Below are 72,089 nucleotides of genomic sequence, written 5' to 3'. Positions count from 1 at the left end.
GTGCATTCTTGATATATCTAAGGATCTGCTTCACAATGCCTGAATGGCTATCACAAGGGACATTAATGTGCCACTTTGACTGCAAAAGCAATATGTCACTAGGTGATGGTGAAGTGATTGAGTCTAATGATATCTTCGTAGGTCTTCTAGTGGTTTCCCTTGACTTTGTATTAATGTTGGGGTCTATAGGAGTAGATTTGTCAAAATGTGCCGAAATCCATGGAGCAGCTCGCTTCACTTATAGCCACCTAGGTTGAGTCTGTGGTGGGTTGAGTTGAGTCACCTACTAACTTAGAAAAAAGATAAAAGATCAGCATAATTACAAAAGTAATGTTAAATTAAAACTAATTCTTTAATTGATTGTGTATTTTGTGAAAACTTGGAGTTATGGACATAAATAATGTTAAAACTTGGAAAACTTGAAGTTGAAGAGTATTGAAAATTAAGTTGGTGTGGAATATTTAATTCCTTAGTTCAATAAGCATTATATATTATGTGAAATCTCTAATTCTTAGTTATGGAGTCTTAGTTTTCATGTATTATGATTTACTAAATCTTAAGAAAATGAAATCTATAAAAAATGGCTTGTAAGGTGAGGTTTGTATCCGTATATATACTTTTAGTTGACCATATCTCTAGGCCACTTAGGATTTCTAACTCCAAATATAAATAAAAGTTCTAATAAGTGATTTTTTGTGTTTTTATTTTAATATAATTGTTTTAATTTTAGGTGGACTTGCTTTTTTAACCTATTAATCCATGCTGGGCTAGACTAAGTTGATATTTTTAAGATTAAATTTTAAGTGGGTATGGCCAAGACCATTCTGTTTTGACAACTATATATAGGAGTGTAATTGGGATGACAATCTAAAACTACCAGTCTTAGTAAGATTATCTAGAGTATACGTGTGTTGGAAAAGACAATGCTAAAGGTGGATTGAGCAACTCAATGTCCAAAAAATATTTTAGTGTACTCAAGTCTTATTTAAAACTAACTACAAAGGTCCTCCAGCCTTGGATGTTTTGAAAATCATTACTAGTGATGATGGAGTCATAGATCACCCAATATATGTCTAGACTATATGGGGAGTGAATGGGAGAAACAAAGTGATCAACCTCACAAGAACTAGTATCAAAGCTAAAATGACCGCACTATGCACATGGAGATTGCTTCAAGCCATATATGGAACATCAAAGTTCACATTCAAGGTGGTTGAGTCTCAACATACAATAAATTGGAAGCGCAACTCATTATGGAAGAAGACATTCTTAATATCTGTTGGAAGTCCCACATCGACTAGAGATAAGGCTAAATTATAATATATAAGTGAGGTGCAAACCTCACCTTACAAACCGGTTTTGTGGGGTTGAGTTTGGCTTAAACCCACCTTCTAACATGGTACCAGAGCCATGGTTAGAGCCTATCCTAGCGAGTTCTAAGTGGGCATTCTATTCTTCTATTCCACCCGTTATCGGACCACCCAATTTCTACTATCACGCACGAGATGTCTATACGATTTTAATAGATTTTAATCTCGTTATAATAGATTTTAATACCATATTAGAAAGTGAATTTTAAATCTAACTTAATCTTACAAAACTAACTTATAAAGTGAGGTTTGCACCTATTTATATATTGTAATTTGACTTTATCTCTTGTGACTTCTAACATTGATGTAACATGTATTATTTCATAATTTATTTTCATAACAATAGTATTTTATGGTGCCTTTAAACCATAAAAAAGGTAATAATTTGTGGTGGTATTTCTAACTCTATATAACCAATTACAAAAATTGCATCAATGACCTAAGTTATGTTAGGTATCACAATAGAACAAAAAGATAAAAAATAAAATCTAATATTACGATAAAGACAACATAAGAAATGCATAAAACAGTAAAGAAAACCCACCCTACCAATATTTTGTAATTCCCCCTCCCATTTTGTTACCCACTTAGATATATGTTTACAAGACTATATTCAGTTTGTTTCTGCCTAAACAACTTTAAGAGCTTATAAACAGGATTTGTTTAGTAGCTTTTCAAGTAGCGTCTTTTAGGACACTACATTCTAACTTATTATTTTTATTCCTTTCCATGTCTTATGATACTTGTTAACTTAGTATTTTACTTTCTCTCAAATATGGTAGGTTTTATTGTAATTGAAGACATACATAAATCAACACAATGAAAGTATGATGGTACTTTATGATATCAATTTTATTTTAAACATAATCAGAAAAATGTTAAGACATTGTATAGTATTAATAATTAATAATAGAATAATACCATATAAAAATATAATAATTGAAACTAAGTAATATAACCAAAATAATTGACGTCAAATATAAAAGTTTAAAATTAATTACAAAATAAAGTTATAAATACCACAAAATGCGTTTTTATTAATTAAATATAGAGTTAAATTTAAATGTGTCTATTAGTTTTGCCCAACATAACCTTAATCACGAGGATCAATGGTTGCAATAATAACACTAGAAATTTTAGACTAGTATTAACCAAAAACCTCAAGACAATTTGTCTTTCTCAGCTATATGTGTGTTATTCAACTTGTCTATTTTTACGCAATATGAACTTCAACTCAGAATTAAACTCTAACATATGCATATTTTACATGCATAGTTGACCCGAAATATGAACTGAGCTGGGACTACTCCACAATTCTTTAATATATGTTGTTTTGTTGAATCCCTTACCATTCGATCATTTGTCTTGTGATTTTATTTTTGTATTTCTAATCTAAATTTATATTTGTAAAATTCAGGAAGAAGTTGTAATCACAGTTGAAAACAAGTCAACAGGAAGTGTCCAGGAAGCATGGACCCAAGCATTATAGTGTCTACAGCCACTGAAAGTGTATTTAAATTTGGGGAAAATCTGGTTACCCGTCATTTGGGTTACTTTTGTAATTACAATGGCAAATTTGAAGAGGTGAAACATCGTATTGAGATGCTTGATGATACTAGAAAGAGGGTGCAAAATGATGTTATGGTTGCAGAAATGAATGCAGAAGAAATCGAAGAAGATGTTAAACATTGGTTGAAACATGTGGATGAGAAGATCAAAGAATATGAAAATTTCCTGTGCGATAAACGCCATGAGAAGACAAGGGGCTCCATTGGTTTCTTTCCTAATAACTTGCAGTTGAGGTATAGGCTAGGAAGAAAAGCTACGAAGATTGTAGAGGAAATCATAGCAGACGAACTTTTGAATAAAAAGTTTAATAAAGTCTCGTATCATATGGGCCCATCCATGGATGCTGCTTTGTCAAACACTGGTTATGAAAGTTTCACGTCAAGAAAGAAAATTATGGGAATGATTATGCAAGCACTTGAGGACTCTACAATTAGTATGATTGGAGTTTACGGTGTTGGAGGTGTGGGAAAGACCACTTTAGTCAAAGAAGTTGCTAAGCAAGCTAAAGAAAGGAAATTGTTCAATAAGGTGGTTATGGCAAATATAACAAGAAATCCTGACATAAAGAAAGTTCAAGGACAAATTGCTGAGATGTTAGGAATGAGATTGGAAGAGGAAAGTGAGATTGTAAGAGCAGATCGTATTCGAAAAAGATTAAAGAAAGAAAAGGAGAATACCCTTATAATCCTAGATGATCTCTGGAATGGATTGGACTTGAACAGACTGGGGATTCAACGTAATGAAGATGATGGTGTCAGCCAAAAGGTTGCCAAGGATGTTGCTGACTTTGGTTATAAAAAGGTGGAGACAGAAAAGTTACCTGCTGATTCCAATAAGATGAAGAAAGAAAAATTATCTAGTGACTACAATAAGATTAAAAAAGAAAAGTTATCTGTTGATCACAAAGGATTCAAAATTTTCTTAACATCTAGAAATAAAGAAGTATTATGTAATCAAATGGATGTCCAAGAAAGATCAACTTTCCCATTAGGAGTCCTTGACCAAAAGGAGGGAGAGGCTTTACTTAAGAAAATGGCTGAAATAAGTGTTACCAATTCTGCATTTGATGACAAAGTTATTGAAATATCCAAAATGTGCGCTGGCTTGCCCATAGCATTGATTTCCATTGGAAAAACATTAAAGAATAAGAACCATTATGTGTGGGAGGATGTTTGTCGACAAATTGAAAGACAAAATTTTACTGGAGGTCAGGAACCTATTGAATTCTCTGCAAGGTTAAGTTATGATCATCTAAAAACTGAGGAGCTTAAGCTTATTTTCTTACAATGTTCTAGAATGGGAAGTGATTTTTCGATTATGGACTTAGTCAAGTTCTGTATTGGTTTGGATATGCTTCAAGGGGTTTTCACAATAAGAGAAACGAAGTATAGAGTAAATGTATTGATGGAAGAGCTAACCGAGTCAAGTTTGCTGATGAAAAGTTATTCTAATGACTGTTTCAACATGCATGACATTGTGCGCGACGTTGCTCTTTCAATTTCATCTAAAGAGAAAAATGTATTTTTCATGAAAAATGGCAAACTAAATGAGTGGCCTCACAAGGATAAATTGGAAAGGTACACAGCTATTGATTTACATTATTGTGAAATTGTTGGGCTTCCTGAGAGTAAATATTGTTCTAGACTTGAAGTCTTCCACATTGACAGTAAAGATGATCTTTTGAAAATACCAGATGACCTTTTTAAATATATGATTGAACTCAAAGTACTGATATTGACTGGTGTTAATTTGTCATGGTTACCTTCTTCAATTACATGCCTAACAAACCTAAAGATGCTTTGTTTGGAGAGATGCACTCTAAGAAATAACTTATCAATCATGGGAGAGTTAAAGAAATTAAGAATTCTTTCTCTTTCAGGATCTAATATTGAAAATTTGCCTGTTGAATTGAGGCAATTGGATAAGTTGCAACTTTTGGACTTAAGCAATTGCTCGCAATTAAGAGCAATACCTTCCAATATGATATTAGGGATGAACAGTTTGGAAGAGTTTTATATGAGAGATGACTTGATTTTGAGGGAAACTAATGAGGAAATTCAAAGTAAGAATTCTAGTCTTTCTGAATTGAGGCACTTGAAGCAATTAAGAAGTTTAGACATACACATTCCAAGTGTTGCCCATTTTCCACAAAACTTATTCTTTGACAAGTTGGATAGCTACAAGATTATCATTGGAGAAATTAACATGCTTTCAGTGGGAGAATTCAAAATCCCTGACAAGTATGAAGTAGTGAAATTTTTGGCATTGAACCTAAAAGATGGTATTAACATTCATTCTGAAAAATGGATTAAAATGTTGTTCAAAAGAGTTGAATATTTGCTTCTAGGAGAACTCAATGATGTTCATGATGTTTTCTATGAATTAAATGTTGAAGGGTTTCCAAATTTGAAACATTTGTTTATTGTAAACAATGTTGGCCTTTTGTACATTATCAACTCCGTGAAGCGATTTCACCCTTTACTTGCTTTCCCCAAATTGGAGTCCATGTGTCTTTACAAATTGGAGAATTTGGAGAAAATATGTGACAATCAACTCACAGAGGCCTCCTTCTGCAGATTAAAGATCATCAAGATTAAAACATGTGGTCAATTGGAAAGTATATTCTCATTTTTCATGCTCAGTCGTCTCACCATGCTTGAAACAATTGAAGTGTGTGATTGTGATTCATTAAAGGAGATTGTTTATGTTGAAAGAGAATCTGATATTGTTAGTGATGTGCAAACTGACAAGATTGAGTTTCCTCAATTACGATTTTTAACATTGCAATCTTTACCAGCATTTTTTTGTTTGTATACCAATGATAAAATGCCTTCCATCTCTGAATCATCAGAAGACCAAGTGAAAAACAGGGAGCTCAAAGAAATTACCGCAGTAGCTGGTCAAGATACAAATGCTTGCTTTTCACTCTTCAATGGAAAGGTATTTAAAATAAATATTATGATAGATTTTTATCCTTTACTTCACATTTGCAAACTTTCATGTTTAATTTGATATGTTATTTCTCTAAAAGATGTAAGAATTCATGGTTTTGATCTCTTTCTCTTTCGATTGGGTCAGTCAACTTTTGTACATCAAAGTTACTTATCCTTAAGACAATAATATTATGTGCTTTTATAGGTTGCAATGCCCAAATTAGAGTTCTTGGAGTTGTCTTCAATCAACATCCCGCAGATATGGAATGAGAAATCTTTGCATTGCTTTCAAAGTTTGATTACACTGAATGTATCAGATTGTGGCAATTTAAAATGTTTATTGTCACTTTCCATGTCTGAAAGTTTAGTGAATCTGCAGAGTCTTTTTGTAAGTGGATGTGAATTGATGGAGGACATATTTTGTGCAGAAGATGCAATGGTAGGTATATTCATTCAATTTAATTAAATTATGGTTAATTTGTTGCTTAACTGCAGTGTCCGTAATTGCTAAGGTCTTTTATTTGATCACTCAATCTACTTCCTCTTGCAGCAGAATATTGACATTTTTCCTAAGTTGAAGAAAATGGAGGTTAACTGCATGGAAAAATTAAGTACCCTATGGCAGCCCTATATTAGTTTTCATTCCTTCCACAGTTTGGATTCTTTGATAATAAGAGAATGCAACAAACTTGAGACAATATTTCCTAGTCACACGGGGGAAGAATTTCAGAGCCTTCAAAGTGTGGTGATTACTAATTGTATGTCAGTGGAAACCATATTTGATTTTGGAAATATTTCACAAACTTATGGTACAAATGGGACAAACCTGCATAGTGTCTTTTTAAAAGGGCTGCCAAAGTTGGTGCATATATGGAAGGTGGACACTGATGAAATTCTTAATTTTAGTAATCTCCAAAGCATTGTTGTTTATGAGAGTAAAATGTTAAAATATCTCTTTCCTCTCTCAGTTGCCAAAGGCCTAGAAAAACTGGAAACACTTGATGTATGTAATTGCTGGGAAATGGAGGAAGTTGTTGCTTGTAACTATCAATCAAATGTAAACCTTATCACCTTTAGGTTCCCTCAACTAAACACTCTATCGTTACAACATTTATTTGAACTCAGGAGTTTCTATCAAGGACCACATGATATAGAATGGCCATTTTTGAAAAAATTATTTATACTCTTTTGTAGCAAGTTGGAGGAAACCACAAATTTGCAAGTGAAGTCGATCTTTTTAGCTACAGAAAAGGTATAAGTTAAAAAAAACATGATTTAAAGAAAGCCATGAAACTTATGAAACTCTTGTTGAAGGAGGTTGGAAGTTATATTTTTATTTCTTAACAAAATATTTAGTCATCTTATATTATATATATATATATATATATATATATATATATATATATATATATATTAGCATGCATGATTTTGGCTCTAAATTTGCTTTGATAACTACTATTTTTAGGTCATACACAACTTGGAATATATGTCTATTAGCTTGAAGGAAGCACAGTGGTTACGAGACTATGTTTTTAGTGTTCATAGAATGCACAAACTACAATCACTTGTTTTGTCTGGATTGGAGAATACTGAGATTCTCTTTTGGTTGCTTCATAGACTTCCAAATTTGGAAAGCATTACATTGAAAAATTGTCTCTTCGAAGGGGTTTGGGCTTCTACAAGCCTTGTTGTACATGAAAAAGTTGGGGTTGTGGTACAACTTAAGGAGTTGATAATTGACAATTTGAGGTATTTACAGAATATAGGCTTTGAACATGACCTGCTTCTTCAAAGGATAGAGCGCTTAGTCATTTCTGAATGCCTAAATTTGAAAAGTTTATTGCCTTCCTCGGTGTCTTTCAGTTACTTGACATACTTGGAAGTAACTAATTGTTCAGGACTGAGGAATTTAATAACATCCTCAACTGCCATGACCTTGGTTCAACTAACAATCATGAAGGTAAGCCTCTGTCAAGGGATTGAGAAAATTGTTGCGGAAGAGGAAAAAACACAAGTGATTGAGTTTAGACATCTGAAAGCTATAGAATTGGTGTCTCTACCAAGCCTCACTTGTTTCTGCAGTTCTGAGAAGTGTGACTTAAAGTTCCCCTCGCTTGAAAATTTAGTAGTAAGTGATTGTCTTCTAATGGAAACATTCTCTGAAGTCCAAAGTGCACCGAATCTAAGAAAAATACATGTTCTAGTGGGTGAAAAAGACAGATGGTATTGGGAAGGTGATTTAAATAGTACTCTTCAAAAACTTTCCACTGATAAGGTATGCATATATTAGAAATCATTATCATTATCACACATTTTTCTTTCGAATGTAAATTTTCAGTTGATGTTCTGCTACTGGATAATTATGTCATATAAGACAATAATTATCTTTTAGAAATAAATTAAATCAAATACATGCAGTCATGTCTCCAACAATACAAGACAGTGTGTATTTGTAAGATTTGTGTTAGTTCATTTGTTTGGTCCTGGTTGTGCCATGTTAAATGTTGAGGCAACATAGAGGTTTATAGTTTCAGGAGGGTTTTTGTGAGATCCAAGGAAGAAGAAGCTCTGGTTCCATTCATAGTATTACCTCTGGAAATAAGCTGGTTAGGCACAAATGATGTTTTCTTTTGAAACTTTCTAGGTGGTACGGTGGCTGGTGGTGTTGTTGGTATTTTTTTATTTAGAGTGTTTTAACTAAAAATGTCAGAAATTTATATTTTAAATAATTTATTTGATGATTTAGATCTATTGAAGATAAATATTGTCATGTGACGTCTTCTGTTAATCAATAATTAAACCTTTGACAGAAGGTTTTATTGAAATAATAGTTATATTTTATGGATTAATTTAGAAAAGTTTAAAATTAAAAAAAGAAAAAGTTTCCTTCAAATTCTTATTTTATACACTACAGTTTTTCCTCCTATTTATGGTAAAAAAGAAGGAAGGAAAGGTTTCATTATCTTCCTTGAGGAGGTGTAGAGATAGCCTAAAAAATTGAGGGATCCGAAAATGTCATTACTCTTTTATACTGGAAGTTCAAAATCGGAGGTGGTTAAGGTAATATATATTTATTCATTTTTGTAGGTTTCTTTCAAACATTCAAAGCATTTAACAATTACAGAGGATTCTGATTTGGAGGAAATTTGGCGCAGCAAGGCTGCTTTTCAAGATAACTACTTTCACAGTTTAAAAACATTGTTGGTGATGGACATTACAAAAGATCATGTGATTCCATCTCATCTACTTCCTTGCTTAAAGAACTTAGAAGAATTGGAGGTAGGAAGCTGCGGGGCAGTGGAGGTAATATTTGATGTAAATGACATTGACACGAAGAGAAAAGGAACAGTGGCTCGATTGAAAAAGCTCACTTTAACTACATTGCCAAATTTGAGCCGTGTATGGAAAAAAAATCCTCAAGGAATTGTTAGCTTTCCCAATTTGCAAGAAGTGTCTGTTTTTGATTGTGGACAGTTGGCATCACTGTTTCCTTCATCCCTTGCCATAAATCTCCTTAAGCTTCAGACACTTGAAATACAGTGGTGTGATAATCTTGTAGAAATTGTTGAAAAAGAAGATGCACTGGAACTTGGAACAGCTGAAATGTTTAAGTTCCCTTGTTTGTTTTCGTTGCTTCTTTATAATCTACCACTGCTTACTTGCTTTTATCCTGGAAAACACCGGTTGGAGTGCCACATGTTAGATGTCTTAGACGTGTCTTGTTGTCCTATGTTGAAGCTATTCACATCAAAATTTCATGATAGTTACAAAGAAGCAGTTACAGAGAGTCAAGTTAGTGTTCCAATTACAACTACCTGGAGTCAGCAACCTCTGTTTTCGGTTGAAGAGGTGACAAAGCATTTGAATTTCAATCTTTTTTCTTTTTTCCTTTTCAGTATTTTTCTCCTAGCTTCTAACTGTCACCATTTTCTTTGGAATTTGTTTGGCTTGCTAGGTTGTTCCCAAACTGAAAGAATTGACAGTCAATGAGGAAAGCATTATCTTGTTGAGCCATGTATATTTGCCACAAGACCTCTTTTGCAAATTAAATCTTCTTCAGCTGTGCTTTGAGGATGAGAACAATAAGAAATATACTTTTCCTTTTCATTTCCTTCACAAGGTGCCCAGTTTAGAACATCTTCAAGTGTATGAGTGCTTTGGTCTAATGGAGATATTTCCATCTCAAACACTCCAATATCATGAAAAAATACTTGTCAGATTGAGAAAATTAACCCTAAATAACCTTCCAGAGCTGGACACAATAGGGTTAGAGCACTCATGGATAAAGCCATACACTAAAAAGCTTGATTTTTTAAAGCTAGAGGAGTGCCCCCGGTTAGAAAAATTAGTGTCCGATGTGGTATCTTTCAGCAATCTGAAACAGTTGGCTGTTGAGTCGTGTGAAGAGATGAAGAATTTATTCACTTTTTCAACTGCCAAAAGTTTGGTGCAACTTGAGATCCTAACAGTACTAAAGTGTGAATCAATGAAAGAAATAGTAAAAAATGAAGATGAAGATGCCTATGAGGAGATCATACTTGGACGGCTCAAAAAATTAAAGTTGAATTTCTTATCAAAGCTAGTAAGCTTTTATTCAGGGAATGCCATGTTGCAATTGCCATGTTTGAGTACAGTGACGATAGTTAAATGTCCCAAAATGAATACATTCTCTAAAGGAGGTTTAAATGCCCCAATGTTTTCGGGGATTAAAACTTCTTTGAAGGATTCTGATTTCCACTTCCACAATGATCTCAACTCGACAGTCCGGTGGCTTCACCAACACGTAAGTAATTCATTACCCAAATTAGATCAATATTCTCAGTGAATTTAATTAATTCAAATGGGTCTCCTTGATTCCCCCATTATATTTTTTGAGCAAAAATTAATTTTTAATTTATATAAGAAGGATTTTATTACCATGTTTGAAAGAAACTTTTGGAATAACTTCGTTTCCCTCTGAAAAATTCCCTACAGCAAAGGAGGTGCTTGGTGATGTATTGATTCATAATTTATAGGAATGATTAAAATTTGTTTGAATAGACATGAGTATTTTTGTGAATACTTAGTTTCAGATTAGAAAGTTTTCACAACTTTTATATGATAAATTTTCCAAAATCTTTATGTATTTATCACATTAAATGGCCTAATAAGTATAGGGATGATAAGAGGTTGAGTTTGGATCGGGTACCACCCGTTTTTATTTTTTAAAAAAAACTAGAATTTGCTTCCATTTTTGTGTGGGTATCAGCTTTAATCCTATCCTCATGCCTATTGGATACTCATATATCCAGCATCTTCTACTTTCACTTATGTATAAAGTCTATAAATCTAAAATCTAAAATAGTATAGATTAAAAAGTTACTACATGATTGAGTACGAAGCAGAATCTAGTTGATTTTTTTTTTATGTTGTGAGGTAATATTGGTAACATAGAAGGGTAATTGTTAATAGATACAAACTAATGGTTTGTCCAAAATTCTCAATGGAAGATGCATGCCAAAGTGTATTTATATTATTTTTAATATGCTTAATTTTATGTTTTAGCAATGTAAAGCACATTTGTTTGACTACAAACAAGGTTTTATGTTTCTATTTGGGTACGATTTTTACATGTGTTCGTTTGCTTATTATTATATCACTTAGAAAATGCTAATTTATGTACTATTAGTTTCATTGTCCGTAATTCACCACATCTTCTATTTGATCTTTATAAAAATAGAAATTTCACTCTTAAATCATCTAAGCATATCATCAAGAGAATCCAAATAAAACATTAAAATGAATTAGATATAACCTTGAGTGATTAAAAAGAAGTCATAACTAAACAACCTTGTAGACACAATCCTCTTACATAATCGTTCTTAAATTTAATGTTCTAATCTAATAGTTTTGCAAAAATCACAAAAAACGTGGATATCATGTCTTGATATTAAAAATGTATGTATATTTTAATTATATATACACACACATGTATATATATTACACACACACATAACAAATGATATAATTGACTTGCTGTTATCTTTTTCAGGATTTTATATTTGTCTTGCCAAAATCTACTTTTCACACTTCTTCATTTTCACAGGTTTCGGATGAACATTCAAAGCATTTAACTCTTGCGGATGATTCTAAGCTGGAGAAAATTTTGCACAGCAAAGCTGCGTTTCATGATAATAATTTTAGCAGTTTAAAATCATTGGTGGTGAACAACGTGACAAAGGATCATCTGATTCCATCTCAAGTACTTCTTTGCTTAAAGAGCTTGGAAGAATTGGAGGTAAAAAGCTGCAAGGAAATGGGGAAAATATTTGATGTAAATGATCTTGACACGGAGAAAAAGGGAATAGTGTCTCGATTGAAAAGGCTTACTTTAGATACCCTGCCAAATTTGAAGTGTGTATGGAACAAAAATCCTCTAGGAATTGTCAGCTTTCCCAATTTGGAAGAAGTGTTTGTCTCTGATTGCGGGGAGTTGGAAGCACTGTTCCCTTCATCCCTTGCCAGAAATCTTGTAAAGCTTGATGAACTTGATATAGAGAATTGTGAGAAGTTGGTAGATATTGTTGGAAAGGATGATGAAATAGAGCTTGAAACAACTAAAATGTTCAAATTCCCTTGTTTGTTGTTTTTGACTCTTTTTAGGCTGCCACGACTTAGTTGCTTTTATCCTGGAAAACACCATCTGGTATGCCCCTTGTTAGAAACCTTAGACGTTTCCTCTTGTCCTAAGTTAAAGTTATTCAGTTCGGAATTTCATGATAGTCAGAAAGAATCAGTTATAGAAATTCAAGTTAGTTCTACAATTACAATTAGCCGTCTTCAACAGCCTCTTTTCTTGATTGAAAAGGTGACAGCTTAATCCCTTTTGAATCCCAACTTTTTTCATTTCCTCTTCTTATCAACACCTCCTTCTAACTGCCACCATTTTCTTTGGAATTTGTTTGACTTTGCTAGGTTGTTCCCAAACTGAAGGAATTGACCCTCAATGAGGAAAGCATTATCTTGTTGAGCCATGCGAATTTGCCGCAAGACCTCTTTCGAAAATTAAATCTTCTTCTGCTATGCCAAGAGGGGGACGGGGACGGGGACGGGGACGGGGACGAGGACGAGGAGAAGGAGGAGGACGAGGACGAGGACGAGGAGGAGAAGGAGGAGGAGGAGGAGGACGAGGATGAAGACAAGAGGAAAGATACTCTGCCTTTTAATTTCCTTCGCAAGGTACCCAGTTTAGAACATCTTAAGCTGTCGGATTACTTTGGTCTGACGAAGATATTTCCCTCCAAAAAGCTCAAAGTTCAAGATAAAATACTTTCCAGATTGAAACATTTAACCCTAGATAACCTTAAAGAGTTGAAGTCTATAGGGTTAGAGCACCCATGGGTAAAACCATACTCTGAAAGACTTGAATCATTAGAGCTCATTGAGTGTCCGCAAGTAGTAAAATTAGTGTCTGGTGCAGTATCTTTCATGAATATGAAATTGTTGCATGTGACAGACTGTAAAAGGATGGAGTATCTATTCACATTTTCCGTTGCCAAAAGCTTGGTGCAACTAGTGGACCTATCTATAGAAAATTGTAGATCAATAAAAGAAATAGTCAAAAATCAAAATGAAGATGCTTCTCATGAGATCATATTTGGATGGCTCAAAAAATTAAATCTGGATTCCTTACCATTGCTTGGAAGCTTTTATTCAGGGAAAGCCAAGTTGCAATTTTCACGTTTAAAAAAAGTAACTTTATCTAAATGCCCCAATATGAAGACTTTCTCCCAAGGAGACATAAATGCACCATTTTTTTCTGGGGTTGGAAGTTCGATTGGAGATTTTGATTTAACCTTCCACGATGATCTCAACACTACAATCAAGAACTTGTGTCACAAACAGGTGCGGAATTCATTTTGGAAAATTGAATTCTTGTATGTTTATAAGCTTACTGTCACACTTATAGTGCTGTCCATATTGCAATCATGCTGTATTTTATGCTTAAAACATATTTATGCTTAAAACAAGTTTGTCGTGAAAAAAGGATACATCTGAGAAACCAAAAACATATTACAATGTCAATTTTCATTTTTTAAACGTACATTCACACCCTCTGCAACATATTTCCAAATGTAGCTATGCATCATCCTGCTATACTGTAATTTTTATGATTTCCCTATGGTTGCATTAATATTGTTCGTGTTTGATATTTTTGCTCCATACTTTTCCCATTCCCTGTATATGAAACACTGCTTCAAATTGATATTGAAAGTACTTGAACTAACTGGAGCAAAATAAAAAGGGCAAGCTAATTCCAATAATGCAAAATGTTCAAAAATCACATTTAACCCATTTTGAAAATATGTTGAAAGGATACTTGTATTAATTATTCTTTTAATTTGGTTTTAGGTTGAGGGTGATTCCGTCACGGAATCAACTGATAGAGGAAGCAGTGATGGTGATAATTACACATCCGAATAAAGGTTAATGATAAATCTTATTTTTAAGTGGTTTTACGTCTAACATTCACCTACATTGTTATGAATTATCTATTGTTTGGTTTGAATTTTAAGTTAGTTGCATATTCTCTATAGGCCAAATAATTCATTAAAAAATCTTAGTTCAGTTTTCTTTTTCACGGTGCAATGAAGATAAAAAAGATGTTTCTTTGCATTAAAAGTGCATTCATTTAGGCCTTGTTTACTTGAGTGGATTTGAGGGAGAGTAATTAACGGGATTTGAGAGGATTTGAAAATAAATTTTTTTGTTAAATATTTGAGTGAATTTGGAGGTAAATGAGATTGGATTTGGAAGTAATTTTTTTTAATATGTCACGTCAATCAAATCCTACACTAATTCTCACAAACTTTACTTCCAAATTCATTCTTACTTACCTCCAAATTGACTCAAATAAACAACAAAAAAATTTATTTTCAAATCCTCTCAAATCCCCTCAATTACTCTCTCTCAAATCCACTCAAGTGAACAATGTCTTAAAGATATACTGCAGATATTAAATCTGGACACAAAATTGAAGAGATATTAAAAACAAATTTACGACATTTTAGTGGGAGAAGCAACATATTTCATTCCAATATATTTTACCTACCAATATGTATATTGATAATTTACATTCCTTGAATAATAATAATAATAATCATGTCATGTAATGATTTTTTTTTTTATATTCATTTTAGTGAAATAAACAAAGGTGACTATTACTGGATGTCAGCCATAATCTCTGCAAAGATTAGGAATTCATGGACACCGGTAATGTAGGTTTTGTTTTTCTTTAACAATTTAGATTAATTATAGTTTTCATTATTTATTGTGGTAATGTTAAATTCTTACCTTCTGCAGTTATTTAAGACTGAAGAACCTATTGAAAAGATTCAGCCGAGATAATTTTCAGAAGAGAGAAAATTATTGGGGGTTAGGGTAGTTTACTTCAGTTTTATTTGTTGGTCAAATTTATATTTCTTTAGAATGAATTTAGAAACTTTGCAACTCTACATTAGTTTAGCATACAGTTGTACATTTATGCATTAATTATTCAATTACATAAAGAAAGGTATGATTGAATAAGTATTCTTGGTTAAAAAGAAGTTAATATTAAATCATCTAAAACAAAAAAAAAATTGTTTTTTTTTATTGTGAGATGATTAATTAATGATTTTTTTAATATAATTAGGAATTTGTCTTTTTCGTATAGTTCAAAGAGTAAAATGATTTTTGTGAAAGAAATTATGAGTTTTTTTATAATAGGTTTCTTTTTTGTGTGTGTGAGATGTAATTTTATTATGAATTTAGTATGGTTTTCTATATTTTTATTTATTTTTTATTTTTTAATAAAATCTTTGTGATGGGTGATGAACTTAACTTTTATTTGGAATAAGTATTCTTTGTTGGTTTTCTGATTTACCGAGTGAGATGTATACATAACACAGAGGTTATTAAAAAAAGCGACATATTATTTATTGATTATTGCATTAATCAATATCGAAAATAATTTTCTACATTAGTTATTTAATTGGTGAAGAAAGGCTTTAACTACTGCCACCACTGCTTTTTCTCTAAAGTGGATGCACCTAATAACATCGTACACGAGTATAATGATTTCTATACCGAAAGTCTTTCTGACAAAGGGTATTCAGGCAAGCGAGTTTCATTAAGATACAGCGGTTGGAAATGACTACTCGTGGTTGTGGTTAATTGTAAATGCTTCCGCTGAAGGGGGAATGTACCTATGTGAAAGAGACTTACCATTGAGGGGGAGATGTTGGGTATCCAAGTGTGAGTCCAAGTCCCACATTGAATAGAAATGAAAAAGTAAAACAGTATATAAAGATAAAAGACCCACTAATATATTGTCTTAAGATTTTGGATAAAAAGTGGTGTTGATCCTTTATATATAGTTGGCTCGAATGTCATTGGTGTTTGTGCAACCCACATTTGGATATGAAAGAAAATAAATATCTACACAAAAATGTCATAATTTATATACATATTTTATTAGTTAACATTATTGATCAATACTACATTCCAAACAAAAAAGAGTGATAATTTACCAATAATTGTATTATACAAAACTATGATATTGAAATCGTGATTATTAACTCGTCCTTTATTATGGTGTTAGACCTATATACATGCAATAGAAATTCGAACACACAATGAAAAGATTGAGAATGTTTCTTATCCGTTCATCTTGTACCTTTAATCATTTTATCTTATACATCTAATTTTCGAAATCCTATGAAAATTTTGTTTTTATTTGATTTCAAAATTTAAGAAATAATTTTTTCTTTATCATTTTGAAATTTAGATTTAGTCTTCGTTAAATTTCGAAATAAAACATTTTTTAAACATTTCAACAAATTTTGAAATTTAATAAAAAGAAATAAATTGTAGAGTTTTTTTTTTATTTGTAGAGAACCATTTTAGAATTTTAAAAAAATTTGAAAATACAAAATGAAATTATTAGAGGTGCAGAGTAAAACAACCTTTTTATCTTTAATTATCTTTTTTTCTCATGCCAAGCATAGAACATAGCCTCTCTTTGTCTCATGATAATATACTCTCCCACTCTCTATATAAGGGTTTTGGCTCAGTGTTTGCTGATGCAAAGCAACGAAAAACAAACATTTCAACTCAATTCTGAATCTCATCAAACTTTTTTCTTTCATTTACATCCTATTTTTATCCTTTAAACCTTTGGGTTTCTAAAATAAAAAAAAATAAAGAAGCTTAAGAAACATATATTTTCTGTATATTTTAAGTTTGCTTTTAATTACCCTGCGTTTCTTTCTGCTATAGCCTTTTTAAAAAACCCTAAAAAATATTGATTTTTTCTTTTCGATTCAAACTTGTTCCTTATTACATTTCTAAATTTCCTGTTTTCCAAATAATTAAAAAATAACAAAAAAATTGTTTCTTTTTATATTATTTCCTTCCAATTTGTTCTTCTTCTCCTTTGTGTTTTTAAACTTGTTATATGCCAGCATAAATTTAAAAAAAAAATCAAATTAAGTAAAAGAAAAAAGTACCTCATTTGAGTGCACGATCCTCACCTTTTGTAATCACCATTATCAAATTAAACCGAATAGGTACAAAATTACAACAAGGAAACAATTTTGGTAAGTAGTCTAAAAAAGCTGTTTTATAATAATATTGTATTTTTGTTGTTGTTTCTTAATGTATTCTTTTGTTAATTAAACATCTTTGTTATTTTGGTTATTCTTTATAGCAATATGTATTTATTTCAGCATTGAAATATTAAGAAACTTCAAATTTCTATTTCTTTAATACAATATTCCTTTGGTATGCTTTTCAACATTTTATAGCTACGAGGAATTGAAGAGTGAAGTTATAGTCCTACATTAAATAAAGATTAACAAAATGAATATATAAAGGGTTAAGTATGTTTTTGTCCCTTAACCATTATGCGATTTTGGTTTTAATTTATTTTTTTTTAAAATATTCATTCATTTTCATCTCTCTTTTTATAGAAACTCAAGATTTAATTTTCCAACACCAATATCGTTAAATTTTTTATGATGTGGCTAACGGTATGCCACGTGGTAAATACTGTTTTATTTTCAGCAATGGGGTTTTGTATATGTTTGTAAAGGTGTTCTTGGTTGTCAGATTTTGGAGGAGAGGTGTAACTTTTGGTTTTGTTTTAAAGAAGGATAATCAGATTATATGTTCCAGTTAACAAATGAGATACCAGATTACATAATGCAGTGCGTTTGTATGGACGGCATGGTCTAGAAGTGTTACTATAACAAGTGTTACCACATCAGAATCCTCTACATATACTAAAATGAATATATTTATCACGCTTGAGCAACATCATTAATTGTTGTAATTCAGTTTTGCACCCTTTCAAATATCGTTTGCAAGTATATCTTGCATTATACAATTGCTTTATTGTTGTCACATTATTTTCTTTCAGGGTAAGCATAATGTTTGCAAGCTAACTAGACTCTTAGTCATGTTAACAAGTATTGAATGTTCATGTGGTTTTGATATTCGAACATAAGGTGACCAACTAAAGTCTTTAACAAATCATGGTTCTGAGACTCGTATATTACCTTCAATACCCACTCCTCTCTATTACCAACTGGTTTACCTCGCAATTTAAAAGGATAATCGCATTTTCTTGTGCTAGTTATACTAGGCTGCACATTGGATTTATATTTCCTATACTTTCCATTCCTTTCATTCTTAACAATGCATATGTCTTCCTTCCAGGTGGGTTATTAGTTTTATCAAATCTCATAATAACAACAATAAAACCAAGCTAAAAAGCAATACCTTGCACCCACTCAAATAACTTATCATGTGTAGAAAATATCTCATCAGTTCTAAACGGTCTATTATAATCTATATGTGCCATTTCACTTCCAGTCACAAAAATGGTGTCTTCCATGTTGAAGCTTTGAGTTACTTCAGTTGATAAGCCAGTTCTAGATGGTAAAAAATGTGGGAGGGAGCCTTGGAGAGAAAAAAGATACTTTTGTTGACATTTTAGATGGCTTGGACACAAGGAAGAAAGCATGGGTTGCCTATGTTACCTTGGTAACATTTCGTATTTGCTAAGAGATCCTTAACCATGCCTATTTAAGGGAGCCTCTAAACCACATGTAAATGATCGATTAATATTGAATTTGAGAGACACCTTTTGTATGAATTTGTGAATTTTGCTCTTGTGAGAGTGTTTACCATTGGTCTTAACTTGAACCTTGGTTCAAGTGGCAACAATCACCACTTATCTTGAGTTGGAGAGACTTTGCTATCCCTTAAGTGTTGTGCCTCATTCCATTCCCTATCCCTTCTTATTCTTTTCATCTTTTGGTATTTTTTTCCATGTTCTTTTATGTTCTTGCTCTTTATGCTTATGCATCTTTTATGTTCATTATTGTTCTCTCGTTTCTTTGTTAGAATTTAATCTCAAAAAATGTTTTTTGACAACTTTTTTTGACAACTTTTTTACAACAATGTATGTGATAGCTTGTGATTGGTCTATTTTAAATATACGAACCAATAAAATAGTGACACATAGTCCATTGTCAAAAAGTTGTCAAAAAAATTTGTTAACATATCATAGTTCTTCAACCTCCTCTCCGTCGTTTGAACTCTTTTAAAATATACCTTCACGATAAATTTTTGATTATTTTAGTGTCCAATAGGAATTTTCTTGGAGTTTTCTTAAGAAGTTTAACACAAACACATCACACTCATTCTAGATGTAAGATCTATATCATCATTTGATTCCTTAAACCCTAAAGAATAAACTTCCATGTCCAGTATCAAAATTATAACCAACTATACAAACAACACAAATTAATATCACTAAAAAATTCTTAACATAATTGCATATCAACTTGACTGCATAAATCATTTCTTAAATAACCAATCCGTCCTTAAGGAATCAAATTATATAATTCGAATAAGATTCATGTATACCAAAATGACAATTTCGGTTTGAAGCCCTAGATTTGGATGTAACAATTATGTTACCTAATATGAGAGAGTGTATATCGAAACCTAAAATCCGGTAAATGTTTTTCAGAAATGTAATTACATAATTGAATAATCCAACATATATCTCTGAATCCAAGAAAAACTCTATCAGATTGATAAATCTAATAAGCCTTTTCCATTCGGAGTTATACACGGGATTGTTGAGTCTAGTAAATACACCTTGTAAAACATTAACCAAATTGCAGTTTTTGATTCAAATAACTCTCATTAAGTAATTCTGTTATCACTTCTAGATTTAGGGCTTGAAATCCGGTGTATAATTGCTTTACCCAGAGTGGTCTTTCTAGAGAATAAAAAAGGTTTAATGTCTTGGTAGGTTCCTATTTTAGTCCAAAATCTCAAATAAGTTCCTCTTTTTTTCGGCGTTTGAATTGAGTTCTTTTTTTTTTGTAAAGTTGAAGCAATTAGAGGCCTGCCGTCAAATTGGACAAACAACTATTTAAGTTTGGGTTACGTGGCATTAAAAGTGTATTTCTTAATCTCATGTGGCATTAAAAACGAGTTTTGTTTTAAAAATTTGGATTGCACATATGTTGAATCAGATTTAGGGAATAACTAAGCGGGAAAAATGTAAAATTTAAGTGCAGCCCCCAAGGGTCGCGTAAGGGAAAACTCTTTCCGCATCTCTTCTTTGTTCCAGTTAAACGAAAAACTCCAAAAGCTTGAAGCTTCTTCCCTTTCTCTTTTCACGCGAACAAACTCAACGTTGGGGGCGAGAATATTATGCATTTTCGACCAGAGGAAGATACCTTGTGGAGGTGCAACAGAGGCGCGATGATAAAAAATCGATGGGGCAGCGAGGTTGCGGCGACTGCACAAGGACGTTGGTCGGTTCGATTTGTGGTGCAAGGAGGGAGGCTCCCTTTCTCTTTTCCTTTTCTACTTCGCCTTAAAGGGAGAGAAGAACTGATCTGTGTCCCGTTTCAAGCTTTGGTTTTGAATTTTGCAGGGCAATGGAGGAGGTTTTATTCTTCCGTTTGGGTTTGGGTTGTGTTTCGCAGAAGAGCAGGCTCATTTTCCTTTCCTCGGTTGCTGGTCATTCTCGCATAGAGGGTTCATGATGCGGCTATCGCGGCCCATCAAATTTGATGTGCATTAAAAATGCAGTATAGTGTTAGGAAGTGACTCCTAGGTCGTCTCTCAAGGACCAAATGTGGTTCTAGACTTAGGTCAAACACGTAGTGGGGGGCTTTGAAAGTGTTTTCTTGATTAGAAATGAACTAAATTAAAACTGGAAATTAAATACAACCAAACATAATTGAAAACATTGAAATAAATTAACAAAGCATGAAGATCGAACGGTTCTACAGATGACCGAACGATTCTACATTGAGACCGAACGGTCTCTAAAGCTAGTGAAGAAATTGGAAATGCAAAAAGATAAAAAAGCTAAACAGAATAGACAACAACATAATAAACATAAATAATAAATCGAACATAATAGACATCATAGTAAACGAAGTAAACTGAACGGTCATATTTTATCAAATCCATAAGTTGTTGCTTGCGTTAGCCTTGGAAGCACAAGCAACGAAACTAAAATTTAACAAAAATGCATATCTTATTTTTGAATGTGATGCGTCACCAATTTAAAGCACAATGTCGCAGAATAAAATTCAATGCAAGTTGCGTGAATCATTAGAATGTCATTGCTAGTTCAGACAAAGTATCATTGCAGCAGGAATAAAAAATTGTAACATTCAAGCTAATAATTGAAAAGCACATTGTAACTTAGAAACCCGTGCAGCTGGAATGTAACTTCAAGAAAGTGTGTGAACCAATTTAAGATGCAAGCTAAGCATTTAAATGCAAACAGAGAAATTGGGCAACACTTGAAAAGCTGAATGCACCGCTCTCTTCTATCATGAGTCAGCATTTTCCTAAGAAAAAAATATGAATGTACGCGAGTGACAGTAACTCCCTTCTCTGCTGGACATGACCGAAAATGAAGAGTGAAATCCTATGTTGGACGTGGCAATAACAGCTCTGTGTGTGCATCTCTAGCTAGCCGTGACAGCACTGCTTCCACAAAATGAAATGAAAGTGCTTCCCTTTTCAATCACCCATGTGCCTCATTTTTCTCCTTCCGCGCTACATCCTTGCTCTTGGTGGCTTCTCTCAAAATGAAGGATGATTCCCTCCATGTGCAGTGTTCGTGACACTCCATGTGCAGTGTCCGTGACACTCCAGTGTATTGTTGGAAACACTGAGAATTTCTTCCACCCACTTTCCATGCACACGCGTGCTTCACTCCATGAAGCATATCAATCTTCGTGCTCTCTTATTTTTAGCCAAAAAACCTCTTTTACTTAGGTGGCGACTGGACCACACACCTCTAACACTGTTTGCTTCCAAAGAAAGAAAAAAATGAATTGTGCTCCCCTGGCCGTGTGCTGCTTGCTGTTGGACGAACATGAGCTCCCTAAAACAAGTGGCGGTTGGTTCCTAATATTCCATTTCCCGTTGCTGGATGCTCCAAGTATAAGTTGCCCATGGGCTTCGCTAGACAGCGCACACACAATTGAATTCAGCCAATTTCTTTTTGAAGCTTCTCCCATGTGGACGTGGCTTCCTCTTTGCTTGTTGGACCGTGTTTCCTCTCCAAGTTGCTGGTGTGCAACCCTTTCTTTTACAGCAAACCATGCCGTGACACCTCCCAAGCTGGACCAGAATTAATTCCCGTAGGCCGCTTGTGTATTATTTCCTTCCAGCCAGCATCTTTTCTTTTAAGCCTAAGTGATTCAGTTGTGTGCTTTCTTACCAATCGTGACACTGCACCACCTTTTTTTTCTCATGAATAAAACACTGCTTCGTAATAGTGTGTATAACATCATCCATTGAATCCAGCGTCCTTTTTTTTAACCCATGAGCAACATGATTTTTTTATTGGACGCCACTCCCCTTTTATATTGAAGCACCCCTTTCTAAAAAGTCTAAAGAGTGAAATCACCGTAGTGTCCTTCTTCTTGCACACTTCTTTTTGTGGAGAGTCTTGAATTATGTGACAACCCTCCAAATGTCCCAAATTATTATCCAACAATTTTCCTACAATTAATAATGCAAATAATTAGCTTTAGATATTTCAAATTAATTAAAATAAGGATTTCTGGTCAAATTAAGCACAATTAGCAAAAATGGGGAAATACTGACATTTAAGCACACTTCCCTAATTAAATCCAATACAATAAACTAAGTGAAGTCAAGAAAATATTGACTCATCAGTTCATTATGGGGTGAGTCGATTAAAACTCGTGTTTTTGCACAAACCATTTTCGAAGTGTTTTGCGAGATTTTCAAAGTGAAAGTTTTTCAAAACTTTGTTTAACTATGTTATATAGTCGACTAATTACAACCTGCATTCGACTAAGTTTATTACAGTTTTGAAAGGAAAACCTTGGTAAGTTTGACTCCAAGGCTGATGAAGCAATTTTTATAGGATATTCACTTACAAGCAAAGCTTATTGGGTATATAATAAGAGAACAATGTGTGTTGAAGAATCGGTTCACGTTGCGTTTGATGAGTATGTTGAAACCGCTGTTAATCCTGAAGAGACTAGAAAATCTATAGAAGCTGACAACTCTGCTGGAGAAGAGGAAGAAAATGAGGGAATTCTAGAAGAAGAGAACTCTGAAGACGTAATCGATTCTCCTAAAACAAAATCTGTTAAGGAATGGAAAGTTCCTAAAAATGTCTTTACAGGCAACATAATTGGTGATATTACGAGAGGTGTGTCTACAAGAAGGCAACTGAATCAGTTATGCATGAATGTTGCATACGTGTCTAAGATTGAGCCAAAAAGGGTTGAAGATGCTCTTGTAGATGAAAATCGGATGATGGCCATGCAAGATGAACTAAAGCAGTTTAAGAGGAATAATGTATGGGAACTGGTACCAAGAACAGATAACCTACAGGTAATAGGTACAACTGGGTTTTAAGAAATAAGATGGATGATTCAGGTGAAATCATAAAAAATAAAGCAAGATTAGTTGCAAAAGGCTACTGCCAAGAGGAAGGAATTGATTATGATGAAATTTATGCACCTATGGCTAGATTAGAGGCAATAAGAATTCTTCTTGCTATTGCATTAGTGATGAAATTCAAGCTCTATCAAATGGATGTCAAAAGTGCATTCCTAAATTGATATATTAAAGAGGAAGTTTATGTGGAACAACTACCGAGATTTGAGGATTTTGAACGTCCAGATTATGTCTTCAAGCTCAAAAAGGCTTTGTATGGGTTGAAGCAAGCGCCAAGGTCATGGTATGAGCGCTTAAGTGAGTTTCTGGTAAAGAAGGGATTCTCCAAGGGTAAATTTGACTCAACTATCTTCATTAAAAGTTCAAATAAAGATAAATTGTATGTTCAAATTTATGTTGATGACATTATCTTCAGATCAACTAATCCTACTTTGTGCAAAGAATTTTGCAAGACTATGCAAGATGAGTTTAAGATGTCCATGATGTGAGAGCTTACTTACTTTCTTGGTCTTCAAGTCAAGCAAGCTAAAAGTGACATTTTCATTCACAAATCCAAGTACTGTACTGATCTGTTGAAGAAATTCAAAAATGTTGGATTGCAAGGAAGCTGCAACTCCTATGGCTACAAACTGCTACCTAGATCTTGATGAAGCAGGTAAGGACGTTGATCAAAAGATGTCAGAGGTATGATCAGATCTTTGTTATATCTAACTGCCAATAGAACTGACATCATGCAAGTCTATGTCTTTGTGCTAGATTTCAGTCTTCACCTAAAGAATCACACCTAACTGTTGTAAAAAGAATTTTGAAATATCTTAAAGGAACCAAAAGTCTTGGACTGTGGTATCCAAACGGTACAAATATTTTTCTTGAAGGTTATAGTGATTCTGACTTTGGAGGTTGTAAGCTACATAGAAATAGCATTAGTGGCACTTGTCATCTACTTGGATCTTCTTTAGTCTCTTGGCATTCAAAGAAACAAGCTTGTGTGACGCTATCTACCACAGAAGCTAAATACATAGCAGCTAGTAGCTATTGTGCTCAGTCTCTTTGGATGAAGAGCCAACTAGAAGATTACGGTATATCACTAGATCACATTCCCTTAAAATGTGATAACACAAGTGCAATAAATTTGACTAAAAATCCTGTTCTTCATTAAAAAACTAAGCATATTGAAATAAGGCATCACTTCATACGACACCAAATTCTCAAGGGTGAAATTAAGGTCGAATATGTAGATACCTTACATCAATGGATTGATATTTTTACAAAATCGTTGAACAAAGAAAGATTTTATACTATTCCAAATGAACTAGGAATCTTAAATGACAGTAGTATAAAGTAGTGATTTATATCTGATTAAAGTCAAGGTTTAATCCTTTTGGACATCCCTATTTGTGTAGGATTGTCTCAAATAGGTCCTCGTATTTATTTTTATCTCAATTAGGTCCCTATTTTTGTAAAATTGAGTCAATTGGAACCTTGTCGTTAATTTCAATAGACGACGTTAAATTTATTGAGTCGTGGCACGCTGACGAAGCAAACTTTAATGACGTGTCACGTGGTCCAGTTAGGCAATTTGGTGAGGAAGATGGATCTGCCCATGGAGGCGAGGACGAAGAAGGCGACTATTAACCCCAAAATGCAGCTAAATGAAAAAAGTTAGAAACAGCAAAAGCATAAGATTATGAAGGCTGAAATGAAAAAAAATTTAATCAATGACTACAGATTTAGGATAAATGAATGATTCAACTATGAGAGAAAAGGTTGAGAAAAGAGCATAAAAAATGGGAAAGTTGAAGTAAAGTGTCATTTCTTCAGATTTGGTACACCGTGGTATTCTACTTTTCCAACTTCTTTTATCACTCTATTCCATTGAACCAACATCTTGTGCCTCCAGAGTGAAGTTCCTTCCAGGATTCGAGGGACCCCTTCCTCTTCATCTTGAAACTGGGTAAGTTAAACTCTTATTGCTAACTACTAATCCTATATATGGTTTAAGTTTTGGGTTATAAGATGGAAAGCATTTGGTTGAAACTGATGATACGAAAGGTATGTGGGAGTGGGAGAATCAGAAATTGAAGAGCAGAGAATGGAACAGAGCGTTGAGAGAAACCAAAAGCAAAAAAGTAAAAAAAAACCTAAAAAATCGCAATAACGGAACAGAGCGTTCTGGAATGTCTGGGCGCTGAAATCATCGGCGTGATGAGTCCGGTGTCGATCTGCATGTTCCTGGTGGTTCTTCTGGTCTACGCCCTCTTCTCGCCGTCATCCTCTGCCGCCACCATCACAACCGCGCCAACCTCGTCTACGCCGAGAATCCCACCGATAGCCCAGCGGAGAAGTTCGAGGGCGCGCTCCTCAACGCCGTCGTCTTCGTCGGCCTCATCACGCTCGTCACCTTCCTCCTTGTACTCCTCTACTACTACAACTGTACCGCCTTCCTATGCCACTACACGCGCTTCTCCGCCTTCTTCGTCCTCGCCTCCATGGGCGGATCCATCCTCCTCACCAAATTTCCTGACTGGACCACGTGCCACGTCATTAAAATTTGCTTCGTCAGCGTGCCACGACTTAATAAATTTAACGTCGTTTATTAAAATTAACGGCAAGGTTCCAATTGACTCAATTTTACAAAAATAGGGACCTAATTGAGATAAAAATAAATACGAGGACCTATTTGAGACAATCCTACACAAATAGGGATGTCCAAAAGGATTAAACCTAAAGTCAATTGTGTTATGTATGAAGTTGATTGCTTTACTATTTATCATTGCATTCATACATTTACACACACAAATTGTACCTGTATTAATTCTTGCATTACAATAATTTTAAAATGCTTGATCTGTAAAGGTCTTGAAAGGTTTTACAGGAACATTGCTGACTGGAAGGATAAATCTGGAAAATCAATTCACAAGACAACAATGAAGTCGACTAAGACTGTGCACTAATCGAATGTGTTTCAACAAGGTTTAAAGATTCCAAAAACTGGAATATCTGCTATCTTTAGTTCTTGATATTTGTGATATAAACTACTTATTCTTATCTCTATTACATGTCTTAAAATGATAAAGAAATGAAATTATTTTTTATGAGTGAAGTTATATCATTGATGCTTTACTTAGTGTGATATATCTGATATGATTAAATGCTGATATATGTTGTAATGTGCTCTGATACTGATTTTGTATACTGCATTATGTATCTGCAACTTGAGATGAATACACTCATAATGATAAGAGGAGTACTGTGTATCTTTCATAAAATTCACATGCCTTCATTTCAGGGGGAGAGATTTTTTTAATTCATGTGAATATTTGTGAAAGGGGGATCATCATAAACTGATTAAATGTTATATCTTATGCATCTCTGTGACTGGTTATATGCAAATCAATTACTTTGTGCTTACCTTTTTTGCTAATGCCTAAAGGGGGAGAATTTTGATGATTGTAATTGATTGTTTACATGTGAATTGTGCAACATGGTTGATTATCAATCATTATTGTGCATCATAAAAAAAGGGGGAGATTGTTGAGATTACTAACATATCAGTAATATCTCTGTTTGTTTTTTATGATGACAACACATAATTGATAACACATGTTTATTCTGTTATATTGTGTTACATTGTGTTACATGTTCTATGCTTGCATATTATATATGTGTTAAATCTGTTTGAAGGATTTGAAGAACATAATTGTGTTGATACATTACATTTCATTGTGTTATATAATTGATTTTATTGGTGAATGCATGTTTGATGTTTTATAAAAGAAAACCACAAGCACTTATGTTGAACTTTTAATTGTGTGGCAAAACAACAGTTTTAAGTCGACATCATTATGGGGTGAGTCAATTAAAACTTGTGTCTTTGCACAAACCATTTTCAAAGTGTGCTGTGAGATTTTCAAAGTGAAAGTTTTTCAAAACTTTGTTTAACTGTGTTATATAGTCGACTACATGCAACCTGCATTCAATTAAGTTTATTACAGTTTTGAAATTCTGTTAATGCTTGTATTAAATGTTACAACAGCTATATTTTTAAATATGTTGACCAAACATTTATTGTGACTCGACTGCATTAATTGTCCATTCAATTAACTGCATTGATTGCTGCTAACTGCCTTAACTGAATTGTGGTATTCGACTGCATTAGTAGCTAAGTTGACTAAAATGCGTCTGAGATGTGTTTATCTATATATTGACACGAATTTGAATTCTGTAAGAACTTTTGTGAATTCTAACATTTTCATATTCATTACAAAAAGGTGTGATCTTACAGAGAAGAGGAAAACACTCCAAGAATCAAAGAAGAAGACCGTGCTGATCATCTCTTGTGATTTCTTGAAGAACAAGATTGTTGTACTTTGAAAGAGCTAATCAAATATGCACAGAGAGGTGTTGCTAGAAGATCAGAGTTGACAATCTACTGAAGATTGGGTTATTTCCCTATTGTGATTACAGGAAGAAGAGCGTGCGGGGTTCTTGACTTTGAGGGGTTTCTCAAAGGGTTGAAGACGGCAGGAGAGGGGACATCTTGCTGTTGGTCTTTACGTGTTCTATGCCTATATTTTGATTAGAGGGTTAGAGAGGTGTTTTATATTTTGACGTGGAGGTCTTTATAAAAGCCTTATTGTAAAAACCTTGATCATTATAGTGCATTTGCTTCCTGGTGAGGAAGGACACTGGATGTAGGCTTGGTCGAACCAGTACAAAAACCCAGTGTTTGATCTTTCTATCCCTACTCTATTACATTCAGTCGACTTTATTTTTCATGCATTCGACTATATTCCGCTACACTACAAATTTTTTTCCTTGCGTTTCAAGAAAGCTTTTAAAGGCATATACTTTGCGAAAAAGATTTAAAGAAACATTGTTTTTACATTTCACCTATTCACCCCCTCCTCCCCCTCTTGGTGTGAGAAATTAAGCCTTGCTATTTTAACACTTTCATACCATGAACGAAGTGCTTGCTTGAGTTCGTAGAGTGCCTTTCTTAGCTTGAAGATGTGATTAGGAAACTCAAAGTCTTGGAAGTTAAGAGGTTTCTCTACAAAAACTTCTTTGATGTATCCATTTAAAAAGGCGTTTCTCACATCCATTTGGAATAGTTTGAAGTTGAGTATAGATGCAATAGCAAGTAAAATTCTAATTGCTTCAAGTTTGGCAACTAGAGCATATGTCTCATCATAATCAATCACTTCTTCTTGATTATAACCCTTTGCCACTCGTTTGCCCTTATTCTTTATGTTGGCTCCTACATTATCCATCTTGTTTCTAAATACCCATTTGGTTCCAATTACTTGATGGGCATTGTTTCATGGGACAAGCTCCCAAACATTGTTCCTTGTGAATTGATTTAATTCCTCTTACATGGCCAAGTAACAATTTTCATCTTGTAATGCATCATTGATGTTTTTTGGTTCTGTTTATTATACAAAGGCTACATTCATGAAAAATTGTCCTAGTTGTTTTCTTGTGGACACACCTTTGGTGACATCACCTATTACATTGTCTATTGACATGTCTCTTGGTATTGTCCAGTCCTTGGGAAGATCTTTTGTCTTCTTATCTTCTATTTCAGTAAGTGTTTTTGCCTATTGAGTGTCTTTCATGTCCTTTCTCATATCTGAATTGGTTTCACCTGAATCTAGACTTTTTATTGGTTTCATAATGTTATGTGAAATTCCTAGGCGCAAAGAAATTATGTGAAATTCCTTGATTTTCATAAAAGATCTAAAAATTCTCATTTTGAAATTCCCTTCTATGGTCACTCTTAATAGCCTTTATTTTAAGCTCTTTTTCATTATGGATTATGGAGGCAAATTTCTTGAAGACTCTTAATGTGTCACTTTTAGATGCAATGAAAAATGTCCATGTAAGTCTAGGATAGTCATCTACTAGAACCAATCCATAATAGTTTCCTCCTAGATATTTTGTTCTAGATGGACCATAAAGATTTATATGTATCAACTATAGTGGTCTAGTGTTGGATATGACCTGTTTGGACTTGAAGGAAGTTTTTATTTGTTTTCCCTTTTGGCATGCATCACACAATCTATTAGGTTCAAACTTGATTGTTGGAAATCCTAGTAATAGGTCCTTGGTTACAAGCTTATTCAGGTGAGGCATGTGTATGTGTGCAAGCCTTTTGTGCCATAACCAAGGTTCGTCTTCTTTTGATAGAAAACATGAGATTCAAAGGAAGTATTCTTAAAGTCAACCATGTATATGTTGTGATACCTTTTGCCTACTAGTATAAGTTCATTTGAGGATGCACAACAAATCAAGCAGTGATTTGATTCAAAGATGACTTTTAAGCCCTTATCACAAAGTTGACTCATGGTGGTTGATTTGCTGATCCGAGAGAGTTGGGTCAGACTGAACTATACTGGATTTCGAGAAATGCACATCGAGATTCAACTAAAAGTGCTTCTCGGTAGTTCCATTAGAAAGATGGAAAATTTGGTCATGGCAGCAGAAGAAGTGTACTGAGAGGTTAATAGAGATGGAAGCTATGCTTAGTGAATGACTAAAACTCAGGCAGTCGTCCATACAAGGAAGGAAGTTGCAGGGAAGATTTAAGCAGGTAATGACTTTCGGAGGGAGAGCTGGCAAAAGCAATTCTCAACAAAAATTTCATTCATCCAAAAGTATTTTTACAAAGGTAGCTGCCACGATTTTATAGGCTTTTCATGGAGCTGCAGTAAGGAACCGAGAATGGTGGATCAGCTGCCATGTGGTGGCCCATGTGTAAAATGTGAAAGTCTTCTAGAGAGACTTATTAAAAATGTGCTAAAAACTAAAGCAGCACGTGATCTGGTGGTGTTGAGGGACGGAGGGTTCTTCTGTGGTGTGCTTAACAAAGAGTGGTGGTGCAGCTAGCAACTTTGACAATCATATGGACAATTTTACCCCTTCTCTTGGTGTCTCCAAATTCCACTTAAAATGAAGGAAAAGAACGTGCCCTGTTGTGTCCATATCTTCAAGCTCTTCTTGGATTCTTCTAGCCATACTTCTAGTAATGGGTCCATGTCCTAAGTAATCATCTCCTTCCCCTTGAAGAGGATTTGTCCTCAAATCCAAATCATCATCTGTATTAAATCCTGCAAAAGGACGAAGATCAATAACATTAAAAGTATAATGGACATCATACTCTGATGGACGGTCTAATTGATAAGCATTATTGTTGACCTTCTTAAGGATTTTAAAAGGACCATCTCCTCGAGGACTTAATTTGGACTTCCTTTGAATAGGAAATCTTTCCTTTCGAAGGTGAAGCCAAACTAAGTCACCTTCATTGAAAATGACTTCTTTTTTACCCTTATTATGATACTTAACATATCTCTCACTTTGTTGTTGTATTTGATTACTAATCCTCTCATGAAAAGTTTTAATGAATTTGGATTTAGATATTCCCTCTTGATGAACAAACTCATGTGAAGAAGGCAAGGGAATCAAATCCATAGGTGTGAGAGGATTAAAACCGTATACAGCTTCAAAAGGAGAGATTTTAGTAGTTCGGTGAACTACCCTATTATAAGCAAACTCCACATGTGGAAGACACTCATCCCAAGATTTATGGTTACCCTTGAGGACTACTCGCAATAGAGTGGATAGAGATCTATTTACTACTTCAGTTTGACCATCTGTTTGAGGATGACAAGTAGTAGAGAAAGAAAGCTTAGTTCCTAATCGAGACCATAAGGTTCTCCAAAAGTGACTAAGAAATTTTGAATCTCTATCAGAAATAATGACCCGAGGTAGTCCATGAAGTATAACCACATCTCGAAAGAATAACCTAGCCACATTGCTTACATCATGTATCTTGTGGCATGGTATAAAATGTGCCATTTTGCTAAAACGATCCAAAACCACAAAAGTAGAATCAAAACCCCTTGACGTTTTAGGTAGTCCTAAGACAAATTCCATGCTAATATCTTCCCAAGGAGTTGAAGCAATGGGTAAGGGAGTATAAAGACCATGAGGCATTGGTCTAGATTTGGATTCTAAACAAGTAATGCACTTGAAACAATGCCTTTGGACTTCTCTCCTCATGTGGGGCCAAAAGAATTTTTCTTTAAGCATGCTTAAGGTTTTATCAACCCCAAAATGCCCCATCAACCCTCCCTCATGCATCTCTTTGACAAGGAGTTTTCTTTGTGAGCCTTGGGGTATACAAATTTTGCCCTCTTTAAAAAGATACCCATCTCTCACATAGAATCCTCCTTGTGGTTTTTGCAAACATTCCTCATATAAGGTGGCAAAGTCACTATCTTGAGTATATAATTCTTTTATGTTATCAAACCCAAGAATTTGAGCTCCTAAAGTGGCTAGTAAAATATTTCTTCTTGACAAAGCATCTGCCACTATATTAGTCTTCCCTTTCTTGTATTTGATAACATAAGTGAATTGTTCAATGAATTCAAGCCACTTAGCATGTCTCTTTTGCAACTTGTGTTGGCTCTTCAGATATTTTAGTGATTCATGATCACTATGAATAATAAACTCCTTGGAAACAAGATAATGTTCCCAAGTTTGAAGGGCCCTCACAAGAGCATAGAGCTCTTTGTCATAGGTGGGGTAATTACAAGAAGCACCATGAAGTTTTTCACTAAAATAAGCAATTGGGTGACCTTCTTGTAATAACACAGCACCTATTCCATGTCCAGAAGCATGACATTCTAACTCAAAAGTTTTGGCAAAATTTGGAAGAGCTTGAATGGGAGCTTGAGTGAGCTTCTCTTTAAGTAGCTCAAAAGCCTTTTGTTGTTTGTCTCCCCAAATGAATGTAACATCCTTTTTCACCAACTCATTGAGAGGTGAAGCTAGACTAGAGAAGTTAGGCACAAATCTTCTATAAAAGCTTGCAAATCCATGAAAACTCCTAACTTCTCCTACATTCTTTGGAATTGGCCATTCTTGGATGGCCTTTATTTTCTCCGGGCCAACATGGACCCCACTTTTATTTACTACAAAACCGAGAAAGATGACACTATCAACACAAAAGGTGCATTTGTCAAGATTTGCAAACAATTTATTGGTTCTAAGAATTATTAGAACAGCTTTCAAATGTTTTTCATGATTCTACAAATCTTGACTATATACCAATATGTCATCAAAATAAACAACCACAAACATCCCAATGCAATCCCTTAAAACATGATTCATAAGTCTCATGAATGTAGTTGGGGCATTTGTAAGACCAAAAGGCATTACCAGCCACTCATATAACCCAAACTTAGTCTTAAAAGCAGTTTTCCACTCATCACCTTCTTTAATTCGAATTTGGTGATATCCACTTTTAAGATCTATTTTTGAGAAAATTTGAGCCCCATGTAGTTCATCTAACATATCATCAAGTCTAGGGATGGGATGTCTATACTTTATTGTGATGTTGTTGATAGCCCTACAATCACAACACATGCGCCACTTCCCATCCTTTTTGGGCACCAACAACACAGGTACAACACAGGGGCTTAAACTCTTTTAAACCAAACCCTTATCTAGTAACTCTTGAACTTGTGACTCAATCTCTTTGGTTTCTTGGGGATTAGTCCTATAGGCAGGCCTGTTAGGAAGAGTTGCCCCTGGCATGAAGTCAATTTGATGTTCTATTCCTCTTAATGGTGGAAGCCCTTTTGGAATTTCTGTGGGAAATAGATCATCAAATTCCTTCAAAAGTTTTTGTATTGAAAGAGAAAGAGTAGAAGTCTAAGACTCACTAGATGTGCATGTGAGTGTTCCTCGGCAAAGAAGAAGGTATGAAGGTTGCTCAACTTGAAGTGTGTTGTTTAAAGTCTTTTTATTTAAAAGAACTTCATGTTGAGTGACCTTATGGGAAGGAACACTAGACTCTATCACCTCTCTTTCTTCCCTAATGACTACTCCGCTCTTCTGTTTTGGAATTTTTTTCTTTTTTTGTTTCTTTTCCTGATCCCTAGCGGACTTCATTTGTGCTTGATCTTGTGCCACCTGGGTAGGTGTCAAAGGTTGAAGCACAAATTTCTTGTCTTATGTGTGCACAGTTATGGTATTGGTAAAACCATGGTGTATAGTGTTATGATCAAATTGCCATGGTCTTGCCAATAGCACATGGCAAGCTTCCATGAGAACTACATCACAAATAACTTCATCTTTGAAGTTCCCTATGGATAGAGCCACTTTAACTTGATTCTTGACTGTAATGCCCCCATCTTCATTTAACCAATGAAGTTTATAAGGTTTGGGATGGGGTATTACAGTAAGATTCAACTTTTCAACTAGTCTTGTGGTACAACAATTACAACAAGAACCACTATCAATAATGAGAGAACAATAATTTTCTTGAATTTTACACCTTGTATGAAAGATGTTCTCTCTTTGTGATAGTTGTTCTAGACTTGGTTGACTGCTAAGCACCCTTCTCACCATGAGAAGTTGACAATCATCCGCACACACTTCCTCTTCTTTTTTTTGTTTCACTCTCACTATCACTGGTGGGGGATTCACTTTCACTGCTATAGATGTCCTTTCCTTTTAAAAGAATGGTTCTCTTAGTAGGACATTGAGCAGCTATATGACCCCTACCTAAACATTTGAAACACTTTATGTCACTTGTGCGAGTGTGTGAAGAGGACTCTTTGTTTGGTTTTTCAACTATTTTGGCTAGAGGTTTGAGGGGTTCTTTTGCTTTAGTAAATTTCGGCTCAAAGGGAGAGATTGAAATCTTTTGGCAAAAATTTTTCGCAGATTTTGTTGTTCTACTTTTATACACATTTGAACAAGTTCATTCAAATATCTATAAGGTAGAAGTTCAACTTTATCCCTTATTTCCAAACTCAACCCACTCAAAAATCTAGCTAAAGTAGTTTACTCTGCCTCTGGGATTCCTGCGCTCATTATGTATAGCTTCAATCTGTTGTCTATATCCTTCAACAGACATAGACTTTTGTTGCAACGTTTGGAGCTTATTCATAAGTTCCCTCTTATAGTAAGAAGGAATATGCCTTTTCTTGAGAGCAGTTGTGAGTTCATTCCAATATTTGATGGGAGGAAGTTGTTGTCTCATTCTTTCTTTGACTAGAGCAGTCCACCAATACATTGCATACCCTTGAAAACTAAGGGTAGCAAGAGAGACTTTTCTTTCCTCCGATACTTGTTGACAGGCAAAATTTGCTCTACTTTCATTTCCCAGTCAAGGTAAGCCTCAATGTTATCTTTTCCATGAAAATGAGGCAATACCACATTGACTTCCTTAGGAGGAGGAGGAGAATTTTCATAGTCACGCCTATGCTTTCTTGATGAAGAAGGATAGTAATATCCTACTCTTAAGGTTTCTTGTTCACTTTGGGATTCTCCACTCATGCTTCTCTCCCTATATTGGATTTGTTCATCTCTTAACATTTTCAACTCATTGGTGACCATGGCATTGTGCAGTTCTCTTTGAATCTTTTCTTGCCCTATTTTCCTTTCAATCTCAGTGAGTTGATTGACAAGAGTTTGAAAACAAATTTGATCTTTAGGCCCCTCATTAATTCTAGGGGAGTGTCTTCCAGACATTTTATGAATTTAGGAATTTTCCTTCGGTAAAGACTAAGAGAGTTCACTTGAGGACAATATTCCAGGTAAGAGAGGTGGACCTTGTAGGTCACTTAAGTACCAAGTATTGCCTTGCCAAATATATCCTTAGTTACTTACTAAAAGTCCTTAAATCAAAATCACTTCTAAATCCACTAAATATATGGAGATACAAACAAACACAAAGAAAGAAAACCTTAAACTCTAAAGTCGGACTCTAAGGCTTCCTATGCGAAACTTGTAAAATTTAAAAGAAATTAAAGGTGAGGTCTCCTAGGTGAGGCTTAGAATTTTTGGATCTAAGACACACTCACCGTCTACCAATTTTAAAGTGATGAGACTTTAAGTCAAGTTAGCAAATGAGGGAAGAACACTTATGAGCTCTTCCACTTCACTTGCTTGAAATGGCCAACTTACAAGAATGGAAAAGAAAATCAACAAAAAAAAAATAATGTGGGGAAAAAACACAAAGGTAGTTTAATGTAGCAGCTTTGGTTGCTCTCAAACAAGTAATTAAATAGAAATGATTCATGCAAATCTTTCAGCTGCAGAGTGACTCTCTCCTATGCTGTGACCGTGAAGAAAATCTGCTATCAGTTGCAATATTTTTGAATTGCTGCAGCAGCACCAATCTACCACACCGTCAGCTTTACCTTTTTGGCTTGTATAATCAATCTCCTTACTTCCTTTGATGCTTCCTTGTATGTATGGAGTCTGAGTTGTAACACACCTACACAGCAGTCCAGTTCAGAACTTACAGTATCTCCTCATACTGCCAGTAATTACCAAGAGATTGACACCAACACATAACCTTTTATCAAACAGGTTATGTGCAAGAATTCCAAAAAGTTTAAAATCAATGAATTAAGCATGTGGTAATCACGGTAGCACTTCAAATGGATCCTAAGAATAGTTCTAGAATAGATTGGACACACAACAATGACAATGAGCTAGCAATTGGATAAAAAAAACAGTGTTCGGCACATATCACAAATTGTTTGTGAATTTGCCTCAAAGAGTAGTCAACAAATTATGCAGAAATGGAAAAAATGTTGTTTCAACTTTATGATATTTTGGATTTTGTTTCTCTGATATTTTGGATTTTGTTTCTCAACTTTATGTTATGGAACCAAGCTTCTACTACATCCAATTGTATTAGCTAATCAAACACCTTTTTTGTGACAATTCCACCAAGTGACTGCACTGCTACTGTTTTTAAATAGAATTTTGACCCAATAATTTAACTAATCACATATACTTTTTGCATAGAACAGCAACTGACAAGCTTTAATTCATTCAAACATGTTTAAATGATTAAAACAAACTTGTTGAACCACAATTTGATCCAAAATTCTTTATATATCCAAAATTGAGTACAGCAGTTTTGATGCAAGCAATTTGAAGCAACTGTGATAGTTAAATTTTGCAAATAGCAGTGATTAAGCTTAGACAGCACAACAATGCACTTAAGACAATCAAAGAAATTTGCTCAGGATGGCAGGATATGATTTAGATGGCTGGACATGATCTAAAACATTCAGCCACTGGACACGTAGAAAGGAATGACTAAGCCAATTGCAGCTCGGTTAACTGCTAGTATCAACATATCATGACCTTGCACAATCATTCCATGCTTAAAACCATATTTCTATGGCTAGTTTCCATGTAAACCAAACAATACTTATGCAGAAACTAGTCTCATAGCAGTTACAACCAATGAAACAATAATTTCAAATTTTCAAAATATATGCAGAGTGTTCTGTATTGATATACTGGACTCTCCAAACTTTGTTACCAATTCATGCACATGAGCTCATCATCCCAATTGTCATTGCTCATATATTATGCAGAAGAACATGAATCTCATAGAGTTTCTAGTACAGATGCAGATTACACGGTTACTTAACCAGAATTTTGACAAAATTGGGATTGCACGTAACATATGACATAACAGAATGGATGTTCAAATTAAAATGACTCAAACATAAAATTCAACCGATTAAAAATGAAAAGACTGAAGCAATAAAACAATAGCATGGTTCAAAGACTCAAAGATCCTAAAGATATGAAAAAAAATCCAATGAAACAGGAACAGGACAATAGAGACAGTTAAGGAATGGTGATGACAGAATCTAAATTCTAGAATGAAGAACTTATCTCACGGATCCAACAACCTTGCTCTGAATACCACTTGATGACTGACGCATGGTGGTTGATCTACTGATCCGAGAGAGTTGGGTCAGACTGAACTGTACTGGATTTCGAGAAATGCACATCGAGATTCAACTAAAAGTGCTTCTCGGTAGTTCCATTAGAAAGATGGAAAATGTGGTCATGGCAGCGGAAGAAGTGTACTGAGAGGTTAATAGAGATGTAAGCTATGCTTAGTGAATGACTACAACTCAGGTAACCGTCCATACAAGGAAGGAAGTTGCAGGGAAGATTTAAGCAGGTAATGACTTTCGGAGGGAAAGTTGGCAAAAGCAATTCTCAGCAGAAATTTCATTCATCCAAAAGTATTTTTACAAAGGTAGCTGCCATGATTTTATAGGCTTTTCATGGAGCTGCAGTAAGGAACTGAGAATGGTGGATCAGCTGCCATGTGGTGGCCCATGTGTAAAATGTGAAAGTCTTCTAGAGAGACTTATTAAAAATGTGCTAAAAACTAAAGCAACACGTGATCTGGTGGTGTTGAGGGACGGAGGGTTCTTTTGTGGTGTGCTTAACAAAGAGTGGTGATGTAGCTAGCAACTTTGACAATCATATGGACAATTTTACCCCTTCTCTTGGTGTCTCCAAATTCCACTTAAAATGAAGGAAAAGAGTGTGCCCTGTTGTGTCCATATCTTCAAGCTCTTCTTGGATTCTTCTAGCCATACTTCTAGTAATGGGTCCATGTCCTAAGTCATCATGTAAAGTAGATTCTGTTTAAGTCCATCAACTAGTAATAAATTTTAAATTGTATATGAGGAAGGAGTTTGTAGTTTACCAATACTAAGGATTTTACCCTTATTATTGTCTCCATAAGTGACATGTCCATTGGTTTTATGAGATATGTTGTTGAATTTTGTAGCATCTCCTCTCATATTAGGGGGTTTCATTGATTCCTTAAGAATCCACTTGAATTTGCCTTTTAGAACACTCACATTTTTGTAATAGTAAGATTTTGATGCATGGCCTATATGGTTACAGTAAAAGCATGCAATTGATGATGGTTTGCTAATGTCAATAAATTTTATAGCTTTTATTTTGCTATTTTGTCCTATGTAATCAATTCCTTGTTTGTTTAACTCACTTCTTTGTGATCCTAGAAGAGCTTCTGAGTTGGAGCTTCCTAGGGTGAACTTGGATAGTGTTTCATAAGGTATTTTACTATTTCCATTTGACTTGAACAATGTTCACACTCTTGAGTACACACTTTGTTTCCATGTATATTTTGCCTAGGTGCATTTTCTAAGGACTTTTGTTTAGATTTCAGACTTTTCTTTTCCTTATCCAGATTTTCTAATTTTCCTTCTAGACACTTGTTTTCACTCTTAAGCCTATTATTTGTGTATTGAAGTTTCCTAGCCTCTTCATGCAGCTCTTGAAATGCATCAAGTAGTTGATAGTATTTATCTTCTATGCTTTCATTTTCAAGACTACTTATATTGTTTTCTGATGAAGTTGATCCACCTATCAAACATGGGTTTGTCTTTTCTTCAATGCTTTCACAAGATTCATTGGAAGTGTTGGAAGCATTGTCTTCCCAAGTTATATATTGTTTCTTCTTTTTCTTGTTTCTGCTGTTAGATCCATTCTTCTCCTCCAACTTTTGTTTCATCTTTAAAACAGGGCACTCTGGTTTTATATTTTCTTTCTTTCTATAGGACCTTCTATGCAGAATCATTGTTAGTTCTATTCACTGTCAGAATTTTCAGCCTCTTGATCATCTTCAGAGTCATTCTTTCTTGAGTTGGGTTGTTGGCTGTTCTTGCAGTTGATTTCAGGGGAATTGTATGTCTTTTCTCCCCTTCTTCTTCTTCTTTCAGCCTTCTTAGTTCCAGTTCATGTTCCCTTATTTTTCCAAACAATGTGGCCATGTTCATGGTGGTAAGGTCTCTTAATTTTCCAAACAATGTTTAGACTTTTTAGGATCTTGATGTTTAATTTTTCTTTGTCAAACGTTTTACCAAGGGCAAGGAGATGGTTGACTATGTGTGTAAACCTTTTCTGCACATCATAGATACTTTCTCCATTTTTCATTCTAAACATTTCATACTCTTGAATCAAGGAGTTCTTTGTAGCCCTTTTAACTTCATCGCTTCCCTCATGTGTGACATCAAGAACGTCCCACATTTCTTTTGTTGATTCACACACATAAATGGTATAAAATTCATCAATGGTTAGTGTAGAAGAAATTATATTTTTAGCCCTCACATCATAGTGAGCCCTCTTGTTCTCATATGGAGTCCATTCAGAAAACTCCTTAGGTTTAGTCTTTCCATCTTCAATCTTGGTTGGTTTATAGGGACCATTTATCATAGCATCCTACACACCCTTGTCTATTGATTCCAAAAAGATTTTCATTCTAGTTTTCCAAAAATGATAGTTCTCACTAGCAAACAGTGGTGGCCTGATTATGGATGCTCTTCATCAAAGGTTTGAGATAAATTGGCCATTTAGGATCTTGTTAATCGATTAAAATTTCAATTAACCAGCTTTGGTGCCAATTACTATAAAAGAAGCTCTCATATCTCAAGCCAAGAGAAAGTGAATTGGATTAATAAGTTTTTTAAATTCTTTAAAAGACCTTTAATCTTGAAATCATTAGTCAATGGTATTTGAATCAAGCAAGTAAAGAAAAGTAAAAACAAAATCAAGACACACCAAAATTTATACTGGTTTGACTCTTAGAAAAATTAAATTTATTTTTAGATTTATAAGTAATTCATACGTTGTAAAGTTATTTTTAATTATAAGTATTTATAAATGTATATTTTGGATTTTAGTTAGGGGGGTGAGTGTGACCTTTGGGTTGACGTGAAGTCGTCTTCTTTAAATATTACTATTATTACATACGTTGGATGAGTGATGCTTTCGTGATTAAAGGATGAAGACCGAATTATTTAGGAAATGAAAAGGAAAATGAAGACTCCTTATTTTCCTTTTTATTGAAAGCCGTGTGGTTTGAAAGATGTTGGAAGTTGTGAATGGAAAAGAGTGCACTGCAACTTCTCCACAGTGAGAGTGGCCCAAGTCAAGTTTGGCGACGAGTGGAATTCAACCAGACAATATATTAATTACTTAGATATTTTTGTCTTCAAATATTTGAAGATTCTCGACTTGTCATTTTGTGTGGCGGATGAAGGTATTAATTACAAAAACTTCATTGCTCTTTACTAATGATTTTGGTTTGATATAGTACAAGTATTTATTTTATATAATTATATATATAGTATACATATTTATCTTATACAATTAAAATTAAAATTAAATAAATAATAATTAATTGAATAATACTAATTATACATTGTTTCAATTTATGATAACCTAATATTTTTAAGTGTATAAATTATATTTTAGATTTATAATAATATTGATATATCTGCTTTTTTTAATTATAGAATAATTGTAGACGTATGTCTATTTTGGGTTTCACTTGGTGTTGGTTTTGGCTTATTAGTTGACGTGAAATCAATTTTTTTTCTTTAAGTCTTTATATGTTTTAATTATTATTATTAAGAAGGTCAATATATAATTATTTTTCATAATTAAAACTAATAATATATAATTACCTTTTTGTTTACAAAACGTACTTTAAATTTATGAGGGATAATTATTAAATATATAAATTATATTTATTTTAACATTTATAAGTAATTTAAATAGTGTAAATTTATTTTTAATTATAACACAATTGTTGAGAAATGTATGTTTCAGATTCATCTTGAACTTTGAGCTCATGTTATCATCTATAAAAAAGGTTTTCTATTTCTAATGTGTAATTATTATTATTTTTAATTTTAAACTTTTAGTATTTTTTTAAAATTCATATAATTAATAATAATAAAATAATTACTTATATTTATATTTTTAATAGAGGAGATTATATATATATATATATATATATATATATATATATATATATATATGGGGTTTGTTAACGCGCTTGTTTTTACATTTTAGCAATGTTTACCGGATTTTAGTAGGCAAAAATAATATATAATGAATTCTAACTTTTAAGGTTAAAAGTATTTTAATAATTTTCATTTTCAAAACTAAAAAAGAAAAAAAGAAACCCCTCAAATTGTTACTCACCTCCCTCGTTCTCTCGATCCTTGCTATTTCATCTCTCTCACTCCAACATTTTCTCTGTTATCCTATGGTAGTCCAACTGAAAAAAAATCAGAAACATTGACGGTTAAACAGTCTTACAAAAAATGATTTTATAATGAGTTTTCATTTTATAATTTTTGTGTTATCTAATTTTATCCAATTTTCACAAGCATAAAAGAATCGGTAATTAATCTGGAATTTTATCGTAACAACTTTTTTAAAATTTATTCAATTATTCATAATGAAAATATTATTTACACAATAAAATAATTATCTATAAAAAAATTATTCTTTTTTATAATTATCTTTTATAAACATTATTTTATAATTTATTGATGCTTTTATTTTAATAATTAAAAATTATTTTATAATTTAATAAATTGGAAAATTATAAAATTAAAAAGTATAAATTAAATCTGGTGGAATAAACACTCCATAAAATTTTCTCGTTCAAATAAGCATTATTATTCATATATTAAAAAAAAGAATGAATATATTTTCATTAGTTTCTTTAAACCACTGTTTTTTTTATAGAAATGAATTAAATGTGGTTAAGGCTTATTCTGTTTAAGATTCTGATCGATATATATATATATATATATATATATATATATATATATATATATATATAGACTTTATTATTGTAAATCTACAATTATTCTATAATAGTCAAATATATGAGAGACAAACTCAAAAGGTTTGAGAAAAAGAGAGAAAAAATTTAGAAAAAGTTGTGAAAAAATTAGGATTCTTGTAAAATAAAACTCAATTAATAGAAATACCTATTTATATTATAATTTTTGTTAATAAAATAATTGAATATCACTATCTTTTTTTAGTTTTCAGATCCTTACATAATGAAATTAATAAATAAATAATCTTATAATTAAAATGTATGATAAATAAATATTATTAATATATATAAACTATATTTTAAATTTAATAATTTATATAAACGTAATTTCTTTTAGTTATATCATAATTATTCAGACATGTCCATGTCTATCTTGATGTAAGTGGGTGGTGGATGAAGTCAAGTCATCCTTTTTTTTTTTTTTCCTTCGTCTTTGTATGTTTTAACTATTAATATTTATTTTTAATAAATAAAATCTATAATTGATAAACAGTTTCATTGAATGCTTTGTATTATGATTAAAAAAATAATAAATATTTTTTTTTAAATATGAGTTGTGTTTTCAACAAAATTTCATATATGAAATTTTATTTTATTAACTATAACATAATTACTGAATTATGTTTATCGTGCATTCTACGTGAAGATGATTGTGACTTTTGGTTTGATAAGTCACCTTTCTTTGTTTTTGGATGTACTAAATAATAAGCTATACTTTTATATATATATATATATATATATATATATATATATATATATATATATATATATATATATATATATAATTAAAATTAAATAAATATTAATTATACTATGTTGAAATTTATGATAATCTAATATTTTTAAGTGTATAAGTTATATTTAAAATTTATTAGAAATAATATATATTAATATGACTTTATTTTTAATTATAGCATAATTGTAGATGTATCTCTATTTTGGGTTCCACTAGGTGCTGGTTTTGGTCTATTAATTGACGTTAAATCAATTTGTTTTTTAATTTTTTATGTCTTTATTTGTTTCGATAATTATTAATAAGCAGGTATATATATAATTATTTTTTATAATGAAAATTAATAATAAATAATTACTTTTTGTGTACAAAACGTATTATAAATTTATGAAGGATAGTTATCAATTATATTTATTTTAACATTTATAAGTAATTTAAATAGTGTAAATTTAATTTTAATTATAACATGATTATTGAGAAATGAATATTTCGGATTCATATTGACCTATGTTTGAGCTAAGTTATCATCTATAACGTTGGAAAAAAAGGTTTTCTCTTTTTAAAGTGTAAGTTTTTTTAATTTTAAACTTTTTGTAATTATTTTTTAAAATCCATATAATTAATCATAATAAAACAATTATTTATATTTATATTTTTAATAAAAGATATATATATATATATATATATATATATATATATATATATTCAATTTTATCCAAACAATTTTTTAAAATTTAAATAATTATTCATAATGATATTTTTTACATAGTAAAATAATCATCTATAATAAAATTATAAAATTTATTCACTTTTATAAGTATCTTTTATAAACATTATTTTATAATTTATTGATATTTTTATTTTAATAATTAAAAATTATTTTATAATTTATTGATATCAATAATCCAAAACCCATGTTTTACAAGAGAAAAACACACTTATTGATACCAATTGAATAAGAGTTACTAATTCCTAAAATGGAACCGTCTTCAATTCCCAATTTCACAAAACAACATTTATCATAATCATCAATTTGATTCACATTCTCAACCAATCAATTCATTCCAAACATAAAATCCAATTAACCCAAATCATAATTAAACTAGAATACCATTAGAAGACAATCAATTTTAAATATCTAACTTCCCTTACCCATACACTACTCTTCACCAACAAATTTACAATATCAAAGAATCGTACTCCTAAATCAAACAAAACCATAATACATGTTAAATTAAATTTATCATATGAGCAAATTCACCAATCAACACATTTGTCAATCTCAACAGAGCTTTTTAAATATCTAGCTTCCATTACATTGGTTAAATAACTCTTTAACTCAAAGTTGTTCCTTAGAGCTCTATTTTAACTACTTACGCAGACAAAATATCTCATGTATAACCATATCATTACGATTAACTAACCAAATATTAGAACCATGTGTGCCTCTAAATGCTAAACTAATTAAAAATTAGAACAAAAAGTGAACTTACTATATTAGAGATATTGATGAGTTAGAAGTATAGTCATCTCTATCATAAATCTATTGGTGGTCTCTGATTGTCAAACACAAGATAAAAAATCAAAAAGTTTCAGAGAATGACAGAAAATGTTTATAAAAGGTTTTAAAGAGATAGTAACTCTTGTAAGATGAAACTCGTTCAATAAAAATCTTCATTTATAATATAAATATTATTAATAAAATAGTTGAGTGTCAAAGATTACTACTTCTCTTTGTTATTTTCTAGATCCTTACATAAATAAATAAATAAATTATCTTACAATTAAATTTTATGATAAAATAAATATTGTTAAATATATAAACTACATTTTAAATTTAATAATTTATATTAATGTAATTTCTTATAGTTATATTATAATTATTGAGACATGTCCATGTCTATCTTGGATTGAAGTTGGTGGTGGATGAAGTCAAGTCATCGTTTTTTTTTTTCTTCGTCTTGTATGTTTTAACTATTAATATTTATTTTAATTAAATAAAATCGGTAATCAACAAACATTTAAATTGTATGCTTTATATTACGATTAAAAGCAATGATAAATCTATTTTTTTTAAATATGAGTTGAATTTTAGATTTCTAAACAAGATTTCATATTATGAAAATTTATTTTATTAATTATAACACAATTATTGAGTTATGTTTATCTTGAATTCTATTGAAGATGATTGTGACTTTTGGTTGGATAAGTCACCCTTTGGGTGGACTAAATAATAAGCTATACTTTAGTGAATATATATATATATATATATATATATATATATATATATATATATATATATATATATATATATAACTTTGTCTTATATAATTAAAATTAAAATTAAATAAATAATACTTAATTGAATAATATTAATTATACTATGTTTAAATTTATGATAACCTAATAGTTTTAAGTGTATAAATTATATTTTCAATTTATAATAAATAATCTATATTGATATGACTTTATTTTTAATTATAGAATAATTGTAGACGTACGTCTATTTTGGGTTTCACTTGGTGTTGGTTTTGGCTTATTAGTTGACGTGAAATCAATTTTTTTTAAATTTTTTAAAGTCTTTATGTTTTAATAATTATTAATAAGAAGGTCAATATATAATTATTTTTCATAATTAAAATTAATAATAAATAATTACCTTTTGTTTACAAAAACGTATTATAAATTTATGAAGGATAATTATTAAATATATAAATTATATTTATTTTAACATTTATAAGTAATTTAAATAGTGTAAATTGTTTTTTAATTATAACATAATTATTGAGAAATGTATGTTTCAAATTCATCTCCACCTTTGGATTGAGCTCAAGTGATCATCTATAAAAAAAGTTTTTCTCTTTCTAATGTGTAATTATATTTTTTTATTTTAATCTTTTAGTAATGGTTTTTAAAATTCATATAATTAATAATAATAAAATAATTACTTATATTTATATTTTTATCCTAACAACCTTTTTAAAATTGAAATAATTATTCATGATAAAATTATTTACGCAATAAAATAGTTATCTATAAATAAATTATAAAAATTAATCGCTTTTATAATTATCTTTTATAAACATTATTTTATAATTTATTGATGCTTTTATTTTAAGAAATAAAATTTATTTTATAATTTAATAAATTGGAAAACTATGAAATTAAAAAGTATCAAAGTAAATCTGGTGGAATAAAAAATCCTTAAAATTTTCTCGTTCAAATAAGCATTATAATTCATATATTAAAAAAACAGAATGAATGTATTTTCATTAGTTTTTTTTAAGCCGTCTCTTGTTTTTTTATTTTTATAGAAATGAATTAAATCGGGTTTGGTGCTCTAAAAATTAAAAAGTCACTTAGCAAAACTTACACATGGACTTTCTAATTAAAATTGAAAGTATAGATGCATTGGAACATAGAGTATGTATAGGTGATGCTTTCCTATTTAAGAGACGGAGAAGTTGTTGATTCATTGAAGAAAAAAATGAAGAGTGTGAGAGTGTGTTTCCTCATTTTCCTTTTATTGGAAACAATGTGCTGTGAAGGATGTTGGAAAGAAGAGAAACAAGCACTTTTGGGTCTACGTTTAGATGATTTTTTCATCCCTCGGAACGTCGACACAGATTGCTGTGAATGGTATGTCTGCAACTCCTCCACAGGGAGAGTGGCCCAACTCGATCTTTTCAATGTCTGGTGGAAGTCAACAGAACAATATATTAATTACTCGGATTTTTCTGTCTTCAAAGATTTGAAGAACCTCTCCTTGTCATATAACAATATAGTTGGTTGTGTTGGGGATGCAGGTATTCTTTCCTATAATTCTATTGCTCTTTTGCTTACTCAAAACTACAAATCTGTCTGTTATGTTTTATGGAATACTCATTATTTCAACTTTCTTTTACAAACTTTCCAGAGTTGCCAAATCTCGAACTCCTTGACATGTCTGATAACAAGCTGGATACTGCTGCCAGTATTATATCTTGTTTGGATGGCCTTCCATCTCTTAAGTATCTTTATTTAGGGGATAACAGGTTCAATACATCTTCATTAAACCACGGTGAGACTAGCTATTTTTTATTTTTTTAAGAAAATGACAACAATATTATTTTTAATTCTCATGAAGATCTTCTAATTTTTTATACTATATATATATATATATATATATATATATATATATATATATATATTTTTTTTTTTTTTTTTTTTTTTTTTTTTCACATTTGTTGGGTTCTTTCACAACTTTTGGTGTGTATATGTAAGTTTTTGAAAGTGTACCAAAGCTGCGTAGTAATCTGAAGGCCCTTGACATAAGGGCGAACTATTTGACTAATGACATCTTGCCATCCCTTGAGGGATTCACATCTTTAAAGGAACTGTATTTGAGTAGAACTGAATTGGACTCGGATCTTCACTTTAAAGGTAACTTTTCCATTTCATTAATAAGGCTGAGTAATAATGGATGATATTTATTTTAAGAAATGACAACAATATTATTTTTTATTGTCACGAAGATCTATATTTCTTTTTCATATTTGTTGGGTTCTTTGACAACTTTTGGTGCATATATATGTAAGTTTTTGAAAGTCTGTCACGAAAGCTGCGTAGTCTGGAGGTCCTTGACATAAGTGAGAACCATTTGACTAATGACATCTTGCCATATCTGGAGGGATTCACATCTTTAAAGAAACTTTATTTGGATGCTAATGAATTGGACTCGGATCTTCTTCACTTTGAAGGTAACTTTTCCATTTCATTAATAAAGCTGAGCATTTTTACGTTTTAATTAACGAAGGATATATTCCTTACAGGTTTATGGTCAAAATTGAGGAATCTTGAGGTCCTTGACTTGTCCTATAACAACTTCAACCAAACTGATATTGGCTATGCTCTTAGTGGACTCTCATCCCTCAACTCTTTATATTTAACATACAGTGGATTGAGTTGGAGATCAATTTACAGTACGTTCCCGTATACTTTCCATATTACAAATCTTCATCATTTGTTATTTTATGTTAGAAAGCATATCTAACAGCCTATAAATTGTTAGATATATCAAAATTGAGTTCTTTGGAGAACCTTTTCTTATATGGGAACGACTTGAAGGTGTCTGAAAGTATATTGTGGGGTTCAGGTTAGTTGTGATTAGTATTTGATAGCATTTTATATTTAAACAAGATATCACTCCCTTTCAACAAATGCATCCTTCTTATTATTAATTAGTGACTACTCATGAGTTGATGCTTTCAATTCTTTTTATCAGAGAATGAGACATTTAAATGGCCAACCAATTTACGACATCTAGACTTGAGTTTAAACTGTTTGAGCAACAAATCTCTTTCATCTCTGAATGACCTTCCACATCTCCAATATCTTGATTTAAGCTACAATCAATTAGAAGGAGCTGTAGATATAAGCGGTCAGTATTTTTATTCATTATTTTATTACAACATTAAAAAAAAATATAGTGATTACAGATAAGTTTATGCTTTCAGTTTTAAATATAGTGATTACAGATAAGTTGATGCTTTCAGTTTTGTTTTATTCTGAGTGAATAGACTCAACCACATGTTTCCATTTTGTTTTTATAAGAAAATGAGACAATTAAATGGCCAACCAATTTACAACATCTTGAACTGAATTCAAACCGTTTGAGCAACAAAATTCAAAACTTATTTTAAAATAAAATTATATCTTTTAGATCAAGTTATGTTATATTTTCTACTATCTTTTAGAAGATCACTTTTGATTGGAAAAAGATTAATAGTTGAAAGAAAAAAGTTTAGAAATTAGACGAAGAAAAAAAAAATTATAGAAAGATAGTAAAATTCGGAAATTTATATACTTAACATAATTAGAACTTTGATTTTTGTTATTTTTAAAACCATTTCTACTAAACATCTAAACAAATCTTAGAATCAATATATAAAGTAGTTGCTCGTTATTGAGTTTAACATTTATACAATGGTAAGAAAATCTATTTAATCGATCAAGTGATATATCATGGTTAATTTTATTTTTAAGATAATCAATATTTCAAAAGTCCATAAATTACAACACCAATGTTTATATCATAAAAGAAAGTATTACACTCTTATATAAACTATCGATTTATTAATTCATTATAAGAAAAGCTTATATTAGGATTGCGTTTCCACTTTATATGGACTATATTTTTATTATATTTGGATCATTCATCTTTTAAATTTTGAATTATGAGTGAAACTAAATTTCATTAAAATTATGTTTCAATTTTATTTAAATATTTGTGTTATGTTTTAATTCGGTTTTGAATTATGTTTGATTCAATTTGATGAATTATGTTTTGAATAAATTTATTTTTTATTTGACTTATGTTTAAATTTAATCTAAATTATTATATATGACTAGATAGCATTGTATTAGATATTATATAGTGCAAAGAGATAAATAATATCGATGGTCTGAATAATTTTTTCGTATTAGTTAATTACTGACGAAATTGGTTTTGGAAGTAGATAATGCGAAATTTTACACATAGGTAATATTAGCAAATTAATATGTCCAGTGTTAATTTATATCCAATGATGACCGTCTCGGGCATAATGACCACAAACTTGTACCAGCAACTAATTTACCTACATACGAGAGATTGTAAGTCTTACATAATGTCTGAATTACTGACAAAAACACATAAAAGTTTATTCAACATCTATCTGTGTTAACGTTGAAAGTTATACCTCGATTACAAATAAATTTGATTTATAATATATAATTTAATTTGCAAATCTTATTTTAAAAGATTGAATCAGCGTAACATAATTATGAGTTAAAATTTATCTTAATAAAATTTGATGTTTGTTAAATTAATTATTCTATCTATTATTAAACAATTAATTATCTAATTTCATATTTAACATGTATATACATTAGTTAAGGTGAATTAAAAGTTTAATATTGATTAGAAATAAAATTAACGTATAAAATATAAATAAATATAAAAGTGTTAGTGTACTCTCATCTCTCAACTTTTCAACATTTTATATTTAAGACAGTGGATTAAGTTGGAAATCAATTAATAGTAGGGCACCATATACTTTCCATATTACAAATCTTCATCGTTTGTTTTTCTTATTAGAAAGTATATCTAACAACCTATATAAATGGTTAGATATTTAAAAATTGAGTTATTTGGAGGTCCTTGAGTTAGGAGAGAACTACTTGAATGAGTTTGAAATTATATTGCGGTATTCAGGTTAGTTGTGATTAGTATTTGATATTATTTTATATTTGAACAAGATATCACTTATTTTGAACATTAGCATATGCATCCTCCTTATTATTAATTAGTGATTACTGATAAATTGATGCTTTCAATTTTGTTTTTATCAGAGAATGAGACATTTAAATGGCCAATCAATTTACAATATCTATACTTGAGTTCAAACCGTTTGAGCAACAAATCTCTTTCATCTCTGAATGACCTTCCACATCTCCAATATCTTGATTTAAGTCAAAATCAATTAGAAGGAGCACTAGATATAAGAGGTAGGTATTTTTTATCCATTATTTTAGGACATTCATTATTTATTCTAATGTTTTAGAATTAATATAAACATCCATATCAATATAAATATACTTTATTTTCATGTAAACATATTCGTTTTACATCAATAACACTCTCATCTCAACAATTACATTTTCATACTAAAGAAGTTGCACAAAAAAATTACTATTGAATTACTTTCATCTAAGATATATCAAAATAACATTTTAGCCTTAACTTTCTCAACTATTATGCATAAAATATACTTATAATCCATTATCATTTCTATATAATCAATATGTTTAGTAATATTAAACATAAAGATCTATGCATGCTCTTTATCCTTAGTGAATATTGATAAGTTGATGTTTTCAATTTTATTTTTATTTTTATCAGAGAATGAGACATTTAAATGGCCAACCAATTTACAACATCTAGACTTGAGATTTAACAGATTGAGTAACAGATTTCTTTTATCTCTGATGGGCCTTCCACATCTCCAGTTTCTTGATTTAAGCGACAATCAATTAGAAGGAGCTCTAGATATAAGCGGTCAGTATTTTTATTTTCTATTTTATTAAAACATTAAAAAATTCAGATATTATATTATAATATTTTAGAATTAATAAACATACATACACTTGATTACAAGTCATAACTAATTTCATGTTAAGATAATTAAGATTAAAAATATCCATAAACTACCGTATATATAATAGTTCATATTATAAAATATTGTAAAAAAATACACTTTTATTTAAGTAGATGTGACTCCTTTCCAATATGCATGCTCCTTATTTTTATTTGTAGTGATTACATATAAGTTTAGCCTTGTAGTTTTTAAGAGTAGATAAAATTTGCTTAATTATTGGTAAAAACAAATATGTATTTTTGTATTCTTTTCCTGTGTCACCGTTATCGAACTCATGTTGAACCACTCTTAAATATGGAATTTTATTCTCAATATTCTTCAACCTAAATACTTATTTATTTATTTATTGATTGAGTTTAACCTGATGTGGTAACGCTAATTAAAATCAAAATAAAATTGAATCTAAATATAATAATGTTAAATTCTAAATACAATCCAAAATTATGTTAAATTCTAAATACAATTCAAAATCACAATACAATTCAAATTATTTAAATATATGATAACATTTAGGAATTTTGGTTTTTTAATATAATTTAATATTTAGAGTTTATAATTAATTTTGTGAACCAAACCCAACTCATCACAGGTTCAACATAGGTGAGTTGGATTCTTAGTGGACCGGATTTATTTTGAATCTGTGTCAAAATTTGTAACCTTTTTTAACTTAATTTGATTCGAACCCATGATGAGTCAAATTGATTTATGAATTTTAATCTATTTTGACAGTTTCATTTGTTGATAAATTGTCTCATTCTTCTTTTTCTTCCCGTAGTCAATATGTTTTCTACTATTATAATCCGTAGATAACAATAATTTATATACAAATTTTATTTTGTGGATAATTTTATGAGAAATTTAACATTTTAAGTTACTCTTATTTTAACATTTATCCAATGCTAACGTACCTAAAAAAATTATGGTTAATCTTATTTTAATAAATTATAGTTAATCTTATTTTAATAAATTATGGTTAATTTTATTTTTAAGATAATTAATATTTCAAAAGTTAAATTTCAAAAGAACCGTTTGTATTATAAAAAAAGTATTAAAGATATAAACTATCGATAGTTATTTATTCACTATAAGAAAAGCATAGGATAACTTTCTTTGGATTATGTTTAGATTATATTTGGACTATTTATCTTTTATGTTTTGGATTATGGGTGAAACTAAACTTCATTAAAATTATGTTTCAATTTTATTTAAATATTGGATTGTGTTATGTTTTAATTTGATTTGTATTAAATATCATTCAATTTGATGAATTATGTTTAAATAAATTTAATTTAATTTAAATTATTATATATGATTAAATACTATTGTATTAGGTATTATATAGAGCAAAAGGGATAAATAATTTTGATTGTATGGATTATTTTTTTCGTACTAATAAATTACTTGACAAAATTGGTTTTGGAAGTAAATAATGTGTGTGAAATTTTACACATATAGGTAATATTAGTAACTAATATATCCAATGTTAATTTATCCAATAATGACGACTTGCATGCCGTGAATAACGAACACAGATTTCTAATAGCAACAATTTACCTACATAATGTGAGGTCCAATTACCCACTCATGACATCACAACACTCATAAATTCTCTGCATTTCTCATGAATGTTATCATCAATAACTGTGTTTTTCAATGGTTATTTGTCTAGTCTTTATTTCTTTATCAAATACTTAGTCAAAGTATTGCAACTCTTTTATGTATTATGCTTGCTAGAAAGATTTCTAACTATCATTTCTACCTCTTTTTTTCTATGAAAGTGGTGTAAGTAAATATAGTAAAAGTTAAAATTTACATTAATATCTTTCATCATAGTCAACTTTTAGAGGTTAAACTTAGACTAACTTTTTGGAAAAATAATACTTTTAGTTAATTGAAAGTAAACTAGTTTTGTAATGCTTCTGGGCGAAGAAAAATATAACTCTTCACATTAATGTTTGTTGACTTTTATTATTATTATTTTTTTTGCAGGATTATCAACTTCATCCAATTTGACGAATCTGTATCTAAGCCATAATAATATCCATAATTTTGTTACCCATCAAGGTATTAAATAAAAAATGATTTTAAATGGTTTAATTTATTGTTTAGAGACAAAGAAAAGATATATTAGATAAACTTATAATACTAACATTGTAGAATCCCATAATTTTCTCAAAGTTGGTATATTTACTTTGCACAAAATATATTTGTCACCTTCCTAAATGCATATATTATCTATCTCATTTAGTCTAATGCTTATTTACATTTGTTTTTAATTTAATTGACATATCTTTCAGGCTTAAAAGGTCTCAGTAGATTGTATCTCCTTGACTTAGATGAGAATATGATAGCTGGAAACAAACTAAGAGAGTCATTACGAGCTTTATCATCATCCATTAGAAAGCTTTCTATATCTTACAATAACTTCAAAGGAACAATTTTAGCTGAAGGTAGTAATATTAATGATTTTCACAAAGATAAATTAATTTCATTATTGTGTTACATTAAGATTTATATATATATTTTCTACTGCGCAGATTTTCATGATTTAAGTAACCTAGAAAGTTTGACATTGGATGGAAATAATAACATGGAGAATGAATTTTTCGAAAGTATTGGAAACTTGACATCCTTGAAAGCTTTGTCTCTTGCACACTGTCATATAAATGACACCCTTCCTGAAGCTGGTAATTATATTATTATTTAACGTTATTCATGAAATAGATGTTATATACCATTTTTCTTAGTTTCATTGAAAACTTTATACCTTTCTGATTATAACCTTTGTTAGATGTTTTCTTGTTTCTTCAAATTTTCATTCAGATTGGTCTAAGATGAAGAAGTTAGAAGAATTATATCTAATAGACAATGGATTTGAAGGATCTCTTCCCAATTCTTTTGCTAACATGACATCTCTTCGGATATTGGAACTTTCTCAAAATAACTTCATTGGAAGGTTTGATTCTAACATTGCAACACTTACATCACTTGAAGAATTTGGTTTCGAAGAAAACCAATTTGAAGTTTCTATTTCTTTTTCGTCATTTGCCAATCATTCAAACCTTAAAGTCATCTGGGGTAAAGGCAATAAAATCATAGTGGACTCACAACATAATTTGCGCACTTGGATTCCAAAATTTCAATTAAGTGAACTTAGCTTGTCTTCAAAAATTGAGACTAGCTCTTTTCGGCTCCCCAGATTTCTTCTTTATCAAAAAGAGTTAGTTACAATAGATTTTAGTAGTTTGAAGTTGGAAGGAAGGTTTCCTCATTGGTTGTTAGAAAACAACACAAAATTGACTGAAGTAACTTTCAGAAATTGTTCTATGACTGGTACTATGCAATTACCATTGCATCCCCTTCTTGAGTTGGAGAGCATTGATGTGTCTAGCAATACCATAATTGGTGAAATTCCAAGTAAGAATATCAGTTCAATTTATCCAAATTTGAAAAATCTAAACATGTCTAGAAATCACATCCAAGGTTCAATTCCGCGTGAGTTTGGCCAAATGAAATATTTGTCTGAGTTGGATCTTTCAAACAACCAATTGTCTGGAGAAATATCAGATGACATATTTGAAGCTGCACAACAACTCGTTTTGTTGATACTTTCAAATAATACGCTCGAGGGGCCCATCTTTACAATACCCGCTAATTTAGGGTCTTTATCATTAAATGATAATAAATTTAGTGGTAAACTTCCAAGCAATATTTTTAACACATCCATCATTTTTTTGGACGTCAGCAATAATCATTTGGTAGGAGACATTCCAAGCATGTTAACAAATTTTTCAAGTTTATCGGAACTTCGTATGTCCAATAACCACTTTGAAGGGTCCATTCCATTACAATTGACACAACAACTTGGAGATCTAAGATATTTAGATATCTCCCAAAATAATTTGACTGGTCTTGTACCATCATTTCTAAATTCTTCTGTGAAATTTATCCATTTGAGCAATAATCGTTTAACAGGATTGTCCAAAAAGATGTTCAATGGAAACTCTCCTTTAGTGATGTTAGACCTTAGCTACAATGAAATATCTGGCAACATTCAAGATATGATGCAAGACCTTAGTTATACAAAGTTGAATTTTCTCCTTTTAAAAGGTAATCACATCAGTGGGGATATACCTAAGCAATTATGTCAGTTGATAAATTTAACCATGTTGGATCTTTCAGACAATAAATTGTTTGGAGAAATTCCCCATTGCTTGGGGACAATGCCTTTTGATAATAAGAACCTTGATCCATCATTGAAAGCATCAAAGGGAAGCTTCGTTGTTGAAGAATATAGTGAAGCACCATTACCATCAGAGCATAAGAAAGAGAAAGCAAGTTTCAGTACAAAGAGAAGTACCCTTACTTTCACCGGAAGCATTCTTGCTTACATGTCTGGAATTGATTTATCCCTAAATAAACTGAAAGGAAATATTCCACATGAGCTTGGAAACTTGACAAGAATTCGAGCATTGAACTTGTCTCATAATGATTTGACTGGACAAATTCCAAATTCTTTCTCAAATTTGAAGCAAACAGAGAGTTTAGATCTTTCTTTTAACAAGTTGAGTGGCCAAATTCCTCCTGAGCTCAGTGTCCTAACCTCACTTGAAGTATTAAGTGTGGCACATAACAACTTATCAGGCCCAATACCTAAACAGACAAACCAATTTGCCACATTTGATGAAAGTAGCTACGAGGGTAACCCATTCCTTTGTGGACCTCCACTACTAAAGAGCTGCAATCCATCTTCTACAATTTTTCCAAAGAACTTAAGTATTGATAAAGACAATAATAGTTTGGTGGACATGTATGTCTTTTGTGTGAGCTTTGTTGTATCATACACATTAGCATTGTTAGCAACCATTGGAGCTTTATACATCAATCCTTACTGGAGGCAAGCATGGTTTTACAACATGGAATTGGTCAGTTTAAATTGTTATTACTTTATTGTGGACAATTTTTGTAGGTTTTGTAATGTGAGGAATATGTAGCATGAACCTTGTATTCCTAGGATATCTATTTCAAAGTTATTCAATAAAGTAAATCATGCCATTATTTCTAAGTTAAGATATGTATATAATAAATAAACTTTTACTCCATGTATTTCTAATTTAAATGAAACCTAACTCTAACCAACAAATTCATCACATTTTAACAACATACACTACTGGAAAATTTGGATTTACAGACGGCATTTTACCGAAGGCCTTGAAGCCGTCGGTATAGAGATAATTACCGAAGGCTTATAAGCCGTCGGTAAGGACCTCAATAACTTAAGTCAGAAATTAGGTTCTTCTTGCCCCAAATTCATTTTCATCAGCCTCTTCGTTTTGTGCGTATCCTCCCTCTCTTCACACACTTGCCTCCGTTGGTTCACGCTCTGTTAGTTTATCGGTGAGTCACCCGCGGTGGTTGGTCACGGTGGTCAGTGGTGCGTCCATCGGTGTTGGTGGTGCGTGGTGGTTTTGGGGAGTCCGGGACTAGGGTTCGTCCTAGATTGGTTCTTTCATTGAGGGCTGGTGGTGTGGAGGTTGAGGGACTTTGTCGGAGGTAAGTTCCACAGAACTTCATTCACACTGTCATGTTCATTTTGGTAAAGCTTGGACAGTGTTGAAGGAACTTGGTTGAGGGCTGTGTTGGAGTGACCGTTGTGGGGCGTTGCTGTCAAGGCTATCTCGGTTAAGGTAAGTTGTTTGTTTAAAAATTGGTTTGTTCAATCTGTATGATTTTGTTGTGGCATCAGTGTATGTGCTTGTTTGATTGAGAAAGATTGGTTTGTAATTGGAACGAGGGACCTCTCCCAGGCCGTAACTCTCTGGTCTCTGGAACCCTCTGCTACACGGCTCTCTCCCTTTTGTTATATACCAACAACCACTTCCTTGCTCTCATGCTTGCTGCTGCCGTGAGTGTGTGTGGAACTGACCATGACATTGTGCTTGCTGCCTTGCTCCACTTCACTTCTACACATGGCTCTTTTATTTTCTTCCAAGTAAAATGCTCCCTTCTGTGTGCTCTCCCCTACGATTGCTGTCTCTACTTTTCTGCCCTCCACTTTCTACGTGCACCATTTCCAAAAGAAGACAAATATTTGCTCATCATTACCAAATAAACAATTGATTAATTTCTTTTCTCTGTGCTTCCTCTGCCTCGAACGTGTGTTGTCCAAGGTGGTTGCTGCTGGATGCACCTTGCGTGAAGGTGATGATCAACTTCTCCTTCCAGCCGTGACAGTCTGAGCTTGGGTGTGGCAGCTGCTGCTTGCTGGACTTTGCTGGTGTTGTTGGTTCTCTTCTACACGTTACTGGATCTGCTGTGAAGGCTGTGGGCGTGAAGATGTTGGATGCGGTTGCTGCTACATTTTGTAAGCCAATAAAATAATTGCCTCCATATGGCTGGACAGCACCAAAAATAAATCCATGATGTTGTCTCCTCTATAGGCCCGTGAGCTTCTCTTCCATCTCAACTGGACGTGAATTTTCCATGAGCTGCTTCTCCAACCGTGACAGCTGTTGCACCTCTTCTTGCTTCCAACGAGCCGTGTGTTGGCTCTCTTGTGCACTCCAAAACTTCTTTAATTTGCAGTGAGAGGTGTGTGGTTGTTGGACGTGTAATGTGCTTCTCATGAGGGTCGTTTGCTTTCTTCAAAGATGGTGGGTGCTCTTTCTCCAAGACCAAGCCGTGACCAAACTTGCTGCTGCCTCTCAAAATCGTTTTCTGGACTTCCTTCTTGAAAGCAATAAAGAACCGAACATTCTTTCAATTTGTGGGCCATGATGTGCTTTTTGTTTTTCAATTGAAAGATGACTACCGTGAGGAATTGTTGCAGCTCCTTTGCACATTAGAAAAATCACATATATTATTTGAGAAAACCGTGGACACTTGCACATGTGGTCCCTTCTTCCATTTCAATTCAAATCATGTTCATTTACTTTCTCCAAGACCGTGTGTGTCACATCAATTCTTGCTTCCAATAGTGATGTGCCACTTCTTACAAGACAAATAAAATTGCTCCTTTATTCTTTGTAGTTGGCAGCTCACGTGCAAAGTAAACTGTTATTTTTTCGTGCCCCTTACCGAAGGCTTTTGGCCCTCGGTAATTACCGAAGGCTTTTGGCCCTCGGTAATTACCGAAGGTTTATGGCCCTCGGTAATTACCGAAGGGCAAAAGCCGTCGGTAATAGTTAGCGACAAGGGATTTACCGACGGCTCGATGTCCGTCGGTAGGCCGTCTGTAAATGTCTTTTTCCGACGGCTTTTGGCTGTTTCCGAGGGATTCTGGCCTTCGGTAATGCTCTTTTTTTTTGTAGTGATATATGAACTAAACTCAATTGAAAAAATGTAAGATATATTAACTTCTTACATGGAGACATCTCGTATTACAAAAAACACAATTTTGATATCCAATAACTTTAAGATGTGTGTTGGACTGCAAAACCAACGGCAAGTGCACCAATCGTAGTATAGCAAGTGATAAATATCGTTCTCTCCCAAAAGACTCATGCAACACATGACATCAAAGTGAACAAAAACACAATAAACTCTTTTTGGTATTTTTATCAAATAGTTTGTGTAAGAAATTTAACATAGAGTATCTACAATTTGTTAAAACTAGAGTTCATCCACTTTATTCTCATGCATTAATAATCATCTCAATTCCATATTCAAGCCAAAATCACAATTATACTTAAAGCCTATCCCTAGTGACTTTGCACCTATGATAAACTCATCAAGTTTCAATTCCTTGAATCCTCAACAAGCAACCATGCATTAAGTTCAAGAGTTTTAAAATTATTAATGTATCATGTTCTATCCCTGGATACAAGCTTCATTAGATATCCAATTTTAGTTCTAAGTTCATTTCATATTTCCCAATACATCAAGAACTACAATTCAAGCCATGGGTGATCAAGCCACAATAAGCATTAAGCACAAAAATCAAAATACTAACTTTGAAATAGAAAAGCATATGTATTAACGTCACAAAATACATAAGATTCAGTTTATTACATCTAATCTCAACAAATAAGAAAAACCCTTCATGGAGGAGAACTTAGGGTTTTACAAAATTGAAGAGATAAGGAAGAAATTGAAAACGTAGAGAGGTGCACAACGTTTCTCAAGGTTCTTTGTAGTTGTTCCATGCTCCAATTATGCTTCCCCTTCGCATTTTCACCTCCAATTCATGTCTGTTAAAAAAGAATGTCTTAGTTTCTCACACCAAGAGGGGGGTGAATTGGTGAAGCATAAAAATATAAGCTTTCAAAATCTTTTTCACAAAATAGGATGTCTTTACGCTTTTCTTGAATCGCAAGTAAAATGATATGTAATGCAGCAATTCACTTAATCGAATACACAAACAGTTTAATCGACTATAATGAAAAAGTGTAGGATTAGAGAATTCAAACGCTGGTTTTTATATTGATTCGACCAAACCTACATCCAGTGTCCTTCCAACCACAAGAAGCAAATGTACTATAAAGATTAAGGATTTTACACCAAGGTTTTTACAGCGACCTCACGTCAAAAATGTAAAACACCTCTCTAACCTTATAATTTAATATAGGCAGTAAACAATACAGACACGCAGCAAGAACACCCTCTTCTGTTGTCAAACCCTTTGGGCCACCCTCAAAGTCAAGAACACAATTCTTCTTCCTGTAATCACAACAGGGAAACCAGCCAATCTTCACAGATTGCAAATTCTTGATCACGCAGAGTACACCTCTTTGTGCACATTGATCAGACGCTCAAACCTAGCAAATCTTGCTTCTCAAGAAACCTCTAAGCCTTGATCACCACGGTCAACCTCTGGTTCTTGGAGCTTTTCTTTCCCCTGTAAGGAATCACAGTGTTTTCTGAAAGATATGAAAGTGTTAAAATCCAAAAGTCCTTACATAATTCAAATCAGCGTCAATTTATAGTATTACACACATCAGACACATTTCAATCGATTTAGCTATTAATCTAGTCGAATACACTTTGCAGTTATAACATACTAACAACAATCAAAACATTGAATTGAATGCACATTTAATACAACCGACTTGCAATAAATGCTTGGTCAACATATTTAAAAATATGATCGGTATGTTAGTTGTGACAAGCATTTAACAGTTTTCAAAATCTTCACAGACTTAATCGAATACTAGAAGCATACAGTCGATTAAGTAAAACACTTAGAACAATTTTTAAAAACTTTTCTCTTCAAAATATCTCACACACTTGAAAAGAGTTTGTGCAAACCCACGAGTTTTAATCGATTCATCCCATAATGTAATCGACTTAAAACTGTTGTTTTGCCAACATTAAAGTTCAACCAAATTGCTTGTGGTTTTTCATTTCCGAACACTTATGTTATGCATACACATATAAAATCACATATTAAACACAATGGTATGCTTTACACAACACAATAATGTTCACACATATGCTTGTACAAATATAACACAGTAAGCAAAAACATATAACATGTATAACACTGTATACACATGTGTTATTATTAATTATGTGTTGTTATCATCAAAAACACAGTCATCACTGAGATTGTGTAGGTTTTAGCTAAACCTGTGATCCTCCTATCATCAATCTCAACAATCTCTCCTTTTTCTGATGATGTACAACCATGATTAATAAAATCACCTTCGTACACACATTCACAATCACAAATTATATCAAATTCTCCAATTACATCAAATTCTCCCTCTTTGGGCATTATAAAAAAAGATATACAATTTGTAATTGAAACATTGATAATCAATCAGATAAAGATGCATCAGTTATAGTAATTGAATGATCTAGATGCTCCCCCTATCAATGACAGTCACATGACATTTATGTTTTCTCCCCCTTAATGAAAACATGTGAACTAATCATCAATATGCAATGCTCCCCCTGTCATTACACATGTATTAATCTCAAAGCACAAATACATAATGCAAACATATCAGAGTAAGTATCAGAGCATATAAAAACATATTCAAGCAATGTATCAGATCAAATTTTATCACTTCTTGTTTGAGCATATTGATACATGATGAATTATGAAAACATTTTAATCTCTTATTATCTCATTAATCATATACACAGCGGATAAACATAGAGATATAAGATGAATAAACAATCAAGAGATAGTTAAACAGGTTTAAAGCTATTAGATATCATAAGTTTGGAAACTTCAAACCCAATGACGAAACCCAATCGATTTGAATATCATCATAATCAACTTTCTTTGCTGTCCAACATTGTTGATTTTCCATTTGATCTCAGACAGCAAGCATTGTTCCTACATAACCATTCAAGCTTTTCCAGATCAAGCTTTTTTAGCATTTATTCATTACAATAGTTAACACAGTTAATGTATGAATAAGCAATAATGTGAATGTAACAATATAATGATCAAATTGCATTCATACACACATGATAAACAATTTCCAATCTGATTAAGTTGATATACACATCAAGTCATTCAAACACAGATTGAAAAAAATAAATCTGATTTCATTAATAATCAACCAATGAGTACAATCAGATATAAACCAAAAAAGAATTATGGAAAATAATGCCAACCATTACAAAATAAAACATGAAAACATCAGGAGTATGTTGTAGACCCATGTGGTGTAACGCAGATTTGTATATCATGTTTGTCCTGCCATATGACTCGCTTGATTCATTGACACACTCTACTCCAAAATGAATCAAAACATTGGAGATGAAGACATGATAAGGTAGCATGGCCGACTCCAATCTTGTTACCTTTAGCATGTTCTCAAATACTACAGCAAGCCAGTCAACTTAAATGTTCTCCTTGATATCCTTTAGAAGATATAGGTCTTCCGTAGTTGCTTGTGCATGGTTACTACCCCTTGACATCAATATCCATGATATGACAAAGACAACCAACCTTTCATCCTTCTGCATCCGTCCGGTCTTATAGTGAGAATAGTCTTTTATTTCATCTGGATTTCTTAGACTATCCTGATATACTGAGAATTTATGAAATCCTTCTATGCCGAGATAACATTTCTCTCCTCCTAACTTGAAGCCAACAATATTCGTCCATACTTTATCAGTCAGCTTGATATCTACACCCTTAACTCTGGAACAAAGTGTTCCATCACTTATTTTTGGATTAGAGTAAAAGACCCTTACAAGTTCAGGGTACCATGGGTCGACCATCTCAACGAATTTCTTTAAGCCTTGACGGCTCAACCAACTTTGAAACAAAAATTCCTCTTTCCTGAAAAAGCTCAGTTTTAGATATTTGTGAGTGATCAGCTTCCTCCTTTTCCAATAATCTAGGAAATTTGACTACGTACTATCGTCGTTGATCCATCCGTCCAAGTTTGATCCTTTCCTCATATTCTTGTGGCCTAGTGTCTTCACTCTCTTTCTTTGAGATGAAGAGGATGCCATTTGATATAGGGTGTGGAAGATAAAACTCAGAATACCAAAGAGGAAAGGATTTCAATGTTTACGGAGAAAGCGTGAGTGACAAATTTCTTTGTTTAGAGTTAATAGACCAGTAAAACTATTTTGGAGGGAACCCAAAATTTCCACTTACGCAGTAAAACAAAATTCAATCGATTTCAACAGTTTTAGGTTTTCAAAACAGAGGAGGCTCATAACAGAGAAATAATCGATTTTGTTAATTTGATAGTCAACTTTGTGTTTTACAAAGCATTTACAAAAATAGAGAAACACATACAAAGAACATAGTCGACTCTATTCATAATACAATCGATTAAAAATCGCATTAACAGATTTTCACACAAACAAATCAATCATACAAACATTTATCAATCATGCATATAACAATCATTCATACAGTTATTTATGATGCATGAATGGATGAAAAATAAATTGATACAGTTACCACAAGTAGATACTTCAGAGCTTAAAATTTGTTGCACTTGAAGTTCATCCTTGAGCTCTGTTTCTGGTATAGTAGTAGCTACTTTCCTGCAAAACAACTTAATGGTTTTGATGCAGGTACCCACACAAACTATTTAGTAGGAATGAAAAATTTGTTTTAAAAAAGAGTGAAAGGTACCCTTGAGAACAATGCATAATTGAGCATCAATTTTCAACCAACACGTAATCGCAACGAAATCAATAGTTTTCATGTTCTGAGTAATATGATTAACATACATCTGACTCTTAAGCCAAAGTTTAACATCTCATGCCCAAATCGCATAATTATTGTCATCTAACTTATCAATAGATAAATGTTGCACATTGACATAGTTAGTATATATGGACGAGTCAGACATATTGGTGATGAAAGAGATGTCAGAAGGGGAAGAAGCCATGACCAAGCAAGAGAGAGTAAAAACCTAAAACTTGAAAGAGGCTCAATCAACACAACAGGATATATCTAAAGAAAGGAGGTTGCGACGAGTCCAACGAATGTGGTCAGCGCCGGAGAGGATGTCACACGCACTACCACTAACGGCTAGTATAGCGGAAGCAAATTGTGATTGGTGCATGAGAACGCGTCTGGACTCCAATGATAGTGATACCAACAGTATTCTGGTCGATTGGGCGAGACGAGCAAAATCATGTGTTGTCGATTAAAACTGATGCTCGAACGATAGTGATAACGGTCGTAGCGACAACGACGACGATTGTAGTTGAGCACGACCGACGAACATTTTTTCAAAAAACTTGACTCTAGATATTATGTTGAATATAGTGAAAATTATGTATAAAATTAATCTCTTTTGTGTTAAATATACACATAAACTTTTTTATTTATAATAAAAAAAATATAAGCTAAACTCAAAATACACATAAAAAATAATAACAAAGTAACTAAATATAAGAGGAAAGAAAAGATATATAAAATATCTAATACTGTAATATATAAAAAGTTTACCTCTTTTTGTTTGGGTTTATCAAGATGCTTTTACTTCTAAATACTTAACTTTCGACATCATTAGACTTTGTTTCCTCTTTAGCCCCAAATATTGTATTAGATTCAGTAATAATTACTATATAGTTTCCTTTCCAGTATATATCCTTACAAAGACTTTTACGCCTTAACAATTTATTTTATTGGTGGATATGGTCAACATTCATACTTTTGTAAAATAGAAATTGAATGTTTATGGTCAACATTCAATGGTATATTAAAAAGTGTGGAAAGAACAATGAAGAAAAAGAATTATAAATTTGCAATCAGAACAATACGTATGATAATAAAAACAAAGCACATAAAAAAAATAGAAACAGAAAAAAATAATGCATGTCGTGTCTCCAAGTTCAAACGGTTACGAAGTTTTATTCTTTTCTTATCTTTCCTTTTGTTTAAATAAAATGTAATTATTGGTTTGGTAGACAAAAACATTTGAAGTTAGTTTTTATTTTTTAAAAGTTTTCAATTACGTCCTAAGTTCTAAAAGAAATTCCAATTACTTTTTAATTTTTGAAAGAGTGTTTCGATTATATTCTCTTTTTAAAAAAATATTTTAGATGTATATAGTTTGGGTATATCAAGATGCTTTTACTTGCATATACTTAATTTTAGACATTATTGGACTTTATTACAGCGCCAAATATTTTATTAGATTCAATAATAATCTTACTAGTTGAACAAATTTGTGGATATATCCACGCAACATTCATATTTTTATAAAATACAAATTGAATGTTTATGGTCAACATTCAATGGTATATTAAAATGTGTGAAAAGGACAATGAAGAGAAAATTTATAAATTTGCGATCAGAACAATGAGTATGATGAAAAAAACAAAGAACGTGAAAAAAAAAATATAAACAGAAAAAAATAATGCCGGTCATGTCTCCAAGTTGAATCCCCTGTCTCTTTCTACGGAGTTTTTTTTTTTCTTTTTTATGTTTTCTTTTATTAAAATAATTACTCGTTGGTCTTTATTTTAATTAGATCTGTTTTTAAAATTTTTTTTAATTACGTTATAAAAATTAAAAAAATTAGTTGAATTCTAATTTTTGAAAAATTATATTAATTAGATCTTCAAAAAATTTCTAATAAGTTAAAAACATTTTACATGTCAATAGTTTATTTTTTAATTTCTTTTTATTTTATTGTTTAAAAGAATTTGTTATATATTCCTATTGTAACACGTCACCATCGACGTAATAAGTAAGTGTTAGTCTTCAGTATCATTATCTTAACTTTAATTCTATTTATATATATGTTTTCTTATTCAATTCAATCATAATTTTTCTAAAAATAGAACAATATTGACTACCTCCAAATTGTAATAAAATTTATTATTTGTATAATGTTATACTAATATTTTTATGAAGAATTATTTTTTAACATATTACACTATTATATATTATTAAGTCATGTTTTGTTAATCTATGTTTTTTATAAGATTAAAACTAAATAAGTATAAATATTTTTTAAAAAATTAATATATTATTAATCAATATTTTTTATAAGAATAAATTAATTAATACAATTTATATAAATAATAAATTTGGTCCTTTTTTAATTAAGATTAAATTTATTATTTGTATAAATGTTATATTAATATTTATATAAAAAAATTAGTGATTAAAGTTATGTTTACCAAAACATGGGTTAATAATATACTATGTAATATGTTAAAAAGTTATTTTAGTAAAACAATAATATAATATTTATGCAAATAATAAATTTTGTCTTGAATTGGATAGGGATAATATTGCTTTCTTTTGAGAAAAAAGAAGGATTAAATTGAATCAAAGAGAAATATAAAAACTAAATTGAAATCAAGACAATGACATTTGATACTGATTCATGATAATATTTTGTCATGTGTCATACTAGGGACCTGACATATCGCAACAAAATTTCTTAAAAAGAAATTCATATTGATATGTGACAATGTCATTAATGTTGTTCGTTTTTTTTTTCTCAAAAGACTTTAGAATTTTTTTTCATAAGTCAGGGATTGAATTTTTTTTTCAAAAGTTAATACAATTGGAGCTTTTCTAAAAGTGATAAAACGTTCTAATCAAAGTGGGACCAAACGAGTAATTAAGCCTTTAAATAAATAAAATTTAGCTTCTTATTGGCAACTCAAAATTACTCATATATAATTAGATATTTTGTTTTGCATTTAAATTGTTTTGTTTTCTGATTCCATAAATTTAGGTCATGTTGACCAGAGATATAGGAGGCTAACAGTTTAGCTCCTTAATTTTAGGAAACCACCAACACTTCACGCATGGAGTGGGTAGGATTTTTGCTTCTGAATATTTCTTTAAATAGTTGTAGTTAATTTTTACAAAGTGTGAAATAAGAAGCATCTGTTTCAGAAATCTTATTTACCTGTGTCAGTTAACAATCTGGTATCAGAGCTCCGTAACAGGGGCCTGAACCAGAAATTCTGAGTGAGTTGGGTGGTGAGTTGAGTGATACACCGAGGGTTTTTAAATCAAAAATTGGGTAGAGAGTGAGTGGAACAATCATTTGGAAGAATGGTTGATTCAAAGTATGCACAACCTACAATTCTTAAATTTGATGGACATTATGATCATTGGGCAAAACTCATGGAGAATTTCCTTCGATCAAAGGAATATTGGCATTTGGTGGAACATGGAGTAAAGGTTGTTCCAGACAAAACTACTGCATCAGAGGCAGAAATTAAAGTCATGGAGGAGCAGAAACTTAAGGATTTAAAGATAAAAAACTATCTCTATCAAGCCATAGATAAAGAAATTTTGGATACTATTCTCAATATTGAAACGTAAAAAAATATATGGGATTCCATGAAGCAGAAGTTTCAAGGTTCAACACAAGTCAAACGTGCTCAATTACAAGCCCTAAGCAAAGAGTTAGAAACGCTACAGATGAAGGAGGGAGATTTGTGAATTCTTATTTTGCCAGAACATTGAAGATTGCCAAAAGCATGAAAGCTGTTGGAGGAAGTATATGCAAGAAAGTGTCATAACTGCGAAAATCCTACGGTCTATGACAATCCAATTCAATTATGTGGTGTGCTCCATTGAAGAATCAAATAACTTGGATTCCATGACAATAGACGAATAACAAAGTAGTCTATTAGTTCATGAGCAAAGAATGATACTTCCAACAACTGAAGAACATGTTATGCAAATCCTAGTAGATGATAGAAGTGGAAGAGGAAGATGAAGAGGAAGAAGTAGAGGGGGATTTCTAGGTAGAGGAAGAGGAAGACAATCATTCAACAAGGGCGAAGTTGAATGCTTCAAGTGTCACAAGTTTGGACATTTTCAATATGAATGTCCTTTGTGGGAAAAGAAGGCACATTATGCTGAAATGGAGGAACAAGAGGAAGAGGTCCTGCTGATGACCTCGGTAGAATGTAAAGAAGGAAAGAAAGATAAATGGTTCTTAGACTCAGGATGCAGTAACCACATGAGTGGTAACAAGGAGTTGTTCTCAACACTAGATGAGAATTTTCAACACAAAGTAAAGCTGGGAAATGATACCCACATAGCTGAAGGGAAAAGGAAGTGTTCGAATGATGGTGAATGGAATTATACATGTTATTACACATGTATACTATGTTCCAGAACTCAAGAATAACCTATTGAGTATAGGGCAGCTACAAGAAAAGGGCTTAAGCATCATAATTCAGAACAATAAGTGCAATATTGTTCATTCAGAAAAAGGGTTGATTTTGGAGGTACATATGAGTGCAAACAGGATGTTTTCTCTGACAGCAATCATGAAAGGGGAACCAACAACAATCATAAAAGGGGATCTGACAACCTGTTTTCAGACAAATGAAGAAGACAACTCCCAACTCTGGCATAATAGACTATGGCATTTAAGTTATGATGGCTTAAAAACTTGTGTCACTAAGCAAATGGTGACTGGACTATCAACAATCACAACCCCTAAGGAGCTCTGTGTACATTGCTTGGTTGGAAAAAAACACAGAAATTCAATATCAAAAAAATGTATGTGGAAAGCATCTAAACGACTACAACTGGTTCATGCAGATTTATGTGGACCTATTCAGCCAACATCCAGTAGTAATAACAGATATATCCTAAGTTTTATTGATGACTTATCCCGTAAAACTTGGGTGTATTTCTTAAAGGAAAAATATGAAACTTTCTCTTTCTTTAGAGATTTCAAAACTTTGGTAGAAAAGGAAGACGGAGAAAGCATCATCTGCTTAAGAACTGACAGGGGAGGTGAATTTTCCTCAAAAATATTTGATGAATTTTGTAGAAGTGAAGGGATAAGGAGACAGTTGACTGCTGCCTATACTCCCTAACAGAATGGGGTTGCTGAAAGAAAGAACCGAACCATCATGAAAGAAAGAATGGGGTTGCTGAAAAAGAAAACAAAAGCAAAGATAACCTAAAACCTACCTTTGAGCTCGCCATAACACTGACCTAATCTAGTTCTTTCAAATTTGTTCATCTATTTAAATTGTCGCCACCTAAATGCAGCTCCCAGCTTAGTTTATGTTTCTCTGTTTATTCAGAACTCCATACTAGATTGCTACTTTTCCTTTGTTAGATACACTTAATGAACCAACACTACTACTGTCCCGGGGAAGTCAAAGAAATCCAATATTTGAAATCTTCAAGATTCTGGTAAGCATACTAAGTTATGTAAGAATTCATTTAGCGCCACTGGCTACAAATAACAAAAGCCAAGACAAATTTTATGGAGTTTCAGTCATGGATGCATTTAAAAAGGATACGCAATTCAAAACCTGAACAAAATTCTAAACTCAAGATTCAATCAGAATATCATAACAATTTCAAGAAGCTTAGAACAAAAACTGTGGGGTTGGGAACAAAATGCGAGTGGACTCATCCTGACAAAATGAATGATGTATATGAATGTGAGATAAGAAATGTTATTGGGATGACCGAGTAGGGAAGAGAAGAGAAGATATTGTCAGAACTCAAAATCTTAACTACCACTGCTCAATCTCGTTCATGGACCGCTTGGCCTCAGTCATGCCTCCGCTCGGTTGTCAGGACTCAATTCACCCACCGCTTCACCGACCGCTCGGTCTCGGTCATGCGTCACTGGAAATGCATCCTAATAGTAAAAGCTCCATTCAGGATGCACAACTCAATGCAATTGAAGTTTTCAAAATCATCAACACAACAGGCAGTCTTGCTGAACCGAACCTAAACCCTCTTCCACAAACCCCTAATAAACAAATCTCAAAGAAGAAAAATAGCAGCACCAAGAGACCCCTAACTGCTGAAGTTGTTAGTGCAGTTTTCGGTGTCGTTTTCCTCTCCCTTATCACCGTTTTGTTCCTCATCAAACACAAAAAGAACGTCTATGTCAACAAGGCTCCCAATAAAAAATACGGAACTTCTCTGGGCAGTGGTTCATCGTCGCTACCCACCCACCTCTACCGCCACTTCTCAATTGCGAAAATCAGAGCAACAACCAACAACTTCAATAAACTCTTAGTCGTTGGCGTGGGAGGCTTCGGTAACGTGTGAACAAAGACTCTTCTATAGTGAACGAAGACTCTCGAGAAATTACACCTCCAGCGGTGCAAAAGCCACAAGGAGAGAGCTTTGGAGAGGGAAGGTCGATTGGCGACGAGACTTTTCCAATGCGGTAGGCGCTTGGAGCGGGTTCTCAACAGTAACGACAACCTTTGGGTAACTGATGAATCATTATTTTCTTCACTTCACTTAGTTTATTGTACTAGAATTAATCAGGGGATTGTGCTTAATTGTTCAGTATTTTCCCCGTTTGTCTTGATTGTGCTTAATTTGATCAGAAATTCTTATTTTAATTAATTTGAATTATCTGAGATTAATTATTTGCATTATTAATTTTAGGGAAATTGTTGGATAATATTATAGGACATTTTAAGGTTAAATGAGAAATGACAATTGAGTCCAATGCATCTCAGCTATTTCAATTTTCGTACAGTGCTGCGTGAATTTTGTGTCAACTTGTGTGTCTTCGTTTGAGTTCAATTCTTATCCGTTTTCCGTGTAATATTTTTTCATAGTTTCGTCTGGGTGTCTATTTTCACGTATAGTTTTTACTTTGTTCAAATTCGTTATGTATTGTTCCCAGTATTTGTTTTACTCTCCTATGTCAGTTTAGTGCACACTGTTTGAGTGACTTCTAATCTGTTTGCATTTGCTTGTTGTTTGGTACTTGTGGTGACTAGGAATTGATAATTGGACAATGCTAAGACCTCCCAACACTCTTAAGAAATACGTTTTGGAAGAAGCACATAATGACAACAAGCCACCAAGAAGGGAATTTAATTGAATGAATAAGGAGAAGAAACAAAAGATGAAGGAGGGACCACCTTTGCCACATTCTTACGTCCAGCATGATACCAAATTCACTTTGGTGGAGAAAGAGGAAAGTATGTCACGGCACACATAGGAAGGAGCTTGGAAGAACTTTTGGAATTAAATTGGTAAATTGATATTAAGGCATGAGTAAAGCTCACGGCCACCTTGATGCATCCAACACATTTCTTGAATTAAAAGAGATGTCACATTTCTTGAAAGCTCACGTACAAGGATTTCTAAATTGTGAAAGGTGCCAAAAGGAGACAACACATGGGGCCACCACTTTGTCATGGATGGAAAGTTTCTTAAAAAATCAAGCAATGTCACGTAAAGAGTGCTTGGAGGGGCGGTCCCATTTCTTTTGGCTTAAGTGGTTTTTAATAGTTATTATCATCTTCAATTATTGGAGAAGGGAAGCACAATTCTAGTAAAGTGAGAACGGTGCAGCAACTTGAGGAGCTCACGTCCTGCAGCACTTCACGGCCATGGAGGTAGCTGCTACATACACAAAGTTTGAAATGGAGGGAGCGTCCAAACCCAGCAGCAGCTCATGTCCAAGGGAAAGGCTTCTATGGAGTAGAAGATCACATGGCCTGCTGGAAGCAAGAAGGAGTGCATCAGGTCTACCAAAGAGGAGGAGGTCACGGCTGTGTTGATTTAATTTGGAAGGAAGAAGAGAGAAAAGCTCACGGCCCACTTTGGCTTGAAAAAAAGATGTGCAGCAGTGCCAGCAGTGTCCAGCAATTGGAAGAAAGAAGGAGGAGCACCCATCCACGTTGAGGGTCTCTCTCTCGGATTTTTATTCCAGCAACAAAAGCTAGACTGGTGTGCACGTTATCACGGTTGATTCCAGCAGCAGAGAGTTGCGTTCCAGTAGCAAAATGAAGAGCATCCAGCTTGGAACAGACACCAAGGGGGAGAAAGCTTGAGGTGTTGGCACGGCTAGAGAGAAACTCACGTCTATGGTCCAGCAGAGGAAGCTACAGCCATGAGCAATGTAGAAGATGACAAAGAGTAGTTGAAAAATGGAGGGGCCCTCACCCTATTTTCTCACGGGAAGGCAAGGAAAAGTTGCTCATGGACTTATTTTCTCACAGGAGTTTGTATGAGTTTTGGGCTATAAATGAAGCAGCAGACAGAGAAGGAAAAACTCATTAGATTTTAGATTAGAATTTAGGAGTAGTTTTAGGGAGAGCAATCACGGACGTTTTTAATTTTGAGTGTTCATTTTTCCTCCTCCTCTCTGGGGAAGGTTCTGTGTTTGATTCAAATTCCAGTTTCCAAGTTGAATTTTAATTGTATTTTTTCAGTTTGCGTTTTTCAATCAATGTTCGTTAAATTTTATTTTCCTTTACCATTTTCTACACAATTACTGTTTCTGCAATTTAATTACCATTTTACTGTTTTGAATTTTATTTCAGCACTTTTTATTTAGTTTTGCAATTTACGGTTTTTTTGTACTTTATTTATTCACTGCATTTACGTTTTCTGCAGTGTTGTTTTAATTTTAATTTAAT

General features: G+C 32.4%; 2 protein-coding genes across 9 annotated transcripts in view; both read left to right on the top strand.

Annotated features, from left to right (window-relative positions):
• Positions 1 to 15,419, top strand: part of LOC108328952 (uncharacterized) — a 20,488-nt gene extending 5,069 nt beyond the window's left edge. The window contains exons 5-15 of the mRNA XM_017562874.2: positions 2,788 to 5,879; positions 6,078 to 6,311; positions 6,423 to 7,124; positions 7,338 to 8,147; positions 8,960 to 9,721; positions 9,828 to 10,655; positions 11,958 to 12,719; positions 12,827 to 13,756; positions 14,264 to 14,337; positions 15,052 to 15,129; positions 15,215 to 15,419. Coding sequence (XP_017418363.1) covers positions 2,841 to 5,879; positions 6,078 to 6,311; positions 6,423 to 7,124; positions 7,338 to 8,147; positions 8,960 to 9,721; positions 9,828 to 10,655; positions 11,958 to 12,719; positions 12,827 to 13,756; positions 14,264 to 14,335 — 8,139 coding nt within the window. The 5' untranslated portion in view covers positions 2,788 to 2,840 and the 3' untranslated portion in view covers positions 14,336 to 14,337; positions 15,052 to 15,129; positions 15,215 to 15,419. The remainder of the gene's footprint in view (positions 1 to 2,787; positions 5,880 to 6,077; positions 6,312 to 6,422; positions 7,125 to 7,337; positions 8,148 to 8,959; positions 9,722 to 9,827; positions 10,656 to 11,957; positions 12,720 to 12,826; positions 13,757 to 14,263; positions 14,338 to 15,051; positions 15,130 to 15,214) is intronic.
• Positions 15,420 to 46,549: 31,130 nt separating this feature from the next.
• On the top strand, positions 46,550 to 56,370 carry LOC108328954 (receptor-like protein 13). 8 transcript variants are annotated; one of them, XM_052872387.1, is made up of 14 exons: positions 46,600 to 46,767; positions 46,878 to 46,934; positions 47,045 to 47,188; positions 47,392 to 47,550; positions 47,706 to 47,867; positions 47,940 to 48,089; positions 48,179 to 48,262; positions 48,392 to 48,547; positions 50,500 to 50,655; positions 51,050 to 51,205; positions 53,295 to 53,369; positions 53,603 to 53,755; positions 53,843 to 53,992; positions 54,129 to 56,370. In XM_052872387.1, exons 1-14 carry the CDS (start codon positions 46,722 to 46,724, stop codon positions 56,297 to 56,299), a joined length of 3,819 nt encoding a protein of 1,272 aa, XP_052728347.1. In that variant the 5' UTR covers positions 46,600 to 46,721; the 3' UTR covers positions 56,300 to 56,370. The 8 variants fall into 8 exon arrangements, with proteins under 8 accessions (XP_017418371.2, XP_052728346.1, XP_017418374.2 ...); XM_017562882.2 differs by having other exon boundaries at positions 46,550 to 46,934; XM_052872386.1 differs by lacking the exon at positions 47,706 to 47,867 and having other exon boundaries at positions 46,550 to 46,934.
• Positions 56,371 to 72,089: the final 15,719 nt, after the last annotated feature.

Source organism: Vigna angularis, chromosome 2, assembly GCF_016808095.1.
Source record: "Vigna angularis cultivar LongXiaoDou No.4 chromosome 2, ASM1680809v1, whole genome shotgun sequence".
Taxonomy (NCBI): Eukaryota; Viridiplantae; Streptophyta; class Magnoliopsida; order Fabales; family Fabaceae; genus Vigna; species Vigna angularis.
This window is presented reverse-complemented; position numbering and strand designations above follow the sequence as displayed.

What these genes read in the sequence shown, in the direction of transcription:
- LOC108328954 (XM_017562882.2), top strand. Translation starts at nt 46,565, where the DNA reads ATGCTTTCCTATTTAAGAGACGGAGAAGTTGTTGATTCATTGAAGAAA. An exon ending in CTCGGATCTTCACTTTAAAG is followed by an intron (nt 47,551 to 47,705) that starts GTAACTTTTCCA and finishes TATATATGTAAG; the next exon opens with TTTTTGAAAGTCTGTCACGA. An exon ending in AGGAGCTGTAGATATAAGCG is followed by an intron (nt 48,548 to 50,499) that starts GTCAGTATTTTT and finishes TGTTTTTATCAG; the next exon opens with AGAATGAGACATTTAAATGG.